Source organism: Pseudophryne corroboree, assembly GCF_028390025.1.
Source record: "Pseudophryne corroboree isolate aPseCor3 chromosome 3 unlocalized genomic scaffold, aPseCor3.hap2 SUPER_3_unloc_6, whole genome shotgun sequence".
Lineage (NCBI taxonomy): Eukaryota > Metazoa > Chordata > Amphibia > Anura > Myobatrachidae > Pseudophryne > Pseudophryne corroboree.
This window is the reverse complement of record NW_026967552.1, coordinates 1,514,626-1,586,714: the sequence shown is the minus strand read 5'-3', so window position 1 is coordinate 1,586,714 and position 72,089 is coordinate 1,514,626. Positions and strand designations below refer to the sequence as shown.

At 48.4% G+C, this 72,089-nt stretch overlaps 2 protein-coding genes across 2 annotated transcripts in view; one reads left to right on the top strand and one right to left on the bottom strand.

Moving 5' to 3' along the window:
• The window catches only part of LOC134984503 (zinc finger protein 585A-like), a 593,603-nt gene extending 583,520 nt beyond the window's left edge, over nucleotides 1-10,083 (bottom strand). The window contains exon 1 of the mRNA XM_063950074.1: nucleotides 10,008-10,083. Coding sequence (XP_063806144.1) covers nucleotides 10,008-10,064 — 57 coding nt within the window. The 5' untranslated portion in view covers nucleotides 10,065-10,083. The remainder of the gene's footprint in view (nucleotides 1-10,007) is intronic.
• Nucleotides 10,084-44,448: 34,365 nt separating this feature from the next.
• On the top strand, nucleotides 44,449-63,800 carry LOC134984526 (gastrula zinc finger protein XlCGF26.1-like). The gene is made up of 2 exons (XM_063950091.1): nucleotides 44,449-44,615; nucleotides 60,575-63,800. Exon 2 carries the CDS (start codon nucleotides 60,613-60,615, stop codon nucleotides 62,047-62,049), a length of 1,437 nt encoding a protein of 478 aa, XP_063806161.1. The 5' UTR covers nucleotides 44,449-44,615; nucleotides 60,575-60,612; the 3' UTR covers nucleotides 62,050-63,800.
• The last annotated feature ends 8,289 nt before the right edge of the window (nucleotides 63,801-72,089 follow it).

The following is a 72,089-nucleotide window of genomic DNA, read 5'->3' as shown; positions in this document are numbered from 1 at the left end:
GGGATGAATGGACCCAAGTCTCTCTCTCAGCAACCTTCAATGCTGTGGTGCTAGTCAATAAGACCTGGTATGGTCCTTCCCATCTATCAATAAGACAACCTGAGCGTAGAAAATTTCGTATCATTACATAATCCCCAGGTTCAATGTCATGACAATTACTATCTGGTAAATCAGGAATCACCAACTTCAGATTATCATTTTGACTCCTCAACTGCTTACTCATGTTAATCAAGTACTTTACAGTTACTTCATTGTTACATTTCAAATCATCCTGAGGGTTAATCATGACATGCGGTTGTCGACCAAACAGAATTTCAAAAGGAGACAGATTAAGAGGGGACCTGGGAGTGGTTCTGATGCTATATAAAACAATGGGTAAAGCTTCTGGCCATGTCAATCCTGTCTCTGCCATTACTTTACTCAATTTATTTTTAATAGTGCTGTTCACTCTCTCGACCTTCGCACTCGCCTGTGGACGGTACGGAGTGTGCAGCTTGCTATCAATTCCCATCAACTTACACATTCCTTGAAAGACATCACCTGTAAAATGGGTACCCCTATCACTTTCAATGATTCTAGGGATACCATATCTACATACAAATTCCTGCACGATTTTCTTAGCTGTAAACATAGCAGTGTTTGTAGCTGCTGGAAAAGCTTCTACCCAATTCGAGAAAACATCTATGCAAACAAGTACATACTTCAAATTTCTACATGGGGGTAATTGGATGAAGTCAATTTGTATTACTTGGAAAGGGCCGCCGGCAGGTGGGATATGGGAGGGTTCTGTAGGTATTGCCTTTCCAATATTCTTTCTCAGACAGGTAAGGCATGACATTGCTCTTTTACCAGCATGAGAGGAGAATCCTGGGGCGCACCAGTATGCTCTTACCAATTTGCACATCCCCTCCTTGCCTAGATGAGTCAGCCCGTGAGCTGCTTCAGCCAGACATGGAAGGTATGCCCTGGGGGCCACTGGTTTACCATGTCCATCCGTCCAGAGCCCTGAGGGCTCCTGGCCATATCCCTTTGCCTTCCAGACTGCTCTCTCTTGAGTGGAACACAAACTCTGCATCTCACACAACTTCTGTGTGTTGATGGTATTAAATACCATCAACTGTGTGGTGTCTGTCCGTATGGGGGTAGCAGCTGCAAGCTTTGCAGCTTCGTCTGCTCGGCTGTTACCAAGGGATACTGGGTCTTGGCTATACGTATGTGCTTTACATTTGATAACAGCCACTCTGTCGGGTTCCTGTATCGCTGTTAGAAGCCTTTTTATATACGCTGCATGCGCTATCGGTGTGCCAGCTGCCGTCATGAAATTTCTGAGCCGCCATAGGGCTCCGAAATCATGGACTACCCCGAACGCGTATCTAGAATCGGTGTAGATATTGGCAGACTTACCCTTAGCCAATTCACATGCTCTGGTTAGGGCGACCAGTTCAGCAACCTGGGCTGAGTGAGGTGGGCCTAGCGGTTCCGCTTCTATGGTGTCTTGGTCATCTACGACTGCGTATCCAGTACACAAGTCTCCCGAGTCTGACTGTCTGTGACAACTACCGTCCGTGTAGAACGTGAGTTCTGCATCTTCTAGTGGATTGTCACTGATGTCAGGCCTTGCGGTAAAATTTTGGGTCAAATATTCCATACAATCATGTGCATCCTCCTTTGTATAAAATCCTCCTTCCCCATCACTCTCACCTCCCACCCTTTGTGCCTGTCCAGGCACACCTGGGAGAAATGTTGCAGGGTTTAATGCGCTGCATCTCCTTATGGTGATGTTTACTGGGGCCATTAATGCCAATTCCCATCTCGTAAACCTTGCTGATGAGACATGTCTGGTTTGGGCAGAATTTAATAAGGCAGATACTGCATGTGGTGTATGGATTGTGAGGTTGTGGCCTAGCACGACATCTTCGCTTTTCGTCACTAGCAATGCTATCGCCGCAACGCTACGCAAGCATGTGGGGAGGGACCGCGCTACCGTATCTAGCTGAGCGCTGTAGTATGCAACTGGCCTGCTGGCGTCACCGTGTTTTTGTGTTAGTACACCTGCTGCGCACCCAGCACTTTCTGTTCCGTATAGTTCAAAGGGTTTCCCATAGTCTGGCATACCTAGTGCAGGTGCCTGCGTTAGACACTGTTTGAGTCTCTCAAATGCCGTTTCAGATTCGTCTGTATGCGAAATCCGATCAGGTTTGTTTGAGGAGACCATTTCCTGCAGAGGTAGTGCCAATATGGAAAACCCTGGGATCCAATTACGGCAATACCCACACATTCCTAAAAACGTTCTGATCTGTTGCTGGGTTTGTGGTAGTGTCATGTCTCTAATGGCTTGGATTCTATCAGCGGTCAGGTGTCTCAGTCCTTGTGTTAGACAGTGTCCCAAATATTTTACCTTAGCTTGGCATAATTGCAACTTGTCTTTGGAGACCTTGTGACCTGTGTCTGAAAGATGAAACAGGAGCTGTTTCGTATCTTTCAGGGATGCCTCCAATGAATCAGAACACAGTAGTAGATCATCCACATACTGTATCAACACTGATCCACTTTCTGGTTGAAAAGACTGTAAACAATCATGCAAAGCCTGAGAAAATATACTTGGACTATCTATGAAACCTTGGGGTAATCGAGTCCACGTGTATTGGACTCCTCTGTATGTGAATGCAAACAAATATTGACTGTCAGGGTGCAGAGGTACCGAAAAGAAAGCGGAGCAGAGGTCAATAACAGTGAAAAATTTGGCAGTGGGAGGAATTTGCATTAGGATGACAGCTGGATTAGGCACTACGGGGAACTGACTCTCGACTATTTTGTTAATCCCCCTTAGATCCTGCACTAGCCTGTAACCCCTCCCCCCACTCTTTTTAACAGGGAAGATGGGACTATTTGCTGTGCTGGACGTTCTTACTAGAATGCCCTGTTGTAGCAAGCGCTCTATTACGGGAAAAACTCCTAACTCCACCTCTGGCTTCAGAGGATACTGTGGGATTTTTGGAGCTATCCTACCATCTTTTACTTGCACTACTACTGGAGCTACGTTTGCCATTAATCCAGTGTCTTGTCCATCTTTTGTCCAAAGTGAATCTGGTATCTGAGATGTCATCTCTTCTACCTGGGATGGATTCCTATTTGTCATAATGGAATGTGACATTAATTTTGATGGGGAGTCTAACATATCTCGTACTTCTTGAGCGTGATTCTCAGGTATGTCCAAGAATACACCTTCAGGAGTACAATAAATGACGCAACCCATTTTACATAGTAAGTCTCTTCCCAGGAGATTGGTAGGTGCCGATGCAGCCAGCAAAAAGGAATGCTTGGTATGCAAAGGTCCTATTGTAATCTCTGCTGGTTTGCTAACAGGGTAATGCTGGACTACTCCTGTTACTCCCATGGCTGGAACTGTCCTACCAGTGGTTCTCATGCCCACTGTCGAATTTATCACTGACTTGGCCGCCCCTGTGTCTACAAGAAAGTTTAAAGTTTTACCAGCCACATTGATTGCAATCTCTGGTTCGCTTCCAAGACTGGCAATCAATTTAACTGGTTGCAGATTACAGGTATGGCCACACCCCTATTGGGTATGCTGACCGCCCTGAATCCCATTGGCAGCAACTACTTGTGCGGGGGTTAGCTGGGAACTACCAGAGGCATGCCAATCTCTGTTTGGGGGATATCTTTTTGTTTCCCCTGTATGTGGCTCAAAACTCCGCCTCTGTGGACCCTGCTCCCAATGTCGTGTGTGGTGTTGTTGTCTAGGGGGTTGAAAAGATCTTTGTACATTTCTTACTCTACAGTCTCGTGCAAAATGTCCTGGTTTGTTACAAGAAAAACATGTTATCATACTTGCCTTATCCACAGGATTCGGTGGTACATACGCAGGCTGCCTTGTGGTCAGCGCCTGTATACTTACGGACATCAACTTATCACTTTGCGACTCCCTGTGCCTAGTGATGTTTTTGTCGTGATCAACAGCAGCCTCTCTCAAAGTGGACACTGACAGACCTCGCCAGCATGGCTGCGTGGTCTGTACCCTAGCCTTTAATGTTTCTTTCAAACCATCCATCAGTACAGATACTGCTACTTCTCGATGGTTTGGGTTGGTCTTTATGTCTTCTATACCAGTGTATTTTGCCATTTCTGATAATGCCCGGTGGAAATATTCTGCTGCCGTTTCAGACTCTTTTTGTTTGATGGAAAATAGTTTATTCCATTTAGCAACGGCTGGGAAATATTCTTTTAGCTGTAAATTTATCCTTTTTACATTATCCTGGTCGTACACATCTGTAAGTGGTACATCTTTATCTAATAGACAATCAGCTAAGAATTTAACTGAGTCGACACTGGGAGGTAAGCAAGCTCTTAACACTATCTGCCAATCCTTATTATTGGGCTCTAAAGTGTTTCCTAAATCCCTGATGTATTTTTGGCTTGCCACTAAATCCTTTCTGGGGTCTGGGAATTCAGACACTATGGTCCTCAATTCCATTCTAGTTAACGGGCAATACATGGCAATGTTCCTGACGGGTGTGACTCCTGATGCATCTGTTTTCCCATTGGGAACTACTATCACCTTTACAGGAGCAATTCTAACAACTTCATTCTGTGTAGATTCTACAACTTGTGGTACAATTGTTTCAGTGTAATGCATGGTGCCGTACTTACCCGCTGACACGACCTCACCTATCCCTCCGCTAGGGGCCTTCACTAATCTCGTGGGTGGTGCTGTGCCTACTGTGGTCTCTGCTATGGTGGCCGCTAGAGAGAGCGCTGAAATCGTTGCCGAATCGTCTTCTTGTTCACACTCCTGAGGAAGGTTCAAAACAGGGTACAACTTGCACGGGTTAATACTTGCATGAGTTATTTGGTTAACATCATTAACATTTACATTGTTACTAAGAGTTTGTGTTTTACAACCCAGTGCGTTTCTCTCCGCAATCAACTTCTCTCCTGCAATATATGGTGGAGGAGGAGCTGTGGCAATCAACTTCCTGACTGCCCCAGATCCTGCCGCCAGAGCCAAACCTCTCTGTATCTCACCTTCCTGGTGCCACAACTGTAAATAATCATAATGCTGAATTCGTCTCTTTGTTGGTTTTACGAGACATATCCTCCTCCTTAAATTTTGTAACACTTCCGGACTGAAGCTACCTATTCTTGGGAACTTGTCCCTGTCTTGTACAGTCATTCTCTCCCATTCATCACATAAAGATTCGGTGTGAATTCCATATTTTTCACACATTACATATCGTGCCGACCCAACTGGTCGGTTCACAGAATCAACCTGAACCAGGGTTGATCGCCCCCTACCTGAGCAACTGGCCCCCATCGTCTGTAGGTGTTGCTTAGTCCTCCTTGGATTTTCTGTATCAAGGTTTTCAGCAAGCCTTTACAGACAACCAAATTACTCCGCAGTAGGCCGGCGGTGGCGGTTTACCGAGTACCCCACTCACTCGCCCACCTCGACCAATACGACCTGATCACACCGACGTGGTGCTGGCGTACTCGATACAGGGCCCCTATGGAACCTTCAGTTTACTGGAACATATGAGGGATACCCGCAGGACACTTACTCTTTCCAGTAAACGTTGGGGTTGTTAGATAGTTCCTGAGTGACCAGCGAACTTCCCTTCCAAAAATAAAAAATTACACAAATCACGTCAGAATGTACAAATAGCGTTTATGACCTTCGTACACAAATAGTACCGGTCAGGTTTACCAATGCACACAATTACGTGCGGTACAATCGTTCAGCACATAAGCAACTAATCTTATGTGCGGAGCGACCAGTGGAATCGAAAATTTCGGCTGCGAATTCCTTCAGCCAGAGCTTAATGGCCTATATGGGTTCTGCACCAACACCCCAGGCGTTGTGCCACTGGACTTTTATAGCGGACCTTTTTACCTTATGACCTCCTGGTCTTGTTACCTTATGACCTCCTGGTCTTGTTACCTTATGACCTCCTGGTCTTGTTACACCTTATGGTCCGCTATACTCTAATGCTCAAATATTTATTTAACCAGAGATGCCTCCCTGGCCACCGTATATGTCACTTACACGTATGTTCCTTAACGAGTACCCGACTTTCCTTTTGGTTCCACCTTAAAGTTATATAAACTTTTGTATACAAAACACACTCACTCAACACATGTACACTTTTGTTTCTATATCTATTTCTGCGCAGAAATTGTCTTCAGGCCAAGAGTGTTACCAATTAGGAGCAGGATCTGTTAAACTAAATTTCAGATTTTCCAAAAATAGATTTGCGTTATTTACCGCGTCGCGTTATCTACCGCTGTGCGTTACTTATCGCCTTTGCGCCACTTATCGCTTTTGCGCTACTTATCGCTTTTGCGCTAATTCAACTTTATCACAACTTGAGCTACGTGGGCGTAACCAGACGCTACGTTGCGTAATGTACGCTGCGTGCGTCTGCCTTTCGGATTGCGTACGCTAGTCTTTGTTAGCGACACGTGTACGCAATGCAAAGGATCCACCGTAACACAATATATATTTTATCAATGTAGATGATCCCTGATCATCTACCGCAATCCACACTGCACACTGGCTGCCTCGTCTCTCGGACAAGCCGTGTGTTGTTCTATTCTTTAACTATTACCTCTATTTATTAAATAACAGCAAATCTCCTTTTAGCACTTTCTATCAACTATAAAATTTGGCAAACAGGAATAGTGATATACGAAAAATGGAACAGAAATGCAGATATATGCGTGCGTACGCAAGACAAAAGACAAATAAACAGTTTTTTAAAAGACAAGCGTTTTGTTCTTACTTCCGGTTACCGGATTCCTTCAGCACTCTTTACCTAAGTGAAGCAGACGCTTATCCCGTCAGCAACTGCGAGACAACCTCCCACCCTTTTGCTGGGGGATAATGTCTGCTGATCTACCTAGTGCAGATGTGAAAAGGACCGGGCGAGCCCGCAATTGACAATGCTAAATTCCTATGTCGTATAAACAACCCTTATGAAGCTAAGAACACTGTACGCTGTTTACTTAAGAAATACCGTAATGGTACGCTATTTGCGTAACGATCGCTCAGCCGTAGGCGAGACGCTCAAGCGTCACGTTCGCTCACGGCCCAGCGATCACAGGACACGTTATTGGTTATGTCTAGGGGAAAGATTCGCTGTAACGTAGCGTACGCTCGAGACCACGAGGAGGTCACCAGCGGTGCAGACGCTCACAGCACAATACCTTTATATTTAAACCTTTTAACAATGTAATGCGCTATATACCTTAATGTGAATACAGGGTGTAAATGCAACTTTGTGTAGCCTGACTACCTACAAAGCTGTTTGAGCGTCACCGACGCTCAAGTGAACACTTAACACTATAGTAAATACACAGATACTGTTTTAGGGTTCCAAAGCCTATTATCTGTATTATATCTAGTATACTTGTAAAAGAGTAACACAGTACAAATGATACACTACAATATAACAAAGCCTTCCTAACCAAACACCTAACTAAGGGATAAACTACAATACTATCCTGGCCTAACACAATACAATACAATACTATAAAGTTTAGTCTAGGGGAGTTACGAGAGAAAAGAGAAAATAGAGAGAGAGAAATAGACACAGAGAGAGAGAGAGGAATTGGCTCACAGAAAGACAATGATTACGGAGAGAACTTACGCACAAAGGGTATGATCGCCTGCGCCTCGATATCCAGCTCCCGATTATCAGCAGATAACCGTTGATGAGAGAGTGAGCGCTGGATGTGGTCGGCCTGCCTATTTATGCCCCACACACAATGCAATCTCCTGGTCCTACAATCCTTCAGTTTATTGGACACAGGAATTCGGCCCTGTACTGTAACCAAAGGTCATAGGTTGATTCATACAGGTGGGCTGTGCTGAGTTTAAACGGCTCAGGTGGGTGGGAAACTGGGTTTCCCGCCGCATACCTGAGTATGGGTAAATAATAGAAATGGACATAAACTTCTTATGTTCATAACTATTCGCACGAGCGATTAATACGCTCCAAACCAACACCGGAATATTGCTAATTAAATACTCTTCCGATGGGTATCAAACACTGCTGTATGACTCCTGTTAGACCCTTCGTGCAATACAAAGAGGGATTCCTCCGCTCAGGGACATTCTATCTAAACCAAACTTACAGAAACTATTGAGGGGAACATGATCTATAAACGACATTAATTGTGAACTTTTGTAACGAATGAGTCGCACGCTACGATCACATAAACTCTACCGTAAATGCGCATACTGCGCGTGCGAGTGCACGCTATTGCGGGTATGCGCTTCCACGGGAGAGCATACGCATGCGCAGCACGGACCAGTGTGCGGTGCAAATATGGCAGTGTGCATTGAGACATTTTTCTGACTTCGACAAGTGATACTCCCAGATCCCCTTACCTCCCCAGTCATGTCCATGTATTATTACTATAGATATGTGATGTCACTGTGACACTGCCAGGAGTATGATATACATTTGCTTCATACTGCTCCAATTAGCATCTGTTACACATGCCAGGGATATTATGGTCTCTGCCTTAATATATCCTAGAATTTGAGCAATATTTTCAAACCCCACAATTTCATATAATAAAATTATTAATAATAATAATAATAATAACAACAACAACAACGACACAAAAGGCTGCAGCCCAGTATAAAAATAATAACATATGTCTTTATTAACAGGACACCACAGGCTACTCCCCCTTTATTATAATTACAGGACACCACAGGCTGCTGCTCCCTCTGAATAATAATAATAATAACTGTATTCCACAGGCTGCTCCTCCTGTATAATAATGACTGGATTCCACAGGTTGCTCCTCCTTTATTATAATAATAACAGGACCCCACAGGCTGCTACTACTGTATTACAATAACAGGACACCAAAGGCTGCTCCCCCTGTATTATAATAATAATAATAATAATAATAATAATGATGATGATGGTGATAACAACAACAAAAACAACAACAACAGGACAACACAGGCTGCTCCCTCTAAATAATAATAATAGGACACCACAGTCCGCTCCCCCTGTATTATTATTATTATTATTATTATTATTATATTAATAACAACAACAATAAAAACACACCACAGGCTGCTCCCTCTGTATAATAATAATAATAATAATAATAATAATAATAAAAGGACACGACAGGCTGCTCCGCCTGTATAATAATAATAATAACAACAACAACAGGACACCACAGGCTGCTCCCCCTGTATAATAATAATAATAATAAAAAGACACCACAGGCTACTTCCTCTAAATAATAACAGGACACTACAGGCTGCTCCCCCTGTATAATAATAACAGGACACCACAGGCTGCTCAACCTGTATAACATACCTCCCAACTTGTCTCTTCTTTAAAGAGGGACACACGCGCGGCAAAGCGTAAAAGGGGACGTGGCCTATGGAAAGGGGGTGTGGCTTCTCGGGGGGACCCGCGATCGCGAGCCACTTCCCGTTTTCGTCACTGAAGGGGCATGCCCAGCGCTCTGTGAGCTGCTGGCATGCCCCGTCTCCCTCTGTCTCCAATGAATAGACGCTGTGCGTATGCTAAGCAGGGCAGCGAGAGACAGAGCCTCCCAACTGCCCCCCTTCCCCACCGCGGGACACTGCGGCCCACGAGTGGGACAGTCCCCAAAAAACGGGACTGTCCCGCGAAAATCGGGACAGTTGGGAGGTATGTGTATAATAATAATAATAATAATAATAATAATAACAGGACATCACAGGCTGCTTGTTCTGTAAAATAATAATAATAACAACAACTACTACAGGACACCACAGGCTGCTCCCCCTGTATAATAATAAAAATAGCGACACTACAGGCTGCTCCCCCTGTATAATAATAACAGGACACTACAGGCTGCTCCCCCAGTATAATAATAATAATAATATCAGGGCACCACAGGCTGCTCCCCCTGTATAATAATAATAACAGGACACCACAGGCTGCTCCCCCTGTACAGTAAGACGCCATTACCTGATCTCCACGGACACTGGGAGGCTGCAGCAGTCGATGAAAAGTCACTTCCTGCATGTGGACCGCACAACCCGGAAGTAAGGTGGAACGCAAAGGCAGGAAGTAGGGCATGATTGGCGCAGGATGCTTCCTGGTGATTGGACCCTTCCCTCCTACACCCCGCCCACAGGCCCGTCCTCTGTCCTCAGTGCAGTATGCCGGCGGCCATTTTCTTGTAGACCAGTCTGGCAGCAGCAATAGTTTGTAGTGACGTCGGGAGCGGCGGCCATTTTCCCCTGGTCTGAGCTCCGCCTTCCTTCTATCATTCCCACAAGGCAGCAGGAGCAGAGAGCAGCCATTGCTGTGTCTGGCAGCAGGTAATGATATTATTATTATTATTATTATTATTATTATTCTATAGGCTGAGCAGCTCTGGTGTCAGGTTCTGTACTACAGGGGGAGCAGCCTCTGGTGCCTTGTTATAGTGCAGCTGGAGCAGCCTCTGGTGCTGCATTATCCCTGTACAGGTGTCTGACACTCTAGTGTCCTATTACTGTAATACAGGTGGCGCAGACCCCGCCGTTACCGTAATACAGGTGACGCAGACCCCGCCGTTACCGTAATACAGGTGGCGCAGACCCCGCCGTTACCGTAATACAGGTGGCGCAGACCCCGCCGTTACCGTTATACAGGTGGCGCAGACTCCGCCGTTACCGTAATACAGGTGACGCAGACCCCGCCGTTACCGTTATACAGGTGGCGCAGACCCCGCCGTTACCGTAATACAGGAGGCGCAGACCCCACCGTTACCATAATACAGGTGGCACAGACCCCGCCGTTACCGTAATACAGGTGGCGCAGACCCCTCCGTTACCGTAATACAGGTGGCACAGAATCCGCCGTTACTGTAATACAGGTGACGCAGACCCCGCCGTTACCGTAATACAGGTGGCGCAGACCCCGCCGTTACCATAATACAGGTGGCGCAGACCCCGCCGTTACCGTAATACAAGTGACGCAGACCCCGCCGTTACCGTAATACAGGTGGCGCAGACTCCGCCGTTACCGTAATACAGGTGGCGCAGACCCCGCCGTTACCGTAATACAGGTGGCGCAGACCCCGCCATTACCATAATACAGGTGGCTCAGAATCCGCCGTTACCGTAATACAGGTGACGCAGACCCCGCCGTTACCGTAATACAGGTGGCGCAGACCCCGCTGTTACCATAATACAGGTGGCGCAGAATCCGCCGTTACCGTAATACTGGTGGCGCAGACCCCGCCGTTACCGTAATACAGGTGGCGCAGACCCCGCCGTTACCGTTATACAGGTGGCGCAGACTCCGCCGTTACCGTAATACAGGTGACGCAGACCCCGCCGTTACCGTTATACAGGTGGCGCAGACCCCGCCATTACCGTAATACAGGAGGCGCAGACCCCACCGTTACCATAATACAGGTGGCACAGACCCCGCCGTTACCGTAATACAGGTGGCGCAGACCCCGCCGTTTCCATAATACAGGTGGCACAGAATCCGCCGTTACCGTAATACAGGTGACGCAGACCCCGCCGTTACCGTAATACAGGTGGCGCAGACCCCGCCGTTGCCATAATACAGGTGGCACAGAATCCGCCGTTACCGTAATACAGGTGGCGCAGACCCCGCCGTTACCGTAATACAGGTGGCGCAGACCCCGCCGTTACCGTTATACAGGTGGCGCAGACTCCGCCGTTACCGTTATACAGGTGGTGCAGACCCCGCCATTACCGTAATACAGCAGGCACAAGACACTGCGGTTACCAAAATACAAGTGGCGCAGACCCCGCCATTACCGTAATACAGGAGGCGCAGACCCCACCGTTACCATAATACAGGTGGCACAGACCCCGCCGTTGTGGTAATACATTTGGGGCAGACCCCGTGGTTACCAAAATACAAGTGGCGCAGACCCCGCCGTTACCGTAATACAGGTGGCGCGGACCGTGCCGTTACCGTAATACATGTGGCGCGGACCGTGCCGTTACCGTAATACATGTGGCACAAGACCACACTGTTACCGTAATTCTATACACGGGACATTGCAGGTGTTGTGACCTGTGGCATTGAGCTGTACACGGGGAGCGGCCTGTGTTGTCAATGTACACAGGAGGAGCAGCCTGTGTTGTCATAATATACAGGGGTAGCATCCCGTGCTGTCAATAGTATACAGGGGGAGTGGCCTGTGTTGTGATAATATACAGGGGTAACATCTTGTGTTGTCATAGTATACAGTAGGAGCAGCCTGTGTTGCAATAATATACAGGGGTAGCATCCTGTGTTGTCATAATAGACAGGAGGAGCAGCCTGTGGCATCCTACTCTACAGGGGGAGCAGCCTGTGGTGTCCTGTTGTTGTTTTTGTTGTTATTATTATTATAATACAGAAGTATCAGCCTGTGGCGTCTTGTTATTATTATTATTATACAGGAGAAGCAGCCTGTGGTGTACAGTTATTATTATTATTATTATTATTATTATTATAATACAGGGGCAGCAGCCAGTGGTGTCTGATTATTATTATTATTATTATTATACAGGGGGAGCAGCCTGTGGTGTCCTGTTATTATTATTGTACAGTAGGAGCAGCCTGTGGTATCCTGTTTTCTCTAACGTCCTAAGTGGATGCTGGGGACTCCGTCAGGACCATGGGGAATAGCGGGCTCCGCAGGAGACAGGGCACATCTAAAAAGCTTTTTAGGTCACATGGTGTGTACTGGCTCCTCCCCCTATGACCCTCCTCCAAGCCTCAGTTAGGTTTTTGTGCCCGTCCGAGAAGGGTGCAAACTGGATGGCTCTCTTAAGGAGCTGTTTAGTAAAGTTTTTTTTAGGTTTCTAATCAGTGATTCCTGCTGGCGACAGGATCACTGCAACGAGGGACTTAGGGGAGAGACTTGCAACTCACCTGCGTGCAGGAGGATTGAAGTCTTAGGCTACTGGACACTGAGCTCCAGAGGGAGTCGGAACACAGGTCAGCCTGGGGTTCGTCCCGGAGCAGCGCCGCCGATCCCCCTTACAGACGCTGAAGAAAGACGGCGGAACGGAGGTCCGGAAACAGGCGGCAGAAGACTTCACAGTCTTCAGAGAGGTAGCGCACAGCACTGCAGCTGTGCGCCATTGTTGTCACACGGCTCACTGACACGGTCACGGAGGGTGCAGGGCGCTGCTGGGGGCGCCCTGGGCAGCAATATAAATACCTATTTGGCAAATAAATACATCACATATAGCCATTAAGGCTATATGTATGTATTTTAACCCAGGCCAGTTATTAAAAAACCGGGAGGAAAAGCCCGCCGAAAAGGGGGTGGAGCTTATTCTCCTCAGCACACGGCGCCATTTTCCTGATCAGCTCCGCTGGTGAGGAAGGCTCCCACTCTCCCCTGCACTGCACTACAGAAACAGGGTTAAAAGAGAAGGGGGGCATAAATTGGCGATATAATTATATATTAAGAGCGCATATATAGAAACAACACCTTCTAGGGTTGTTATATACATTATAGCGCTTTTGGTGTGTGCTGGCAAACTCTCCCTCTGTCTCCCCAAAGGGCTAGTGGGTCCTGTCCTCTATCAGAGCATTCCCTGTGTGTGTGCTGTATGTCGGTACGTGTGTGTCGACATGTATGAGGAAAATGTTGGTGAGGAGGCGGAGCAAATTGCCTGTAATGTTGATGTCACTCTCTAGGGAGTCGACACCGGAATGGATGGTCTACTTATGGAATTACGTGATAATGTCAACACGCTGCAAGACGGTTGACGACATGAGATGGCCGGCGGACAAATTAGTACCGGTCCAGGCGTCTCAGACACCGTCAGGGGCTTGTAAAAACGCCCATTTACCTCAGTCGGTCGACAGACACAGACATGGACACTGACCCCAGTGTCGACGGTGAAGAAACATACGTAATTTTCCTTTAGGGCCACGAGTTACATGTTAAGGGCAATGAAGGAGCTGTTACATATTTCTGATACTACAAGTACCACAAATAAGGGTATTTTGTAGGGTGTGAATAAACTACTTGTAGTTTTGCCTGAATCAGATAAATTAAATGAAGTGTGTGATGATACGTGGGGTTCCTCCGATAGAAAGTTATGGGCGGTATACCCTTTCCCGCCAGAAGTAAGGGCGAGTTGGGAAACACACCTTAGGGTGGATAAGGCGCTCACACGCTTATAAAAACAGGGCGTTACCGTCTCTAGATACGGCCGCCCTCAAGAAGCCAGCTGATAGGAAGCTGAAAAATATCATGACAGTATATACACACATACTGGTGTTATACTACGACCAGCAATCGCCTCAGCCTGGATCTGCAGCGCTGAGGGGGCTTGGTCGGATTTCCTGACTGAAAATTTTGATACCCTTGACAGGGACAAGATTTTATTGACTATAGAGCATTTTAAGGATGCATTTCTATATATGCGTGATGCGCAGAGGGATATTTGCATTCTGGCATCAAGAGTAAATGTGATGTACATATCTGCCAGACAAAGACACGACAGTGGTCAGGTGAGGCAGATTCCAGACGGCATGTGGAAGCATTGCCGTATAAAGGGGCGGTCCATCGGACCTGGTGGCCATGGCAACAGCTGAAAAATCCACCTTTTGTTACCCCGAATCACATATCGGCAAAAAAGGACACAGTCTTTTCAGTCTCAGTCCTTTCGTCCCCATACAGGCAGGCGGGCAAAGGCCAGTCATATCTGCCCAGGGGTAGAGGAAAGGGAAGAAGACTGCAGCAAGCAGCCCATTCCCAGGAACAGAAGCCCCTCACAGCTTCTGCCAAGTCCGCAGCATAACGCTGGGGCCGTACAAGCGGACTCAGGTGCGGTAGGGGGTCATCTCAAGAGTTTCAGTACGCAGGGGGCTCACTCGCAAGGGAACTCCGGGATCCTACATGTAGTATCCCAGGTGTACATTGGAAATTCGAGACATCTTCCCCTCACACAATTCACAGGCTGTATTCCCAGCAGGTGATAATCAAAGTACCCCTCTTACAACATGGAAGGGGGTAGTATTCCACACTATATTGTGGTACTGAAGCCAACCGGCTCGGTGAGATCTGAAATATTTGAACACTTACATACAAGCGTTCAAATCAAGATGGAGTCACTCAGAGCAGTGATAGCAAACCAGGAAGAAGGGGACGATATGGTGTCACTGGATATCAGGGACGCTTACCTACAGGTCCAAATTTGCCCTTCTCACCAAGGGTACTTCAGGTTCCTGGTACAGAACTGTCACTATCAGTTCAGACGCTGCCGTTTGGGTTGTCCACGGCGCCCCGGGTCTTTACCAAGGTAATGGCCGGAATGATGATTTTTCTTAAAAGGAAACATGGACGCTTTCCTGATAAGGGCAAGGTCCAGAGAACAGTTGGAGGTCGGAGTAGCACTATCTTAAGTAGTTCTACGACAGCACGAGTGGATTCTAAATATTCCAAAATCGCAGCTTTTTCCGATGACACGTCTACTGTTCATAGGGATGATTCTGGACACAGTCCAGAAAAACGTGTTTCTCCCAGTGGAGAAAGCCAGGGAGTTATCCGAGCTAATCGGGATCCTCCTAAAACCAGGAAAAGTGTCAGTGCATCATTGCACAAGAGTCCTGGTAAAAATGGTGGCTTATTACGAAGCAATTCCATTCGGCAGATTTCCCGCAAGAACTCTTCGGTGGGATCTGCTGGACAAATGGTCCGGATCGCATCCTCAGATGCATCAGCGGATAACCCTATATCCAAGGACAAGGGTGTCTCTCCTGTGGTGATTACAGAGTGCTCATCTTCTAGAGGGCCGCAGATTTGGCATTCAGGATTGGATGCCGGTGACCACGGAGGCCAGCCTGAGAGGCTGGAGAACAGTCACACAGGGAAAAAAATTTCCAGGGAAGTGTGATTAAGTCTGGAGAATTCTCTCTGCATAAATAAGCTTAGAGCAAATTTATAAGGCTCTAAACTTAGCAAGACCTCTGCTTCAAGGTCAGCCGGTATTGATCCAGTGGGATAACATCACGGCAGTCGCCCACGTAAACAGAAAGGGCGGCACAAGAAGCAAGAGGGCAGTGACAAAACTGCAAGGATTTTTCGCTAGGCGGAAAATCATGTGATAGCACTGTCAGCAGTGTTCTTTCCGGGAGTGGACGACTGGGAAGCAGACTTCCTCAGCAGGCATAACCTCCACCCGGGAGAGTGGAAACTTCATAGGGAAGTTTTTCAGCATGATTGTGGACCGTTGGCAAAGACCAAAGGTGGACATGATGGCATCCCGCCCGAAAAACGGGACAGGTATTCCGCCAGGTCATGAGACCTTCAGGCGATAGCTGTGGATGTTCTGGTAACACCGTGGGTGTACCAGTCAGTGTATGTGTTCCCTCCTCTGTTTCTCATAACCAAGGTATTGAGAATTATAAGACATAGAGGAGTATGAACTATACTAGTGGCTCCGGATGGGCCAAGAGGGACTTGGTACCCGGAGCTTCAAGAGATGCTCACAGAGGACTAAGGGCCTGGGGAGCTAAGAAGGGACTTGCTTCAGCAAGTACCATGTCTTTTCCAAGAATTACCGCGGCTGCGTTTGACGGCATGGCGGTTGAATACCGGATCCTGAAGGGAAAAAGGCATTCCATAAGAGGTCATACCTACCTTGGTCAAAGCCAGGAAGGAGGTGACCGCATAACGTCATCACCACATGTGGTGAAAATGTGTTGCGTGGGTAAGGCCAGAAAGGCTCCACGAAGGAAATTCAACTAGGTCGATTCTGCACTTCCTGAAAACAGGAGTGTTTTGAGCCTAAAATTGGGTTTCATTAAGATTTAAATTTCGGCCCTGTAGATTTTCTTCCAGAAAAAAATTGACTTCAGTTCCTGAAGTCCAGATTGTAAAGGGTGTATTGCATATACAGTTCTTTTGTGCCTCTAGGGGCACCGTGAGATCTCAACATAGTGTTGGGATTCCTTAAAATCATATTGGTTTGAACCGCTCAAATCTGTGGATTTGAAATATCTCACATGGAAAGTGACCATGCTGTTGACCAATATCTCACATGGAAAGTGACCATGTTGTTAGCCCTGGCCTCGGCCAGGCGATTGTCAGAATGGGCGGCTTTGTTTTACAAAAGCCCATATTAAAATTTTCCATTTGAACAGGGCAGAACTGGGACTCGTCTCCAGTTTCTTCCTAAAGGGGTGTCAGCGTTTTCACCTGAAACAACCTATTGTGGTGCCTGCGGCTACTGGGGACTTGGAGGACTCCAAGTTACTAGACGTTGTCAGGGCCCTAAAAAAAAATATATATATATATATATATATATATATATAGTTAGGACGGCTGGAGTCAGAAAGTCTGACTTGCTGTTTATATTGTATGCACCCAACAAGCTGGGTGCTCCTGCTTCTAAGCAGTCTATTGCACGCTAGATTTGTAGTACAATTCAGCTTGCACATTCTGTGGCAGGCCTGCCACAGCCGAAATATGTAGATGCCCATTCCACAAGGAAGGTGGCATCATTCCGGGGCGGCTGCCCGAGGAGTCTCGGCATTATAACTTTGCCGAGCAGCTACGTGGTCAGGGGAGAACACGTTTGTAAAATTTTACAAATTTGATACTCTGGCTAAAGAGGACCTGGAGTTCTCTCATTCGGTGCTGCAGAGTCATCCGCACTCTCCCGCCCGTTTGGGAGCTTTGGTATAATCCCCATGGTCCTGACGGAGTCCCCAGCATCCACTTAGGACGTTAGAGAAAATAAGAATTTACTTACCGATAATTCTATTTCTCGTAGTCCGTAGTGGATGCTGGGCGCCCATCCCAAGTGCGGATTGTCTGCAATGCTTGTACATAGTTATTGTTACAAAAATCGGGTTATTACTATTGTTGTGAGCCATCTTTTCAGAGGCTACTTCGTTTTGTTATCATACTGTTAACTGGGTTCAGATCACAAGTTGTACGGTGTGATTGGTGTGGCTGGTATGAGTCTTACCCGGGATTCAAGATCCTTCCTTATTGTGTACGCTCGTCCGGGCACAGTACCTAACTGAGGCTTGGAGGAGGGTCATAGGGGGAGGAGCCAGTACACACCATGTGACCTAAAAAGCTTTTTAGATGTGCCCTGTCTCCTGCGGAGCCCGCTATTCCCCATGGTCCTGACGGAGTCCCCAGCATCCACTACGGACTACGAGAAATAGAATTATCGGTAAGTAAATTCTTATTTTTATACAGGATGAGCAACCTGTGGTGTCCTGTTATTATTATACAGGGGAAGCATTATTATTATTATTATTATTATTATTATACAAAAGGGAGCGGCCTGTGGTGTCCTGTTGTTGTTGTTGTTATTATTATTATAGATTGGGAACAGCCTGTTGTGTCCTATTATTATTATTTTTTTGCATAGGGAGCAGCCTATGGTGTCATTTTATTTTTAATATACAGGGAGAGCAGAATGGGGTGTCCTGTTGTTATTAGTACAATACAGGGGGAGCAGGTTTTTGTGTATGGTTATTATTATAATGGTGGAGCAGCCTGTGGTGTCCTGGTATTATTTATTATTATTATTATTATTATTGTTGTTATTATTATTATTATAATACTTTGGGAGTGGTGGTGATGTCACAGTGACATCACTTATATCTATAGTAATAATACAGGGACATGACTGGTAGGTGAGGGGGATCTGGGGGTGTCACAGTGACATCACTTATATCTATAGTAATAATACAGGGACATGAGTGGGAGGTGAGAGGATCTGGGAGCGTCACAGTGACATCACTTATATCTATAGTAATAATACAGGGACATGACTGGGGAGGTAAGGGGGATCTGGGGGTGTCACAGTGACGTCACTTATATTTGTAGTAATAATACAGGGACATGACTGGGGAGGTGAGGTGATCTGGGAGCGTCACAGTGACATCACTTATATCTATAGTAATACAGGGACATGACTGGGGAGGTGAGGGGGATCTGGGGGTGTCACTGTGATATCACTTATATCAATAGTAATAATACAGGGACATGAGTGGGATGTGAGAGGATCTGGGAGCGTCACAGTGACGTCACTTATATTTGTAGTAATAATACAGGGACATGACTGGGGAGGTGAGGGGGATCTGGGAGAATCACAGTAACATCACTTATATCTATAGTAATAATACAGGGGCATGAGTGGGAGGTGAGAGGATCTGGGAGCGTCACAGTGACATCACTTATTTATTTTTCATCCACTAGGGGGCACTGTACTCTTGGGATATGAACGGTGCGATAGCAGGGATAGGCACATTTAAATATTTAAATGTGTAACCCTTTTTCCCCCCTCCATACTCCCAAGATGCCTCAGTGATCTTTGTGCCTTCACTAGGGAAGGTCACATTTTGGAGTCATTCCAGGGTTTACTTTAAATTTTCTAAATATTTTTTCTTGTATCAATCACACTCCCTTCCCAGCTTATTAGAAAGCGTGGGTCCGTGAGTGTGTGCTGCTGTTGTGCAGCGAAGGCTTATTGGTGCTTAGACAGGGAAGCCCCCCATAGACCTTCATCAGTGTTGTCTGTTTATCTGCATGACAAAATCAGAAACAGCAGCTTGTCTGTATAACTGTGAGAACAGCTTATGCTGCTGCCGCTCCGTTGGACCTGTTTGTTGCTGTGATAGTGGGGCAGTCAGCTCCTGCTGTCGCCCCTCCATGTGCGGGGAAAGTGTTTTGCATGAGCTGCTTACTAAGGTATAGCTTTACTGGCTTAAACTCCCCCGCTTCCCGGCTCCCACCAGCGGTCAGACACATACTGCCACTGGGCGCCTGCGTCGCTCCACACCTGCCCACTCCCCGGCTCCTGGCAGTGCAGCTCCAAACCGCTGCCCTCTACAATCTGCCCCTCTAGACAACTGGGAAGCGGCTTCCAGCAGTGGTCAAATAATGCTGCCACTGGGCACCTGTCAGGCTACACCTCGCAGCTCCAGAGAAGTGGCTCCCGGCAGTGCGGCTTGCAGCAGCGGACAGATCACACTGCCGCCGCTGGACGCCCGTCACATTACACATCTACCCCGCTCTCCAGCTGCCACAAGTGCACAGACCACAGTGGATAGCTGCTGGGGGAGGTCATGGCGGTCCCTAGTTCAGCGGTTCCCCCTAAATATAAGGGATGGTGGCCAGGGCTATAAGGGACATAACAGGCTATTAAGCCTAGGTTATTAGTGCTTTTGGGGGTACATAGGTTATAGTCAGATGCACATGCTGGGACGCCGTTTTCACACAAAGGTGACACACCTACTTCCTGCTTCTTCCTACAGCAATATGTCAGTCCTACAACACACGGCCACTGGAGGGGGCAGGGGTGTTTAGTAGGTGGCACAGTGACCATCATAGATTTCCTCTATAACACAGTGCGGTGCTCGTTGTATTATAGACACTACAGTTATTATCACTAAGTTGTGCGGACGTTGTCTCACTGTATTATTGTCTGTCTGTCTGCATGACAATATGAGAAACAGCAGCTTGTCTGTGATAACTGTGAGAATGCCTGATTTGCAGTCAGAGTTGTCCGCTGCATGAAAAGACCATGAGGCGGCTAAGTCTGATTCACGGATAATACCGTGTGAGCAGCCAATGTGGGTGTGACAGGACGGTCCCGAACGAAAGCACTCGCCGCTTTCGCGTCCCGTCTCCTGCGCACAGAATGGAGGGTTAGGTCACACGAGGCCTGACCACATAGGGGATTCCTGCTTACAGTTAGTAACCGCCTGTTACTGACTCCACCCACTGCGTTGTGGGCGGATTTATGCTGCCACCACCAAACTCCTAACCTGCCGTGGCGTTTGGAACCACGGTTCTACTCTGTATGTGCCAACGCCTTTTCTTACCACACCTGTGTGGTGTTGACAAATCCCCACTAGCCACTTGCTAGGCCTCTACCGGTAGTTGGCGGAAGGCGGAACTTGGAGACGCTAGGTACTTTCCTGGACAGCCGGAGGACGGGGCTATGTTTGGCATAACCCTGTAGGTCACAAGATGAAGCAATCTTCTTGAGGCAGATGTTTATTTTCTCAATAATAGCCTTAAAAAAGACTCATCTCTATTGCTAGGGGCAACAGCATACAACAAGATGTTCTAGCAGAAAAAAGATGGTACAATACAATACAATGGGGCAGCAGCCCTCCTTTTATCCTACTCCAATACACATTACAACAGGGGGTAAGCCCGCCCTGTGGTGTACAACCAATCAGTGTTTACCCATGGGCTGTGCATGCCTTGGTCACATGCACAGCTAACATTGTTCCCTATGGACAGTGGGGAGTGGTCGTTCTCCTTTGCTTGTCCCATCCTGGAGGATCAGGATACGCCCCAGTGCCGTTCAGTCTAGGCTGGGGGAAGTTTTCTTGCCTAAACTGACTTCCAGAAACCTGCCCGGGACCTAGCCCACTGCCTGCAGCCTGGATTTGGGCTCCAGAGCTGGGCAGCCTAGCTCCCCGGTCCAGGTTTCCTGGACACTACGGGTGATCTCCTCCATGGAGCTCCAGAAAACCACTCAGCTTGTTTCAAAGCTGAGCTTCTCTCTCTCCCAATGCCCCTTTCAAGAGTGAGGCTGGAAGGGAAAGTATTCCGTTTTTGGGGAAAAGGTCTGGGAGAATCCATCAGCATGCACACAACCAAGTAAGTGCAATTTACATTTAAATACATTTCATTTAAACACATGTGTTTCCCTTTAAATCTACACTGAGCCTGTGCCCTGCACAGGCTCCACATTCCCAGGCACTGCAGTGCCTCATAACACAATATATATGTTATTGCATTTAAAACAATGTTTTTATTCTGGTTTTAACTACAGCGCTGGGCTTCCCTAGCCCTGCAGCCTGGCTGCTGGGGCTCTCTCTCAGTGCTGGAGGTATGGGGCTGGCTTCCCCCATCCTCCAGCCTGCCACTGGGGTCCAGGGAGCTGGCTCTCCCTGTCCCCTCCTGATCTGAAGTCCGGTGGCTCAGGATGCTTGTCCCGGCCGCCGCAGCTCTGTGTCTCTGTGTGCACTACACACACCCCTGCCACTAGGGAGCCAGCTAGCCCGGACCCCCCTGAGCGGCGCACTCTGGTGCCCTCACCGCACAGGGAGCCGGCTAGCCCGGTCCCCTGTGTGCGGCGCTGTATCCGGTGCCCTCGCAGCAGCGTCCGGCGGGGAGCCGGGCTGCGGCGCACCCCCCTTGCCGCCCAGCAGCCCGGGACGTTCGTCTCGGCTGCCGCGGCTGGCCACCTCCGATGGGCTGAGGCAACCACAGAGCGAGCTGCAGCGGGAGCTGAGCTCCCACCCGCAGCGGCTCACCCTTCTCCCCCGGCGCACACACAGCTCCCGGACTCCGGCGGCTCACACCTGATGGCTGCAGCGGGAACTGATCTCAAGGCTGCAGCGGTTCCCCTCTCCCCCGGTGCGCACACTCTTCTCAGCGCGCCGGGGGCTGCCCTCACTGCCGTGGTCGCCGGAGAGGTCTGGGACCATGGCACACCTTTAAAATACAGTTTTAAAAGCATTTTAAACACCTGACGCCTAGCGCCCTATACTTTTTAAATATGGCGCCAAGCGCCCATTGTCCTTATAATGGTGCCGGGCACTAGGGGTTAACCCCTTCAGTGCTGCAGCGGCCATTGTCCACGTGGGCTGGGGGTCTCTCCGTCCACACTTTTTCCCCCCCATTCAAGCGGGTCAACCAGGGACCCATGTCCCAACGATTTGGTCCCTGGTCCCACAGTCCTTAATGGGGTTACCGGGAGTTCTTTGGGGGTTCAGGCTCCTCCTGACGTGACAGTCCATCCGCATTGCTATGAGCCTTGCCTTGCTTGTGGATAATATGAAAGTCATAAACCTGAAGAGCAAGGCTCCACCGCAACAGTCTGCCGTTTTCCCCTGTGGTGTGCTGAAGCCACAGTAATGGATTGTGGCCCGTTACCACCGTAAAATGGCGGCCATACAAATAGGACTGAAACTTCTTCACAGCCCAAACAATAGCCAAACACTCTTTTTCAATTGTGGCATAACCCACCTCCCGCGGTAGCAGCTTTCTGCTCAAATAGTCCACCGGGTGCTCCTGTCCATCCGGCCCCTCCTGGCTCAGTACTGCCCCAAGTCCGTACTGTGACGCATCAGTCTATACAACAAAGTTGTTACTATAGTCCAGTGCCATCAGTACTGGGGCTTGTACTAGAGCTGTTTTCAACTACTGAAATGCCAACTCACATGCGGTCGTCCAGTCAGCTAACTTGGGGAGTTTCTTCTTAGTCAGTTCAGTCAGGGGTTTGGCCACGGAACTAAAGTCAGGGACAAAATGTCTGTAGTACCCTGCAATCCCTAAGGAAGCCAGGACCTGTCTCTGGGTTGTGGGCCGGGGCCAGTTGCGGATTGCCTCCGCCTTCGCTGGTTCAGGCTTCACCTTGCCTCCCCCCACACGGTGTCCCAGGTACTCTACCTCTGACATCCCCATTTGGCACTTGTCTGCCCTGATGGTCAGACCTGCCCACGTGCCTCAGGTGCTCTTCCTAGGTTCGGCTGAAGACAGCAATATCATCCAAGTAGGCCTGGGCGAACTCTCTGAACCCCTTCAGCAGGTCATCGACCACACTCTGGAAGGTGGCTGGCGCATTCTTCATCCCAAATGGCATGGTTTTGAACTCAAACAAGCCACAGGAGGTGATGAAGGCGGACCGTTCCTGAGCCTCGGGAGTCATTGGTATCTGCCAATACCCCTTGCTCAGGTCGAACGTAGAGATGTATTTCGCTCCAGCCAACTCGTCTAACAGTGCGTCAATGCGGGGTAGGGGATAGGCGTCGGATTTGGTCACTTCGTTCTACCGGCGGTAGTATACGCATAACCTGGTTGTCCGGTCCTTCTTGGGAACCAGTACAACGGAGGCGGCCCAGGGACTGTTGGAGCGCGTGATTACGCCTAGCACTAACATCTCCTGCACCTCTTGGTAGATACTCGCCTGCGCCTCTGGTGAGTCCCGATACGCGGGTTGCCGAATCGGCCTGTTCTCGCCAGTGTCTACATGATAGGCATGTAGGGAAGTCAGGCCGGGCTTCCTGCTGAACTGGGCCTCAAAGGACTGCAGCACTGACTCCAGCTGCTCCCTCTTGGGGTTACCAAGCTCACTGCTCCAGCTAACTTCCTCTACACCACCCTCACCCTTGGCATCCGCGAGGAGGTCGGGAATGGAATCCTTTCCTGGTTCCTCCATCGGCAGGCAGCACACAACGGCTACCGACTCCACACGCTCGTGACATGCCTTTAACATGTTTTCATGGTAGATACGCTGTCTCCTACCATCGCTGTCAAATGACACCACGTAGGTGATGTCGCTTAGGCATTTTGCGACCGTGTACGGTCCTGCCCAGGCAGCCTGGAGCTTGTTCTGATGTGTGGGCACCAGAACCAGCACCTTCTGCCCTACTCCAAAGACCCGAGCACGCGCACCCTGGTCATACCAAGTCTTCTGCTTGGTCTGTGCTTCCGCAAGATTCGCTTGCGCTAGTCCCATGAGATTCTCTAACCGATCTCTGAGCTTCAACACATACTCCACCACGGACTCATCCTGGTGAATCAGCTCCCCCTCCCAAGACTCCCGGAACAGGTCGAGAGGTCCACGGACTCTGCGGCCATATAGTAACTCGAAGGACGAGAATCTGGTTGACTCCTGGGGCACTTCCCGATATGCAAACAGGAGGTGCGGCAGGTATCGCTCCCAGTCTCCCCCCTCCGAAGTCACAAATGCCCATAGCATCTGCTTAGAGTGCCATTAAATCTCTCGCAAACTCCGTTAGTCTGGGGATGATAGGGGGCAGTGCGGAGTTGACGCACTCCGCACCTCGCCCAGAGACACTGGACCAGATCTCTCATGAACTGCGTCCCTTGATCAGTTAGGATCTCACTGGGGAACCGTACTCTACTAAATATGCCTAGCAGAGCATCCGCTACCTTTTCCACAGTGATGGCGGACAGAGCCACAGCCTCTGGATACCGGGTAGCATAATCCACCACGGTGAGGATGTATCTCTTCCCCGATCTACTGGGCACAGGTAGGGGACCTACTATGTCCACGGCCACTCGGAAAGGTTCCCCGACTATTGGCAAAGACCTTAGGGGAGCCCGAGCACTGGGGCGTCCAAGCCGTTGGCATACATCACAGGACTTACGGTAGGTCCGGACGTCATCCGACACTCCGGGCCAAAAAAAGATCTGCGTCAGGCACCTCGGTGTTCGGTCCCTCCCCTGGTATCCCGCCAAGGGAATTTTGTGTGCAGCTGACATCAGTTGCTCCCAAAAGCTCCTGGGAACCACCAGTTAAACTTGCTCCCGCACCGGCCTATCCCCTTCTACCTTGGCTACCCGGTACAGTAACCCTTTCCACCAGGTCACACTCCCAGCCCCATCCCAGCAAGGCCACGGCCAGCTTGGCGCCTCATACCTTCCAGGGATGGGTCAGAGAGCTGAGCTTCCCTAAACTCCTGCCTGCGGCCCTCACTTTCTCCTAAGTCTGGACACGCTACAAGGGGAATATTGGGGTGAGTCAAGTTGGGGTCAGTCATGGTAGGGTCGGGGTGGTCACTCATACTCACCGCCGGAGTTGGCAAACCACTAGGGACAGGAGCATCACTGGGCACCCCCACAGGATTCAACAAACTGGAACCGACATCCTCTGCGTTGCTAGGGGACGTAGGCCCACCAGAGGCAAGAGGCAGATGTGCTGATCTGGCCGCTGTGGTCTTTTCCTCTGGGATGGCTGATGCTGTGGTTGGCGGCAGTTCAGCCGCTGTGGTCTTTTCCTCTGGGCTGGGCTGTGCTGGCAGAGACGATGAAGACTGTAGTCTGGCCGCTTGACTCCGGGTGATGGCGTTCGCAAGGCAGTAACGATTCCTCCACCGAGATCATTCCCCAAGACGACATCAGTTGGGAGGCCATCCATTACGGCAACATCTCTCAGCTCTTGTCCAGCTCCCCAGTCGAGGTAGACTCTGGCCATGGGCACTTCTCGCTCTAGCCCATCGGCCACTGTAACTTTTGCAGTGCAAACCTGCAGTACTGCTGCATGGTCGACAAGGTGGGGGCTCACAACAGTTATGGAGGCCCCAGAGTCTCTTAAGCCTTCGCCCTGCAGGGACCCCACTTGGACCGGCTGCAGGTGCCGCCACATATTTGGTGGGGGCTTCTTAGCCATACAGGTGACTCTTTCCGCAGAGTCCACCTGTTTCTCGCCACACTCCATCGGACTGACTGGAGGGGGTACAGTCTCTGGAGGCTCATCTCCACGGGTTAAGCAAGCAATCCGGGCTCCAGCACTGGGATTTCGCGCACGAGGCTGGGGTGCTTGGGATGCAGGACAGTTCATCCTCCGATGTCCGATTTTCCCACAGCCATAGCACTTTTTGTCCAGGCGTGGCTCCGATGTCCTCTGATTACTGGCAGGGGCACTGCGGGGCGGTTGCTGGCCAAAAGCACCCGGGTTGGAAGATGCTTGCTTTGGGAGGCGATGAGCTGAAGAGGGGTGTCCCCCTGGTGGTACAGTCTTTTGGGGTTGGCTGCTGGTTGGGCGCTTCTGCCCCTGCGGTCGAATTGCCACATACTTGTCTGCTAACTGGGCAGCCATCTTTAAACTGGGTAGCTCCCGATCTAGCAACCACTCCTTCACTTCTGGGGCGCACCTGCGGAAGAACTGCTCCCTGCAGATCAGGTCAATCAATGCGTCCCACGTAGTGGCTTCCGAATCCTTCTCCCACTTCACCACGTACTGCCGCAGCTGGGTGGCGAACTGCCCATGGGTGCTGCTAGGATTCTTAGGCAAGTCTCTGAACTTCTTCCTGTAAGACTCTGGAGTGATGAAGAATCGCTGGAGGAGGGCCTTCGCAACTTCGTCGTAGTTCCCACAGTCCTCCGTCGCCACTCCTCGATAGGCCTACAATGCCTCTCCATGCAGAGTGGGCACAAGGTGTCTCACCCACCTCTGACTTGGGTAGATCTTGTAGTTTACAAGTCCTTTCAAAAACTTGCAAATGTCCATCAATGTCCCCATCACTGTCTGCAAACTTGGCAAACTGAACTCGTCCTGATCTGTGTACAATGTCACGATTCGGGTATCTGGACGCCATTACTTGCCTTTTAGATGTCTCCTGAGGCCGGCTCAGCATTCCAAGTACGGATCTCATCTGTGTCCACATTCTGCATATCCCTCCTGTCACTCTGAGAAGCTGTCACAGCGGCGCCATGTTTGAATCCTGCGTGGTGTCTCCCGTTCTCCGCGGCCTCCGCCGCCGCTCCTGTGTTATAGTTACAGGTTGTCAGAGTGGTGCCTCATGTCTGCCGCGGCCGCCCCCCCCTCCCCCCGCGACGTTGGGATCCTGGCCCTGCTAGGGATTGCTGGGAAACATTGCTGCTGTGAGAGAGGGCGGGGCTTGTGGGTCTCACCGGTTCCTTACGAAGGTCCACTGTTGGGCCGTCCTCTTCGATGCTGACGCTGTTAGTGCTTTCCACCTCTGCCCGATAAGCCTCCACCATGCTCATGAGCGCCGCCTTCATGACGCTTCTGGACGCGTTGAAAGGGATATCCACACCCTTCTCCTGGCACACGATCTCCAGATCATCCTTGGATATTCCGCTGGATTTCGCCATCTTGTGCGTTCTCCTGCGCTGCAGTTACTCCTCCCCTGAGTAACTCGGCTTCTCCAATCGGGTGATGAAAAGCCGCCTGGGATTATCCCACTGCTACCACCAATTTCTGTGACAGGACCAGTGTTCGCAAAAATGCGCTATAGCGCGTTTTTTACCCGGTATTGATGTTCAGGGACTCACATTTCCAACATGCGTGAGTCCTCTGGGACGCGCTCCGCTGCAGCCAATCCCTAGCCTGGCAGATTGATTGGCGTGGCGGCCCGGCGCCAGGCTTTAAAAAGAGGAGGTGGAGCCTTGCCAGTCAGGAGTCAGGACATGACAGCGCAGCTCCGTGGCAGCGATCTTCTGTGACAGTGGGTAACCCGCGGCTGGGGAGGGGGTTTGGCTTCTGAGTGCTGCCAGTGGTCCGTGGCCGGGGAGAAGGGAGTCGGGTGCTCCGCGATCTCACGGTAGATATTTGCTTTACACAGTGGCATGGGGAGAGGGGGGCTGTCTGTTCCCGCGGTGGGGGCTGGTTCAGGGACGGCACTACAACGAGTCTCTTTGACTTATTAAATGCCGCGAACAGCGCTGCGCCTGTTCGCCCGCCCACCGCCAGTGCCCCAGAGCCCGTGTGTTAAGACCAGCACTGCACAGCCAGTCACTCGTGTCCTGTCTCCCGGCCAGTAAAAGGTCCGCTCTCCTCCTCCCACTCAAATGCTGCCTGTGTCTTACTGTACCTATTTTACTAATCTAAACTCCCCTCTATTGCTGCTGAGACAGACACCGGGCTGGAAGGGGAGGACAGGGGCCGCTCTCTCAGCCCTTGCCTACTTCTATTACAGCCCTGCATACCTCCCAACTTTCCAAATGGTCAAAAGGGACTTCCGCGCCGAAAAGGGGAGTGTCTACATAAAAATGGGCGTGTCTTTGCATAAAGAGGCGTGGCCTCACGGCAATTCCGCGATCGCGAGCCATGGCCCCATTCTTGTTACTAGGGGGGCATGGCCAGCGCTCAGTGAGCTGCTGGCATGCCCCCAGTACCTCCATGAATAGACGCTGTGTGCGCATGCGCACAGCGTCTATTCACTCGGCTCTGCTGTGAGTGCAAAAGCCTCCCAAATGTCCCCCCCACCACCGCGGGACACTGCTGGCCACGGGTGGGACAGCGGGACTGTCCCGCAAAAATTGGGACAGTTGGGAGGTATGCCCCTGTCCTGACCGTCCCCGGCTCCAAAAGTCCATCGGAGGAATTTGCAGAGGCACTGGCAGTCGTGTCCATACACCACTGACTTCAAGCAATGTGACAGTAGTACAAGCCCCTCTCTCAAACACTCCCTTTCCCCTGCCTCCATCTATCCCCTCTCTCGATTTTCACCCTTTCTCTCTCGCTCTGTCCGTCTCGTTCTCTCTCTCTCGTTCCCTCGCTCTGTCCGTCTCGTTCCCTCGCTCTGTCCGTCTCGTTCCCTCGCTCTGTCTGTCTCGTTCCCTCGCTCTGTCCGTCTCGTTCCCTCGCTCTGTCCGTCTCGTTCTCTCGCTCTGTCCGTCTCGTTCTCTCGCTCTGTCCGTCTCGTTCTCTCGCTCTGTCCATCTCGTTCTCTCGCTCTGTCCGTCTCGCTCTGTCCGTCTCGTTCTCTCGCTCTGTCCGTCTCGTTCCCTCGCTCTGTCCGTTTCGTTCCCTCTCTCTCTCTCTGTCCGTCTCGTTCCCTCTCCCTCCCCCTCTCTCTCTCGTTCCCTCTCTCTCTCTGTCCGTCTCGTTCCCTCTCCCTCCCGCTCTCTCTCTCGTTCCCTCTCTCTCTGGCCGTCTCGTTCTCTCTCTCTCTCTCTCTCTCATTCCCTCTCTCTGTCAGTCTCATTCCCTCCCTCTCTCTCTCTCTGTCAGTCTCATTCCCTCCCTCTCTCTCTCTCTCTCTGTCCGTCTCCTTGTTCCCTCTCTCTCTCTGTCCGTCTCCTCGTTCCCTCTCTCTCTCTGTCCGTCTCCTCGTTCCCTCTCTCTCTCTGTCCATCTCCTCGTTCCCTCTCTCTCTGTCCGTCTCCTCGTTCCCTCTCTCTCTGTCCGTCTCCTCGTTCCCTCTCTCTCTCTGTCCGTCTCCTCGTTCCCTCTCTCTCTGTCCGTCTCCTCGTTCCCTCTCTCTCTGTCCGTCTCCTCGTTCCCTCTCTCTCTGTCCGTCTCCTCGTTCCCTCTCTCTCTGTCCGCTCCTCGTTCCCTCTCTCTCTCTCTCTCCGTCTCCTCGCTCTCTCTCTCTCCGTCTCCTCGCTCTCTCTCTCTCTCCATCTCCTCGCTCTATCTCTCTCTCCGTCTCCTCGCTCTCTCTCTCTCTGTCCGTCTCCTCTCTCTCTGTCCGTCTCCTCGCTCTCTCTCTCTGTCCGTCCATCCGTCTCCTCGTTCCCTCTCTCTCTCTGTCCGTCTCCTCGTTCCCTCTCTCTCTCTGTCCGTCTCCTCGTTCCCTCTCTCTCTCTGTCCGTCTCCTCGTTCCCTCCCTCTCTTTCATTTCCTCTCTCTGTCTGTCTCGTTCCCTCTCTCTCTGTCCGTCTCGTTCCCTCTCTCTCTCTCTGTCTGTCTCGTTCCCTCTCTCTCTCTCTGTCCGTCTCGTTCCCTCTCTCTCTCTCTCTGTCCGTCTCGTTCCCTCTCTCTCTCTCTGTCCGTCTCGTTCCCTCTCTCTCTCTGTCCGTCTCCTCGTTCCCTCTCTCTCTCTGTCCGTCTCCTCGTTCCCTCTCTCTCTCGTCCGTCTCCTCGTTCCCCATCTCTCTCTGTCCGTCTCCTTGTTCCCTCTTTCTCTCTGCCTGTCTCCTCGTTCCCTCTCTCTCTCTGTCCGTCTCCTCGTTCCCTCCCTCTCTTTCATTTCCTCTCTCTGTCTGTCTCGTTCCCTCTCTCTCTGTCCGTCTCGTTCCCTCTCTCTCTCTCTGTCTGTCTCGTTCCCTCTCTCTCTCTCTGTCCGTCTCGTTCCCTCTCTCTCTCTCTCTGTCCGTCTCGTTCCCTCTCTCTCTCTCTCTGTCCGTCTCGTTCCCTCTCTCTCTCTCTGTCCGTCTCGTTCCCTCTCTGTCTCCCCACCTCTCTCTCTCTGTCCGTCCCGCGCCCTCTCTCTGTCCGTCTCTATTTCTCTGTCTCCCCCCTCAGTCAGTTTCTCTATTCCCCCTACAGCCCCCCTCTCTCTTCCCCCTACACCCACCTCACTCTCTTCCCACTATAGTCACTGATTGCAAAATATGCGCTATATCGCGTTTTACGCACTACAAGCAGAGAGGTCTCTGAGTGACCAGTGTGTCTCTGCTAATAATACTGTTTCAGTGGCTCTCTTGCCATCAAATCACCACTGGTAGCTTCTCCCCATTCAATCGCGCTGCCCGCAGCTTCTCCCCGTTTAAAATGTATAACGTGATCTGCCTGGCTCAGTGGTTGTATAGGTGGTTCTACCTGGTGGAATGTATATAACGTACTCTGACTGGCGCAATGTATATAACGTGCTCTGCCTGGCGCAATGTATATAACGTGCTCTGTCTGTCGCAAAGTGTATAACGTGCTCTGTCTGTCGCAAAGTGTATAACGTGCTCTGTCTGTCGCAAAGTGTATAACGTGCTCTGTCTGTCGCAAAGTGTATAACGTGCTCTGTCTGTCGCAAAGTGTATAACGTGCTCTGTCTGTCGCAAAGTGTATAACGTGCTCTGTCTGTCGCAAAGTGTATAACGTGCTCTGTCTGTCGCAAAGTGTATAACGTGCTCTGTCTGTCACAAAGTGTATAACGTGCTCTGTCTGGCGCAAAGTGTATAACGTGCTCTGTCTGGCGCAATGTATATAATGTGCTCTGCCTGGCGCAATGTATATAATGTACTCTGCCTGGCGCAATGTGTATAACGTGCTCTGCCAGGCGCAATGTGTATAACGTGCTCTGCCAGGCGCAATGTGTATAGCGTGCTCTGCCTGGCGCAAAGTGTATAGCGTGCTCTGCCTGGCGCAAAGTGTATAGCGTGCTCTGCCTGGCGCAAAGTGTATAGCGTGCTCTGCCTGGCGCAAAGTGTATAGCGTGCTCTGCCTGGCGCAAAGTGTATAGCGTGCTCTGCCTGGCGCAAAGTGTATAGCGTGCTCTGCCTGGCGCAAAGTGTATAGCGTGCTCTGTCTGGCGCAATGTGTATAACGTGCTCTGCCTGGCACAATGTGTATAGGTGGTTCTGCTTGGTGCAATGTCTATAATGTGCTCTACATGGTGCAATGCGTATAATGTGCTCTGCCTGGCGCAGTGTGTATAGGAGGTTCTACCTGGTGCAATGTGTATAAGCGGCACTACTGTGTGGTGTAATGTGAATTGCCACTATTATGTGGCCAAGCCCCTTCCCCACAAAGCCAGACGCCTAAGTTTTTGTTTTGTTGTTGTGTTTTTATATTTGAATAATTAATAAGAACCTTCAATCCGATGGGACCCACAAAAGGACAGTTAGGACCCCAATTTTTAAAAGTGAGGGGTCCCTGGGACCCACTTTTTTTCCGTCTCAGCGCAATCACTGAGGACGGTCCTGTACGAAAGCACTCGCGTCCCGTCTCCTGCGCACAGAATGGAGGGTTAGGTCACACGAGGCCTGACCACATAGGGGATTCCCGCGTACCGTCAGTAACCGCCTGTTACTGACTCCACCCGCTACGTTGTGGGCGGGTTTATGCTGCCACCACCAAACTCCTAACCTGCCGTGGCGTTTGGAACCACATTTCTGCTCTGTATGTGCCGACGCCTTGTCTTACCACACCTGTGTGGTGTTGACGAATCCCCACTAGCCATTTGCTAGGCCTCAACCGGTAGCTGGCGGAAGGCGGAACTTGGAGACGCTAAATGCTTTCTTGGACAGCCGGAGGATGGGGCTAATGGTTGGCATAACCCTGTAGGTCACAAGATGAAGCAATCTTCTTGAGGCAGATGTTTATTTTCTCAATAATAGCCTTAAAAAAGACTCATCCCTATTGCTAGGGACAACAGCATACAACAAGATGTTCCAGCAAAATAAAGATGGTACAATACAATACAATGGGGCAGCAGCCCTCCTTTTATCCTACTCCAATAGACATTACCACAGGGGGTAAGCCCGCCCTGTGGTGTACAACCAATCAGTGTTTACCCATGGGCTGTGCATGCCTTGGTCACATGCACAACTAACATTGTTCCCTATGGACAGTGGGGAGTGGTCGTTCTCCTTTGCCTGTCCCATCCTGGAGGATCAGGATACGCCCCGATGCCGTTCAGTCTAGGCTGGGGGAAGTTTTCCTGCCTAAACTGACTTCCAGAAACCTGCCCGGGACCTAGCCCACTGCCTGCAGCCTGGATTTGGGCTCCAGAGCTGGGCAGCCTAGCTCCCCGGTCCAGGTTTCCTGGCCACTACGGGTGATCTCCTCCATGGAGCTCCAGAAAAACACTCGGCTTGTTTCAAAGCTGAGCTTCTTCTCTCTCTCTCCCAATGCCCCTTTCAAGAGTGAGGCTGGAAGAGAAAGTATTCCGTTTTTGGGGAAAAGGTCTGGGAGAATCCATCAGCCTGCACAGCCATGGATTCCCCCTTCTTGGGACACACAACCAAGTAAGTGCAATTTACCTTTAAATACATTTCATATTCCCAGGCACTGCATTGCCTCATAACACAATATATATGTTATTGCATTTAAAACAATGTTTTTATTCTGGTTTTAACTTCTGTGCCCTGATATGAAGCCCGGCAGCTCAGTACGCTTGTCCCGGCCGCCGCAGCTCTGTGTCTCTGGAGCGCTGAGGCGCCGGGAGTGTAGCTCCCGGTCCCCAGTGTCCAGTGCCCTACACATACCCCCGCCGCTAGGGAGGCGGCTAGCCCAGACCCCTTGAGCGGCGCACTCTGGTGGCCTCGCCGCACAGGGAGCCGGCTAGTCTGGTCCCCTGTGTGCGGCGCTGTATCCGGTGCCCTCGCTGCAGCGTCCGGTAGGGAGCCGGGCTGCGGCGCACCGCCCAGCAGCCCGGGACGTTTGTCCCGGCTGCTGCGGCTGACCACCTCCGATGGGCTGAGTCGCTGGGAGCAGAGCTCCCGGCCCCCCAGCAGAGGCAACCACAGAGCGCGCTGCAGCGGGAGCTGAGCTCCCACCCGCAGCGGCTCACCCTTCTCCCCCGACGCACACACAGCTCCCGGACTCCGGCGGCGCACACCTGATGGCTGCAGTGGGAGCTGATCTCCCGGCTGCAGCGGTTCCCCTCTCCCCCGGCGCGCACACTCTGCTCAGTACGCCGGGGGCTGCCCTCACTGCCGCGGTCGCTGGAGAGGTCCGGGACCGTGGCACACCTTTAAAATACACTTTTAAAAGCATTTTAAACACCTGGCGCCTAGCGCCCTATACATTTTAAATATGGAGCCAAGCTCCCATTGTCCTTATAATGGCACCGGGCACTAGGGGTTAACCCCTTCAGTGCCGCGGCGGCCATTGTCCACGTGGGCTGGGGTCTCTCCGGCCACAGTGGTCTCAGGATATTTCTAGAACTTTGATGGGTTACAAAGTCCATGTATAGTTCAATTTCTTAGCATGGTCATCGTTTGTCTCATAATTACATTCTGACAGTTCAATGCCACATCTGATATCTCAGCATTGGGTCAGGAGTCAGATAGTGAGGTCACTAATAGCCCGAGCTATGATGATCTCATTAGAGCGGTACGCCAGCTGCTAGGTTGCACTGAAACATATGAGGTTTTATTGCTAGCAGACTATGGGCGACTGTGTGTTTTTCTTATTCATATCTCTTAATAAGCATTTAATAGAAGCATGGCTAAATCCAGTTAAACACTTTTCTGAGACAACGCGATTTCTGTCTAAATATCTTTTCCCACAGGCTATGACAACTAAATCGCCATCGGTGGAGTCTTCAGTTTCTAAACTTTCACTAAAATTGACTGTTCCAGTCCCAGGAGCAGCTACGCTTAAAGACCCCTCGGAGAGTAAGCTGGAGGCCATGCTAAAGTCCATGTATACAGCAACAGGGGTGATGCTTACACCTGTTTGCGTTGGAGCTTGGGTTAACAAGGCTGTAGTTGCTCAGGTTAGGCCTACAACAGGGTTTTCCTCAGACCAGCTTATATGTCTTACCGATCACATTTGTGAATTGGTTGAGTATTTAGGTACGGCTTCGTTGGATGTCGGACAAGTTTGTTCTTGGCTTGTGGCCCGACAGCCGCTGTGATTGTGTTCTTGACAGGCCGAGGCCGAGTCAAAACCAGAAGTAGAGGCGTTGCCTTCTACTGATGTTATTTGGTCCTGAATTGGACAAATGGATTTCTCAGTCAACAGGAAAGGAAATACGCTGGACCAGGGTTCAAATCTTTTAGACCTCAGTCCTTTTTTTTAGATAAGAATAATTTATTGTCACTGTACATGAACATGTGCAGCGAAATTACATACAGTTCATGTCATATACACAGAAGGGCAGAAGCGATTCCTTAACCTAGTGGTACAACATCTTAAACACCTCTAACGTCTCCCAGATGGCAAGAGGGAAAAAAACACATTACAGGGATGACCCCAATCTTCAATCATCTTGGTTGCCTTTGACAGACTCCTCGCGGTGAGTACATCCGCCAACCTAGGCAAGGGTTGGCCGATGATCCTCTCTGCGGATTTAATCACTCTTTCCAAGGCAACAAGATCCGAGCATTTGGCATTACCATACCACACCGTGATCGCATAGGTCAGCAAGCTCTCAATCACGCAGCGGTAGAAGTTAACGAGTTGATTGCTACAGACCTGCTACTCGGAGCTTCCATAAGAAGAAAAGACGCTGCTGAGCCTTCCCGACCACAGACGTGATATGCAAGAACCATGATAAATCCTCTGTGACCTTAATCCCCAAAAATTTCACATCGGTAACCCTTTCCACCTCCTCACCATTCAAAATCAGCGGACAGATGTCGATTTTTTTAGATTTCCTAAAGTCTATCACAACCTCCTTGGTTTTCTTACTGTTTAATAACAGGTTGTTTTTAACCCCCCACTCAACGAGTCTTCTGTCACATCTAGCAAGGTTTGAGAATCCGGCAGCTGAGACTTGCTCAAGGAAGTGGTTATCTGCAGATGAATAAGACGAGGGGGTTGGATGTAGTTCCTTCTCATGGGACAAGGGGAAATGAGGAACATAGGCGGGGCTAAGAGTCAGTAATTTGTAGTTCTTGAGAATGAGGCTGAGGTAGAGAACTGTGGCTTGTGGACGATGACTTAAAGACGTAGTTGTAGACAAAGAACTGCGGGTTGTGGTTTGAAAGACGAGACTGTAGATAATGAACTGTGGAACTGTGAATGATGATAAAAGACGTGGCTGGAGACAAAGAACGGTGAACTGTGACTTGAAAGACGAGGTTATAGATAATCAACTGTGGAACTGTGGATGGTGGTTCAAAGCCGTGGCTGGAGACAAAGATCTGCAGACTGTGGCTTGAAATATGAGGCAGAAAGACAGAGGCCATCCGTGCCCAAAGGGTTTAACTGGACCGGGTTTTCCTGGAGCGCTTCCACAGGCAGCAGTTGGTTAGGAACGGCAGGACTGCAGCAGCAACTGAGAACCGGCTAAGCTGGGTTAGGAGAAACCAGAATACGGCAAGAATTCTGGGAGCAAAGGGCTAAAGCACCTACAACAGGGTTGTAACTTGAAGCACTGGCCTCCCTGTCAAAAACCAGCCCCCTTTTATAAGGAGAACTCTCCCTGGATTGGCTGGAAGGAAACAGGAAGCCAAACTATGCCTCAGACTTGGTCTCCAACATGGTGGTGCCCAGTAATGCAGACATCTCTGCATAGCCTCACAGCTCACTGCCCCTGGTCTCCTAGCAACATTCCGGCAAGAGAGACCCGCTGCAGCGGCATCCCGCCGCCACGAGCGAACCCCCTCACCGCCGCTACCACTGCCCACGGACCTGGTGCGGCAGCCCTCCTCCTGTGCTGCCCACAAGCCGCATGTGAAGCCAGCCCCGCGGCCCCAGCACACAGGTAAGACCCCGGGCGCTGACTTCTTCTCACCACCTCTCTGTAACCACTCTCATCTACACCGGTTATCAAACCCACCAAAGTGGTATCATCTTCAAACTTAATCACAGAGATTGTCTACAAATTAGACTCACAGTCAGAGGTATACAAGGAATACAAGAAGGGACTTAAAACACAATCCTGCGGAACTCCTACACTTAACACCAGTTCAGAAGACAGGTCAGAGCCCAGTCTGACTGCGGGCGATGTGTCAAGAAATCCAACAGCCAATCACATATGGCAGCATCATATCAGATTCGTAAAAGCTTTTTTACTAACACCGCCGGCACTACCGTGTTAAAGGCGGAACTATAATCCACAAATAACAATCTAGCATAGGTGTCTCTATTTTCAACATGACAAAGTACTCTACTAAGCACCATAAGAGCTGCGTCCTCAGTTGATCTGTTCGACCGATAGGCAAACTGATTAGGGTCAAATCCCAATGGGATGACACATTTTAGATGGACCAAAACAATTCTCTCAAAACATTTCATAATCAATGAAGTGAGAGCAATCGGCCTATAGTCGTACAGACCAATGACCGACGCAGACTTAGGAATTGGAACAATTCTTGAAGTTTTGAAGCACCGTGGAACAGTGCATTGACTCAGAGAAAAGTTTTAAATCTTTGTAAAAATGCCTGCCAACTGCTCAGCACATGCCCATAATACTCTGCCTGAAATACAGTCCGGGCCAGGAGCCTTCCTTACGTTCTTTCTGCTGACACAATCCCTAACCTCAACTTCAGTCAGGGTCAAAAAACTATCTGAATGGAATCTAAAAGAGTTACCTGTAGAAGAGTCAACCTCTTCAAAATGTGCATAAAAGTGATTTAGCTCAGCAGATGAAGGACCGCCCATCCTGACAGAAGTAGAACTTTTATAATCAGAGATGTATTTAATTCCTCTCCACATCGTTCTTGCATCACCCGATTCTTTAAAATGGTTTTCAGTCTTACTCGAGTAAGCTTCCTTAGCAAGACGAATACCCTTTTTTTAATTAAACCGGGAAATCATATAAGCTAATTTGTCTTTTACTCTAAACGCCCTATTCCTAGCTCTCAATAAGGTACGAACCTCACTGTTCATCCAAGGTTTGTCATTTGGGAAGGTACGAGCTAACTTCCTCTTAGTAACACTTTCTATGCAACAATTAATATACAATGACACCATTGATGCCCAACGATCGTTATCAACACCTAAATCCCCAGTAGCCTCCTCAATAAACTGATCCCAATCAATACACTCAAAGCAACCCTGCACACATAATAAAGCTCCCTCTGGCCAGACTTCAACTTCCTTAGTAATTGGTTGATCCCTCCCTTATACCGACAAATATCTGGGAATTAACCAGAGTGATGAGTGATCGGACTGCCCAACATGATGACACAAAAGACATTTGTATGCATGCTCAACATTAGGGGTGGAGTGGGCTAGAGGAACAACCATGCAGAGGGACGTAGTTTTCAACAAACCACTAACCATCATCAGGACACAAAGGCCGCTGACAAGCCAGTGGCATGACGGGCTCCCAGCCCATCTCGGCTGTGGGAGCACACCTTCAGACGTTTCACTTTGCGTGGTTTCAGATATCACAGATGGTTGGATCCGCAATTTTGTTTTCAAAGGTTTCAAAATTGAGTTTGATTGTCTACCACCGATGCGGTTTTTCATGACAGGTCTGCCTGTGTCAGCAGACAAGTGAGCAGGTCTGAAGACCGCTATTCAGTTTCTCATACATTCAACAGTTTTGGTTCAGGTTCCAGTACACCAACAAGGTTTTATTCCAATCTTTTTGTAGTACCAAAGCCGGATGGCTCGGTCACACCGATATGGAACCTAAGGGAGTTCAATCGGTACGTCACTTACTACACATTCAAGATGGAATCCCTACGGTCAGTGATTGCAGATTTAGAACCACAGCAATTCATGATTTTGCGGGATCTCAAGGATACGTACTTACACATTCCAATTTGCCCACCACATCCGCATCAGGCGTACTTAAGTTTGCAGTACGACAAGCGCCTCGGGTATTCACAAAGGTGATGTCTGTGATGATAGTTCATCTCAGATCCCTGGGAGTGATAATTGTTCCGTACTTAGATGACCTTCTCATCAAGGCTTTGTCTCAACAAATACTTCATAAACATGCCTTACTGTTGTACAGTGTACTAGTTCAGTACAGTTGGATTGTCAAAGAATTCAGTTTTAGGAATGATTCTGATTATGGTGGATCAATGCATTTACCTGTCACAACAGAAAGTACATGCTATTCATCATCTAGTACTGCTAGTGCTCAAACCACGGACAGTCTCGTGCATTTGTGCATTCGACTGGTAAGACAGATGGGAGCATCTTTCATCACACTCCAGTTCGGAAGATTTCACGCAGGTCCCGTTCAACTGGATCTTCTCGCACAGTGATCTGGCTCTCATCTACAAATTCATCAGATGATGCGCTTGTCTCCAGGGCCACACTACTCTTGTGGCTCCACATACACAATCTCACTGCAGGAAAAAGGTTCAGAGTCTGGAATTGGATAATTCTAATGACGGACGCAAGTCTCAGAGGTTGGGGAGCAGTGGTCCAACATTGTCAGTTTCAGGGTCTATGTTCAGACCTAGAAAGATTACTGTCAATCAGTGTCCTGGAACTCAGGGCAATTTACAACGCTCTGCATCAGGCAGTTCACTTACTCCTGTCTCAGACTGTTCAGGTTCAGTCAGACAATTCGCAAAAAATGGAATTACTAAGTAATTATCTTTGGCGCTCGTAGTGAGTTGTTTTTCCTATAGCAGCTAATATAACGGGGTTAGTTAGACCCCACAACTGAAATACCAATAAACAAGAAAAAGCGCTGGGAAACAGCTTTTAGAAGCAGTGCAAACACTAAGCCGCTGACCTCTGGGAGTGTATCTTAGCTTAGCAGAATAGTGCTGACATTTTTTCAAGCAGTTTCAGATTAGCTGCAGACCTATTCCTACCTTGCGATCACTTCAGTCTGTTTAGTTCCTGCTTTGATGTCACAAACACGCCCTGCGTTCGGCCAGCCACTCCCCCGTTTCCTCAGGCACACCTGCATTTTTGAGATAGCCAAAGAATGCCGCGCCACTTGTGATACTATAATTCCCAAACACTTCAATAAACACTCCCAGTTATTTGGGCGTCAGCTGTCCCCTAAAGAAACGGCAATGGTAGGTTGCCGCAAGTGAAAGATAGGTATACCAGATAGGGGTTCTAAGCGACCTAAGGTGTTTCTATATGACCAAATAAATTATGTCAATATATTAAATATATCTAAAAATCGTTTGTAAAAAATTATATATTTTTATTACTGATTCACAACACTATAAAGTATAAAAAACAATAAGTATACAACAATAAAAATACAGTTTCTCTAAAAAAGACTGTTTTCTTAAAAAAGGGGAATGGATATGAGTTAAAAATCTCAGATAAAGTGCATATAGTCTGTGCAAAATACAAGAAAAGTTTTTAAGAGTCTTAACTGATATAGCAGGAGGTCTCTGGGTAAAGGCCCAACGCGTTTCGTCTCTTCGGCCAGCCACTCCCCCGTTTCCTCAGGCACACCTGCATTTTTACCTGACACGCCTGCGTTTTTTAGCACACTCCCGGAAAACGCTCAGTTACCACCCACTTCCTGTCAATCACTCACTGATCAGCAGAGCGACTGAAAAGCGTTGCTCGACCTTGTGTGAAACTGCATAGTTTTGTGTAAAAGTACGTCACGTGTGCGCACTGCGGACCGTACGCATGCGCAGAAATGCAGATTTTTAGCCTGATCGCTGTGCTGCGAACAACGACAGCTAGCGATCAACTCGGAATGACCCCCCATGTTACGTGCTAGGAAGCCAGTTTCAGCAGCTCATTATCACAGGATTTGGCGAGCTTATATTGGTTGGTGTGAAGCTAGGATGTTTTCGACATCTTCTTTCAAGTTATCCCATCTTTTGCTATTTTTACAGGCGGGGTTAGATGGAGGACTGCGTTTAGCGACACTAACGGTGCAAGTCTCTGTCTTGTCAGTTTTCTTTCAAAGGCGTTTGGCTCTTTTGCCAACAGTTCACACTTTCCTGCAAGGTGTCCTTAGAGTTCAGCCTCCATTCATTCCACCTACAGCTCCATGGGACTTGAGTCTAGTTTTGCATGTTTTTGCAGTCAAGTTTTGAACCCTTGCAACACGTGGATGTTAAGAAACAGTATTTCTCCTAACCTTAGCTTCGGCAAGGCGTGTTGAACAATTGGGTGCCTTGTCATGCAAGCCACCATATCTGGTATTTCATACTGACAGAGCGGAACTTTGGACAAATCCCGCTTTTCTTCCACAGGTAGTATCTTCTTTCACATCAATCAACCAATCGTAGTTCCTGTTTTTCAGAAGATTCAGGTACTCCAGCTACTTGGATGTGCTACGAGCACTCCGCGTTTATGTAGCCCGAACATCAACAGTACATAAAACGAATACTTTGTCCTCTATGATGCAGTCAAGATAGGTTGGCCAGCTTCCAAACAGACCTCGGCCAGGTAGATTAACTTGACCATTCGTCAGGTACACTTTCATGCTAGTCGATGGGAACGTCATGGGCAGCAGGCCGTGGAGCTTCTACGACGCAACCTTGCCGTGCAGTTACATGGCCATCAGTGCACACGTTTGTGCGCTTTTACAAATTTGATAATTCTGTGGCATCAGCTTCTAGCTTTGGCCGTCTAGTGTTACAGGTGCCAAACAACTCTCCCACCCAAGGGGGAAACTTTGGTACGATCCAAGAGTACTCCAGTGACCCCTAGTGGATGAAAAAGAAAGCAGGATTTTGGTACTTACCAGATAAATCCCTTTCGTTGCACTCACAGGGGGCACTGGACACCCACCCAGAGCAGTTTCACCTGGCTGGTGGTAAGTTCAATAGTTCTTATGGTAACACATTTTCACCGACTTGTTCAAATGTTAAGGTGATTGTTATCTATTGTCGTGTCAACTTTCTAATTGTCCGTTATGTTATGTGTCAACTTCATAGTTGTCTGTTATGTTATAATGTTCTATGTCATTCTCCGTTGTTCATCCTCTCTGTCGCTCCTATTTGGCTCAGCAAAAAAACACTAAGGCATCTTGGGAGTATGGAGGGGGAAGGAGGGTTACACATTTACATTTTTAAATGTGCCTATCCCTGCTATCGCACCGTCCATATCCCAAGAGTACTCCAGTGCCCCCTGTGGATTCAAAGAAAAGGATTTATCTGGTAAGTACCAAAATCCTATTATCTGTAGTAATAATACAGGGACATGACTGTGGAGGTGAGGGGATCTGGGCATATTTACGGTGATATTTATGTCTCCCCCATTTCACAAAGGTGTGAAGAAGACATCTGGTGACCGTAAGACACCCAGCAGCCATCCTCATGTGTCGGGAGGACCGAGCAGGTCCCAGAGCCCCATCACGGTGCCTCCACCTCACTCACTGATACATGAGAGACACAGTGACCAGAAGATCCAGGAACTCACCAACAAGATCATTCTGATGCTGACTGGAGAGGTGATTGCTGGGAATGGGACATTATACAGTAACACCAGGGGACGTGTCTGGGTGATGACTGGAGAGGTGACTGCTGAGACTGTGACTTTATACAGTAACACCAGGGGATGTGTCTGGGTGATGACTGGAGAGGTGACTGCTGGGAATGGGACATTATACAGTAACACCAGGGGACGTGTCTGGGTGATGACTGGAGAGGTGACTGCTGAGACTGTGACTTTATACAGTAACACCAGGGGATGTGTCTGGGTGATGACTGGAGAGGTGACTGCTGGGAATGGGACATTATACAGTTACACCAGGGGATGTGTCTGGGTGATGACTGGAGAGGTAACTGCTGGGAATAGGACATTATACAGTAACACCAGGGGATGTGTCTGGGTGATGACAGGAGAGGTGAATGCTGGGAATGGGACATTATACAGTAACACCAGGGGACGTGTCTGGGTGATGACTGGAGAGGTGACTGCTGGGAATGGGACATTATACAGTAACACCAGGGGACGTGTCTGGGTGATGACTGGAGAGGTGACTGCTGGGAATGGGACATTATACAGTAACACCAGGGGATGTGTCTGGGTGATGACAGGAGAGGTGACTGCTGGGAATGGGACATTATACAGTAACACCAGGGGATGTGTCTGGGTGATGACTGGAGAGGTGATTGCTGGGAATGGGACATTATACAGTAACACCAGGGGATGTGTCTGGGTGATTACTGTATCATTGTGTGTGTCAGGTTCCTATAAGGTGTCAGGATGTCACTGTCTATGTCTCCATGCAGGAGGGGGAGAATATAGAGGAACACAGGGGTCTGTACAAGGATGTGATGATGGAGAATCACCGGCCCCTCACATCACTGGGTAAGAGGAGACTGTCATGTATTGTACAGGGGAGAGCAGGTATGGGGGTCCCCTATATACACACATCACCTGATAATCACATATATACACTGTACTCAGTCACTGTGTGTTTCCTACAGATGGACCCAGTAACAGAGATACCCCAGAGAGATGTCCCCGTCCTCTGTATTCCCAGGATTGTACAGAGGAGTATCACAGGATCCCACAGGAGGATCAGGTAGGTTGGATTTAGGGTCTCACCAATATACCAAAGTGACTGTCACTATATAATGTGTAGAGCAGCTGTGTGTGTCTTATTTACTGATATTATACTGTTTAACCTCCATTTAATCTGACTGTATGCAAATGACATTATAGTGTTTTTTGTTTGTTTTTTAGGTACAATGTCTGTCTGATATTAAAACAGAAGATATAGTGGGAGAAGAGACGTATGTGACTGATATAAAGGCAGAAGATATAGAGGGAGAAGAAGAGACGTATGTGACTGTTATAAAGGCAGAAGATATAGAGGGAGAAGAAGAGACGTATGTGACTGTTATAAAGGCAGAAGATATAGAGGGAGAAGAAGAGACGTATGTGACTGATATGAAGGCAGAAGATATAGAGGGAGAAGAAGAGACGTATGTGACTGATATAAAGGCAGAAGATATAGAGGGAGAAGAAGAGACGTATGTGATTGATATAAAGGCTGAAGATATAGAGGGAGAAGAAGAGACGTATGTGACTGATATGAAGGCAGAAGATACAGAAGGAGAAGAAGAGACGTATGTGACTGATATGAAGGCAGAAGATATTGCGGGAGAAGAAGAGACGTATGTGACTGATATGAAGGTAGAAGATACAGAGGGAGAAGAAGAGACGTATGTGACTGATATGAAGGCAGAAGATATAGAGGGAGAAGAAGAGACGTATGTGACTGATATGAAGGCAGAAGATATAGAGGGAGAAGAAGAGACGTATGTGACTGATATGAAGGCAGAAGATATAGAGGAAGAAGAAGAGACGTATGTGACTGATATAAAGGGAGAAGAGATGTATGTGACTGATATGAAGGCAGAAGATATAGAGGGAGTAGAAGAGACGTATGTGACTGATATAAAGGTAGAAGATATAGAGGGAGAAGAAGATACATATGTGACTGATATAAAGGCAGAAGATATAAAGGGAGAAGAAGAGACGTATGTGACTGATATAAAAGCAGAAGATATAGATGGAGAAGAAGAGACGTATGTGACTGATATAAAGGCAGAAGATATAGAGGGAGAAGAAGAGACATATGTGACTGATATAAAGACAGAAGATATAGAGGGAGAAGAAGAGACGTATGTGACTGATATAAAGGCAGAAGATATAGAGGGAGAAGAAGAGACGTATGTGACTGATATAAAGGCAGAAGATATAGAGGGAGAAGAAGAGACGTATGTGACTGATATAAAGGCAGAAGATATAGAGGGAGAAGAAGAGACGTATGTGACTGATATAAAGGCAGAAGATACAGATGGAAAAGAAGAGACGTATGTGAATGGTGATCAGCAATGTAAGGAGGAGGAAATCCCTACAGATATCAGCACAGGTGAGTAATAAACACTTTTTTCTGACGTCCTAGTGGATGCTGGGTACTCCGTAAGGACCATGGGGAATAGACGGGCTCCGCAGGAGACTGGGCTCTCTAAAGAAAGATTAGGTACTATCTGGTGTGCACTGGCTCCTCCCCCTATGCCCCTCCTCCAGACCTCAGTTAGATTTTTGTGCCCGGCCGAGCTGGATGCACACTAGGGGCTCTCCTGAGCTCCTAATAAAGAAAGTATTTGTTAGGTTTTATTTTCAGTGAGATCTGCTGGCAACAGACTCATGCTACGAGGGACTAAGGGGAGAGAAGCGAACCTACCTGCTTGCAGCCAGCTTGGGCTTCTTAGGCTACTGGACACCATTAGCTCCAGAGGGATCGAACACAGGCCCAGCCTCGGTCGTCTGGTCACGGAGCCGCTCCGCCGTCCCCCTTACAGAGCCAGAAGCAAGAAGAGAATCCTGGAAATCGGCGGCAGAAGACTTCGGTCTTCATTAAGGTAGCGCACAGCACTGCAGCTGTGCGCCATTGCTCCCCATGCACACCTCACACTCCGGTCACTGATGGGGGGGGCGCCCTGGGCAGCAATTAGAGTACCTTAAATTGGCAAAACAGCACATAATATAGCCTAATAAGCTATATATGTGTAAAAATCCCCTGCCATAATATAATCATAAGAGCGGACGAAGTCTGCCGAAAAAGGGGCGGGGCTATCTCCCTCAGCACACTGGCGCCATTTCCTCTTCACAGCTCCGCTGGAAGACAGCTCCCCAGGCTCTCCCCTGCAGTTTCCAGGCTCAAAGGGTAAAAAAGAGAGGGGGGGGCACTAAATTTAGGCGCAAACTGTATATTTTAAGCAGCTATAGGGGAAAATCACTTATGTTAGTGTAAATCCCTGATTAAATAGCGCTGTGGTGTGTGCTGGCATACTCTCTCTCTGTCTGCCCAAAGGACTTAGTGGGGTCCTGTCCTCAGTCAGAGCATTCCCTGTGTGTGTGCGGTGTGTCGGTACGGCTGTGTCGACATTATTTATTTATTATTTATTACCAGTTATTTATATAGCGCACACATATTCCGCAGCGCTGTACAGAGAATATTTGCCCATTCACATCAGTCCCTGCCCCAGTGGAGCTTACATTCTATATTCCCTACCACATGTACACACAGACACATTCATATTAGTGTTAATTTTGTTGGGAGCCAATTAACCTACCAGTATATTTTTGGATTGTGGGAGGAAACCGGAGTACCCGGAGGAAACCCACGCAAGTACGGGGAGAATATACAAACGCCGCGCAGTTAGGGCCATGGTGGGAATCGAACCCATGACCTCAGTGCTGTGAGGCAGTAATGCTAACCATTACACCATCCGTACTGCCCCATGACATGTTTGATGAGGAGGCTTATGTGGAGGCGGAGCAGGTGCCGATAAATGTGATGTCACCCCCTGCGGGGCCGACACCAGAGTGGGTGGATATGTGGAAGGTATTAACCGACAGTGTCAACTCCTTACATAAAAGGTTGGATTACGTAACAGCCGTGGGACAGCCGGCTTCTCAGCCCGCGCCTGCCCAGGCGTCTCAAAGGCCATCAGGGGCTCAAAAACGCCCGCTACCTCAGATGGCAGACACAGATGTCGACACGGAGTCTGACTCCAGTGTCGACGAGGATGAGTCATACACACAATCCACTAGGGGCATCCGTTGCATGATTACAGCAATGAAAAATGTGTTACACATTTCTGACATTAACCCAAATACCATAAAAAGGGTATTATGTTTGGGGAGAAAAAGCAGCCAGTGTTTTTTCCCCCATCAGATGAGTTGAATGAAGTGTGTGAAGAAGCGTGGGCTTCCCCCGATAAGAAACTGGTAATTTATAAAAATTAACTGATGGCGTACCCTTTCCCGCCAGAGGACAGGTCACGTTGGGAAACATTCACTAGGGTGGATAAGGCGCTCACACGTTTGTCAAAAAAAGTGGCACTGCCGTCTCAGGATACGGCCACCTTGAAGGAGCCTGCTGATAGAAAGCAGGAGGCTATCCTGAAGTCTGTATTTACACACTCAGGTACTATACTGAGACCTGCAATTGCTTCAGCATGGATGTGTAGTGCTGCTGCAGCGTGGTCTGATACCCTGTCAGATAATATTGACACCCTCGACAGGGATACTATTTTGCTAACCATAGAGCATATTAAAGATGTCGTCTTGTATATGAGGGATGCACAGAGGGATATTTGCCGGCTGGCATCCAGAATTAATGCAATGTCCATTTCTGCCAGGAGGGTATTATGGACCCGGCAGTGGACGGGTGATGCTGATTCTAAAAGGCACATTTAGGTTCTGCCTTATAAGGGTGAGGAATTGTTTGGGGATGGTCTCTCGGACCTAGTATCCACAGCAACAGCTGGGAAATTGAAATTTTTACCTCAGATTCCCTCACAGCCTAAGAAAGCACCATATTATCAGGTACAGTCCTTTCGGCCTCAGAAAAGCAAGCGGGTCAGAGGCGCTTCCTTTCTGCCCAGAGGCAAGGGAAGAGGGAAAAAGCTGCACCAGACAGCCAGTTCCCAGGATCAAAAATCTTCCCCCGCTTCCTCTAAATCCACCGCATGACGCTGGGGCTCCACAGGCGGAGCCAGGTGCGGTGGGGGCGCGTCTCCGGAACTTCAGCGACCAGTGGGCTCGCTCACAGGTGGATCCCTGGGTTCTGCAAGCAGTATCACAGGGATACAGGCTGGAGTTCGAGGCGACTCCCCCTCGCCGTTACCTCAAATCAGCCTTGCCTGCTGCTCTCAGAGAAAGGGAGGTAGTACTGGCGGCAATTCACAAGCTGTATCTTCAGCAGGTGATAATCAAGGTACCCCTCCTTCAACAGGGGCGGGGTTACTATTCCACAATGTTTGTGGTACCGAAACCAGACGGTACGGTGAGACCCATTCTAAATTTAAAATCCTTGAACATTTATATAAGAAAGTTCAAGTTCAAGATGGAATCGCTCAGGACGGTTATTGCAAGCCTGGAAGAGGGGGATTTTATGGTGTCGTTGGACATCAAGGATGCTTACCTGCATGTCCCCATTTATCCACCCCACCAGGAGTACCTCAGGTTTGTGGTACAGGACTGTCATTACCAATTCCAGACGTTGCCGTTCGGTCTATCCACGGCACCGCGGGTATTTACCAAGTTAATGGCCGAAATGATGATGCTCCTCTGAAAGAAGGGAGTCATGATTATTCCGTACTTGGACGATCTCCTTATAAAGGCGAGATCGAAAGAGCAGTTGCTAGTCAGCGTAGCACTATCTCAGGAAGTGCTGCATCAGCACGGCTGGATTCTGAATATCCCAAAGTCGCAGCTGATTCCAGCGACGCGTCTGCTATTCTTGGGCATAATTCTGGACACAGAACAGAAGAAGATCTTTCTCCCGGAGGAGAAGGCCCAGGAATTATTATCTCTGGTCAGGGACCTCCTGAAACCAAAGCAGGTGTCGGTGCATCACTGCACGCGAGTCCTGGGAAAGATGGTAGCTTCTTACGAAGCAATTCCCTTCGGCAGGTTCCATGCACGGATCTTCCAGTGGGATCTATTGGACAAGTGGTCCGGATCGCATCTCCAGATGCATCGGTTAATCACCCTGTCCCTGATGACCAGGGTGTCTCTGCTGTGGTGGCTGCAGAGTCCTCATCTGCTTGAGGGCCGCAGATTCGGCATACAGGACTGGGTCCTGGTGACCACGGATGCAAGCCTCCGAAGTTGGGGGGCAGTCACCCAGGGAAGAAACTTCCAAGGACAATGGTCGAGTCAGGAAACTTCCCTACACATAAATATTCTGGAACTAAGGGCAATTTACAACGCCCTGAGTCAAGCAGAACCCCTGCTTCAAAATCAACCGGTTCTGATTCAGTCAGACAACATCACAGCGGTCGCCCATGTAAACTGCCAGGGCGGCACAAGAAGCAAGGTGGCAATGGCAGAAGCCACAAGAATTCTTCGATGGGCGGAGAATCACGTGATAGCACTGTCAGCAGTGTTCATTCCGGGAGTGGACAACTGGGAAGCAGACTTCCTCAGCAGGCACGACCTCCACCCGGGAGAGTGGGGACTTCATCCAGAAGTCTTCCAAATGATTGTAAACCGTTGAGAACGGCCAAAGGTGGAGACCCGCCTCAACAAAAAACTAAAAAGATATTGCGCCAGGTCAAGAGACCCTCAGGCGATAGCTGTGGACGCTCTGGTGACACCGTGGGTGTACCAGTCGGTTTATGTGTTCCCTCCTCTTCCTCTCATACCCAAGGTACTGAGGATAATAAGAAGAATAGGAGTAAGAACTATACTCATTGTTCCGGATTGGCCAAGAAGAGCTTGGTACCCAGAACTTCAAGACATGATCTCAGAGGACCCATGACCTCTGCCGCTCAGACAGGACCTGCTGCAGCAGGGGCCCTGTCTGTTCCAAGACTTAACGCGGCTGCGTTTGACGCCATGGCGGTGTAACGCCGGATCCTAAAGGAAAAGTGCATTGCGGAGGAAGTCATTCCTACGCTGATTAAAGCTAGGAAGGATGTGACCGCAAAACATTATCACCGCATATGGCGAAAATATGTTGTTTGGTGTGAGGCCAGGATGGCCCCAACGGAGGAATTTCAGCTGGGTCGATTTCTGCGCTTCCTACAGTCAGGGGTGACTATGGGCCTAAAATTGGGTTCCATTAAGGTCCAGATTTCAGCTCTGTCGATTTTCTTCCAAAAAGAACTGGCTTCATTGCCTGAAGTTCAGACATTTGTTAAAGGAGTGCTGCATATTCAGCCCCCTTTTGTGCCTCCAGTGGCACCTTGGGATCTCAACGTGGTGTTGGATTTCCTAAAGTCACATTGGTTTGAGCCACTTAAAACCGTGGATCTAAAATATCTCACGTGGAAAGTGGTCATGCTGTTGGCCTTGGCTTTGGCCGGGCGTGTGTCAGAATTGGCGGCTTTGTCATGTAAAAGCCCTTATCTGATTTTCCATATGGACAGGGCAGAATTGAGGACTCATCCCCAATTTCTTCCTAAGATGGTATCAGCATTTCATTTGAACCAACCTATTGTGGTGCCTGCGGCTACTCAGGACTTGGAGTATCCAAGTTGCTGGACGTAGTCAGGGCCCTGAAAATCTATGTTTCCAGGACGGCTGGAGTCAGGAAAACTGACTCGCTATTTATCCTGTATGCATCCAACAAACTGGGTGCTCCTGCTTCAAAGCAGACTATTACTTGCTGGATCTGTAGCACGATTCAACTTGCACATTCTGCGGCTGGACAGCCGCATCATAAATCTGTAAAAGCCCATTCCACGAGGAAGGTGGGCTCTTCTTGGGCGGCTGCCCGAGGGGTCTCGGCTTTACAACTTTGCCGAGCTGCTACTTAGTTGGGTTCAAACACATTTGCTAAATTCTACAAGTTTGATACCCTGGCTGAGGAGGACCTTGAGTTCTCTCATTCGGTGCTGCAGAGTCATCCGCACTCTCCCGCCCGTTTGGGAGCTTTGGAGTACCCAGCATCCACTAGGATGTCAGAGAAAATAAGAATTTACTCACCGGTAATTCTATTTCTCGTAGTCCGTAGTGGATGCTGGGAGCCCGTCCCAAGTGCGGGCTCTCTGCAATACATGTATATAGTTATTGCGTAACTAAAGGGTTTTGTTGTAAGCCATTTGTTAATGAGGCTCATTATTGTTTCATACTGTTAACTGGGTATAGTTATCACAAGTTGTACGGTGTGATTGGTGTGGCTGGTATAAGTCTTACCCTGGATTCCAAATCCTTTCTTAGTAATGTCAGCTCTTCCGGGCACAGTTTCCCTAACTGAGGTCTGGAGGAGGGGCATAGGGGGAGGAGCCAGTGCACACCAGATAGTACCTAATTTTTCTTTAGAGTGCCCAGTCTCCTGCGGAGCCCGCTATTCCCCATGGTCCTTACGGAGTACCCAGCATCCACTATGGACTACGAGAAATAGAATTACCGGTGAGTAAATTCTTATTATTACAGAAGTCACATATTCTCATTGCTCAGTCACTACAGCAATCTCTTATCCTACACCCTCCTCCGCCATCAGCCCTGTTCTCAGTTGGGTGTTTCTAACACAAGGCTATCCATGACAAATATCACATGTAGAGAGTTATTACACACAACACTATAATGTTATTAAAAGTAACAAGCAGAAGTTTATTATTAGTGATTATATATAAATGTGTATATATGTATGTATGTATGTATATACTATAATTAGTAATGTTTTTTGTGGAGTGCCTAATTTATATGCATTTTGTTAGATGATGCAGGTATGAAATATTTCCTGCTATACAGTAGACCTGAGATCACCAAATACAGTTCGTATAAGATTCAGAAATAAAATGAAATTTGAATCTAGAACTTCAAGTAAAACAGATTAAAAGCTTATCACAAGTACATATCTGTATAATCAGAAGACAAGCGTTTTGCACTTGTTGTCACCCTTGCATGGGCGGGCTTGTTCTTATCCACCCCAATTCACTCTAAATACAAATTGTGTATCATCCAACGCGTTTCATCAATAGTGACTTCTTCAGGGATGTTTTCTGTTAAAGGCTTTATCCTCAAATATCAATTGTGTAGACTTGAAATAATTGTGTAACCTTCAGATGGTAATTGTGGACTTGTTCATGATGAACACATTCCTAAGTACTTGTGAATAATAGTTCCTGCTCTGTGCAGTTCTGAGGTTATGACTTTAGGGAATGTAATGGTCAGATCCAATATTGTTCAATCTAAGGTCTCCCAGTAGCCTTACTACATACATAAATATGTCTTGCACTCACTATTTTAACTAACAATAATAAACAGTGGAGTTTTAGTTCATGCATTGCTCAGTGCATTTAAGCCTGCACCCCCCGACAAGGGACCCCACTATACTGCAGGTCCTACTCTATTGCTCAAAATAATTACCATAAAAACAGCTATCACATTAGTGTTAACCTTTAGGTATGCCCTCAGCGGCGGAACAGTGCCCGAAAGGCTTGGATTGGTTTTCAGAGCACCAGTCCGACGTGCCACCACATCTCACGTGGCCCTCAAATTCACCAGATCTGGGACTGTGGGACTGTTTGGCTGGGTCTGGCATTGTACTGTTGGTGCAGTTCCTGATGCGTTTGGAACGATTGGTGGTTGCTAGGCGTCCTAAATGCCTGTGGTCCCGATTTGTCATGATCTACTTTCGCCCACTGTTCCGCCGCTGAGATTCTCTGGTGTCCATACTTCTTCCACTGTAGATGGATACTACTTGCTGTCTACAAGGGATCACCAACAAACAAATGCCGGTCTCGGACAAAACCAATGGCTCCCTTTTGCCAGTCGCATCACGTGCACGACCCATGGTTCCATCTGAAAAAGAAACAATATCTCAACAAATTTGCATTGTATTAATACCTCAGACATCCACAATGATCATCCAGTAACTTTAGTGTCACCATCTACACGCATGTGCACGTCCTGTGTCGTTAATATACCCGGTGGAACCGTCCATGTCGCCATCCGTCGCTCACTCCAGCGCATCAAATGATGTCATCTGACACGCGCTATGTCCGGGGATACGAGTGAACCTCGTCCACGTGACCTATAGCAACCAATGAGGACAAAAGTATCAAGTAACCTGCCAACAAAACAGTGCAACAACACCGATCAAATGCTATCCTCTTAGATAGATATGTATATCTTTCTCTGGCAGGGCGTATAGGTTATCCACAGGATAACATTGGGATAATAAGATTTTAAACCTACCGGTAAATCTATTTCTCCTAGTCCGTAGAGGATGCTGGGGACTCCGTAAGGACCATGAGGCTTTTCCAAGGAGGAGGTGGAGCAAATGAGTGGTGTGTCCCCGTCGGTTGTATAGACTCAGGAATGGATGGATATGTGGCATATGTTGAATGCAAGTGTGGCATCCTTACATAAGAGGCTTGATAAGGCTGAATTAGGGGGGACATCAGGGGGTCAATCCTCGGATTGGACCGACTCGCAGGGCCCGTCGGGGTCTCAAAAGCGTCCCTTAACACAAGACACTACTACCGTCACGGACTCTGATTCCAGTGTCGACTATGACAAAGTGAAATTGCACCCTAGGGTGACAAAGCATTCAGTGTATAATTGTGGCAATAAGGGATGTGTTGCATATTGTGGATGAACCCTCGGCCCTTGACACAAGGGTGCACATGTTTAAGGGAAAGAAACAGATTATTAACTTTCCCACATCTCATTAACTAAATGATTTCTTTGAAAAAGCTTGGGAGACTCTGGAAAAGAGACCGCAGATCCCAAAAATTATTTATATGGCATACCCCTTCCCTAAACAGGACAGGGAGATGTGGGAATCATCCCCCACTGTGGACAAGGCCCTGACGCGTTTGTCCAAGAAAGTGGCACTACCGTCTCCTGACACAGCTGCCCTTAGGGACCCTGCAGATCGCAGGTAGGAGACTACCTTAAAGTGTATTTATTCTCATACTGGAGCAGTCCTTAGACCGACAATTGCGTCGGCATGGGTGTGTTGCGCGATTTCAGCTTGGACAGATGAGCTGACAGCTGATTTTGATAATATGGATAAGGATACTATATTCTTAACTCTAGGCCATATTAAAGACGCAGTCTTATTTATGAGGGATGCTCAAAGGGACATTGGATTGCTGGCTTCTAGGGCCAATGCCATGTCTATCTCAGCGAGAAGATCCTTATGGACTCGCCAATGGACGGGTGATGCGGATTCCAAAAAACATATGGAAGTTCTACCCTATAACGGAAATATATTGTTTGGGGATGGGCTGACGGACTTGGTTTCCACAGCTACAGCAGGTAAATCAAACTTTTTACCATTTATTCCCCAACAGCAAAAGAAAGTACCACCCTATCAGATGCAGTCCTTTCGGTCGCACAAGTCTAGAAGAGGTCGGAGATCCTCCTTCCTCGCCAGAGGTAAGGGCAGAGGCAAAAGAGCACCTGCTTCGGCAGGTGCCCAGGAACAAAAGTCTTCCCCCGGCTACTCAAAAACCCACAGCATGACGCTGGGACTCCCCTGAGGGAGTCAGCACCGGTGGGGGCACGTCTTTGACTTTTCAGCCAGGCCTGGGTCAGCTCAGACCTGAATCCTTGGGTGTTGGAAATAGTTTCCCAGGGTTACAAACTGGAATTCGAGGAGGTGGCCCCGCGCCGATTTTTCAAGTCATCCCTACCAGCTTCCACATCGGAACGGGATGTAGTGTTAGCTGCAATTCAAATGCTGTGTCTACAGCAAGTAATAATCAGGGTTTCCTTGACCAAGCAGGGAAGAGGTTACTACTCAACCCTCTTTGTGGTCCCGAAACCGGACGGTTCGGTCAGACCTATTTTGAATCTGAAATCCCTAAACCTGTACATAAAAATATTCAAATTCAAAATGGAATCACTCAGAGCGATAAGCCAATATGGAGGAGGGGGAGTTTATGGTGTCTCTGGACATAAAGGATGCGTACCTTCAAGTCCCCATATAACCCCCCCCCCCCCCCCCACTCCCCCTCAATCAGGAATACCTGAGATTCGCTGTACAGGATTGTCATTACCAATTTCAGACGTTGCCATTTGGGCTTTCCACGGCCCCAAGGATTTTCACCAAGATAATTATATACTGGATACAGAAAAAATTAAGGTCTTTCTCCCACTGGAGAAAGCCCATGACATCCAGAACATGGTAAGAGACCTGCTAAAACGAAAAGGGTGTCAGTTCACCAATGCACTCGAGTTCTGGGAAAATGGTGGCGGCCTACGAGGCCATTCCCTTCGGAAGGTTCCATGCAAGGACTTTTCAATGGGACCTTCTGGACAAGTGGTCGGGGTCCCATCTGCACTTACATCGGAAAATAACTCTGTCCCCAGGGGCCTGGGTGTCTCTCCTGTGGTGGTTGCAAAGTACTCACCTGCTGGAGGGTCGCAGGTTCGGAATTCAGGATTGGATCCTGGTTACCACGGACGCGAGCCTCCGAGGATGGGGAGCAGTCACACAAGGAAGACATTTTCAGGGACTGTGGTCAGACCAGGAGTCCTGTCTACACATCACTGTGTTGGAACTCAGGGCCATTTACAACGGCCTTCGACAAGCGGAGAGTCTTCTTCGAAACCTACCGGTTCTGATTCAATCAGACAATGTCACAGCAGTGGCTCATGTGAACCGCCAAGGCGGGACAAGAAGCAGAGTTGCGATGGCGGAAGCCACCAGGATTCTTCGCTGGGCGGAAAATCACGTAAGCGCTCTGTCGGCTGTCTTCATTCAGAAGTCCCTGCCGGAAATCACCAAGACTGTAGTGAAGGGCACCGATCATGGGCTGGCAGTGTCTGTAGCTCCCAGACAAGCGGTTGGTTTCAGGAGGGCATGTGGCTATATTGCCAGTTTTCAAGATGACCACTTCTGGCAGGGAAGCCCAAATCAGAAAAAACTGGGCAGGTGAACCAGGTCAGTAATAAGGCAGGAGAGGAGAGGGTACTAGGATGCAGTGGCACAGGGTAGCGTATATGGCTGCACAGGAACCCCACATGTATGTCCTCCTATAATTCACAGCTCCACCAGATTCACCCGTAGCACCATGGGTTAGGAGGAGAGGAGGGAAATGCCGGAACAATGCTGGAGTGATGACAGGCAATCGTTCCGTGTAGACCGATTTGAACACCCATGGTGTTACCAGAGCGTCTAATGCTACTGCCTGAGGGTCCCGAGACCTGGTATAATACCTCCGAAGCTTTATCTTGAGGCATGACGCCATCATGTCTATTTGAGGAGTTCCCCAAAGACGCGTTACGTCTGCAAAGACTTCTTGATGAAGTCCACACTCTCCTGGATGGAGATCGTATCTGCTGAGGAAGTCCGCTTCCCAGTTGTTCACTCCCGGAATGAAGATCGCCGCCAGCGCGTGTCTTTCTGCCCAGAGGAGGATTCTTGTAACCTCTCACATTGCAGCCCTGCTCTTCGCTCCACCCTGCCTGTTTATGTAGGACACCGCTGTGACATCCGACTAAACCTGAATGGCTCGATCTTGCAGAAGATGAGTTGCTTGTAGAAGGCCATTGTATATGGCCCTTAGTTCCAGAATGTTTATTGAAAGGACCGATTCCTGGCTTGACCACTTTTCTTGAAAGTTTTCTCCCAGGGTGACTACTCCCCAACCTTTGAGGCTTGCATCCGTGGTTAGAAGAATCCAATTCTGAATCCCGAACCTGCGGCCCTCGAGCAGGTGAGAAGTTTGCAGCCACCAGAGTAGTGAAATTCTGGCTTTCGGCGACAGGCATATCCGCTGGTGCATGTGAAGATGCGATTCTGACCACTTGTCCAGGAGATCCAGCTGGAAGAACCGTGCATGGAATCTTCCATAGTGTATTCCCCAGAATGTGAATACACTGATGAACAGATACAGAGCCATCCTAACAGCAGTGTAGAACCCTGGGCACAGCAATGCACTGGGGCCCCTACCCATCCTCCAGCAGTAGGGGTGGGGGTGCTGTCAGCGGCAGCTTTGATGTCCCACGGGCGGTAGGGGGTGTTCTATTTTTTGCTCAGCATGTAGGACCTGTAGAAATAATTTCTGCTAATTACTCCTTTCCTGCACAGATGGGGCAGGAATGAGAACACTAAACTGTAGAAGGGGACATTGGGCTGAATGACGGGGCCCTGGTACATGATTTTCAGGTTGGTAGGGAATGTTTAATATGTAAGGGAGGGGTTGATAGTGGAGTGGGCTTAATATAAATAATTTTCTGCCCGGAGGGCAGCTTGCTTGACTGCAGATATCTCCAGTTCCTGGAAATAGATTTCTTAACTTTAATGGGATGCAAAAAACTAGAGTCCCAGGAGGTAATGGGGACTTGGGGATCAGAGTTCTGGAGCCAGAGCAATCCACCAACAAAAATATAAAATTGCATACCAGGCGTGTGGAGCTGGAGCAGAGACAAGCTGCTTGAAGGCTGATATCCCTGATTCTGGGCATAGTAGAGACAAGCTGCCAGTGTTCACCAAAAGGGGAGAGTCCCAGCTTTTTGCGTATACCCTCAGAAAAAATCTAAGTCAGACAGAACCCGAGATATCTGGCTGGGAAGGACAATTAAATGGCTTGGATGGGGACCACTGTTTTGAAGTCAGATATCTCCGGTTCCCCAGTGCCGATTTTCAAAAATCTGGTAACCTTGGAAAGAGGGGACCCTCAGCTATCAGCCTAGGGCCCTTTTACTCCTGGGGCCCTTTGGCAAGAGACCATTGAGCCCATACGAAAAGATGGCCCTGAACAGATACCCGGGGAGGTTTCAAGACATCCCTGACCATTGATTGGATCACCAACGCTTTCTCCACCGGTAGAAACACCCTCTGCACTTCCGTGTTGAGTATCATCCCCAGGAAGGGCAGTCTCCTTGTCAGTTCCAAATGTGACTTTTGGAAGGTTCAGGATCCACCCATGATCCTAGATTAGTTGAGTTGAGAGCGCAATACTCTGCAACAGCTTCTCCCTGTTTGCATAGGAGGAGCATGATCTCCGCCATGACCTTAGTGAACACCCTCGGTGCTGTGGAGAGGCCAAATGGCAATGTCTGGAACTGATAGTGACAGTCCTGTAGTGCAAACCGTAGATAGGCCTGGTGAGGCGGCCAGATCAGAATGTGAAGGTACGCATCCTTGATATCCAGGGATACTAGGAATTCCCCCTCCTCCAGACCTGAGATCACCACTCTCAGAGACTCCATCTTGAATTGGAAAACCCTCAAGTTAGGGGTTCAACGACTTCAGGTTCAATATAGGCGTTACCGAACCGTCCGGTTTTGGTACCACAAACAGGTTTGCGTAATCACCCTTGGTTTTTGGGTGAGGTGGAATTGGAACAATGACATTTGTTTGTACCAATTTTTGAATGGCTTCCTGTAGGATAGCACTTTCTGTCAGCGAAGCTGGTAAGCCTGATTTGAAGAATCTGTAAGGTGGGAGTTCCTGAAACTCCAGTCTGTACCCCTGGGTAACAATATCCATCACCCAGGGGTCTAGGCATGATGACGCTCAGACGTGACTGAAATCTTTTAGTCTCGCTCCCACCTGCCTGATCTCCAGGCTGAGAGGTACACGGTCATTCTTAGTATTTGGAGGAAGCAGAACCTGGTTTCTATTCCTGCGAACCTGTTGGTGAGGTTTTTTAGATCTTCCCCAACCTCCTCTAAAGAAGGTTTGGAGAGGGTTTGGATTTTTTAAATTTTGCGGTCCAAAAGGACTGCAGTGTAGGTCTATGATAAGATTTCCTAGCTGGTGCTGCTGCGGAGGGAAGAAATGTTGAATTACCTGCAGTCGCCGTGGAAATCCACGCATCCAATGCGTCCCCAAATAGTGCCTGACCTGTGAATGGCAGGTTCTCCACACTTTTCTTGGATACTGCATCCGCAGTCCATTGGCGTAGCCAGAGTCCTCTGCATGCCGAGACAGCCATGGAAGTAGCAGGCCAATGTCCTTCATGGCCTCCACCATGAAACCTGCAGAATCCTGTAAAAACAAGTCAATTTCACTCCTATACATAGTATCTAAGTCCTCTAGTAAGGTGCCTGACCACTTTACTATGGATTTAGAAATCCACGCACAAGCAATAGTGGGCCTTAAAGCCACGCCTGTAGCTGTGTATAGTGATTTGAGCGTAGTTTCAATCTTGCGATCAGCCGGCTCCTTTAAGGCGGTTGGACCAGCGACAGGTAAAACCACCTTTTTAGACAGCCTAGATACAGAAGCGTCTACTATAGGTGGGTTTTCCCACTTCTTCCTATCCTCTTCAGGGAAAGGGAAAGCAATGAGAATTCTTTTAGGGATCTTGAATTTTTTTCTCTGTGTTTTCCCAGGATTTTTCAAACAAGGAGTTTAACTCCTTAGAAGCAGGGAAGGTAAGCGAGGACTTCTTATTTACTGTAAAATAAGATTCCTCTACTTGTTCCGGAACTTTCTCAGAAATATGCAAAACATCCCTAATGGCATCAGTCATTAGCTGCACCCCTTTAGCAAGGGCTACACCCCCCCCCCCCTCTGCATATCCCCATCACCGTCCCCCTGTATCAGAGTCGGTATCATTGTCAGCTTGCTTTATCTGGGCAAGTGTACGTTTTTTGGAGTGTGTAGGTGGGGTTTTAGATGAAGTAGTGGGAGCTGAATACTTCATACCCACTACAGATTGTCTCAAAACTGCGTCTCTTTCTCAGTATGTGACATCCTTGTTGAAATCTGGGATATCATTCCCCTTAAAGAATCCACCCATGGTGGTTTGGATTCAGAAGGCTGAGACAGCACATTGCAGTCCTGAGTACATGGAATAGACTCCTCAGGAGAAGATACACACTCTGCAGCACAGGACACAGAGTTCTTAGACATGGTAATGTGAGATATACACACTTACACACACACACACACATACACACACACACACACGCACACAGGAAAATGTCAGACACAGTTTCCCCCAGAGTACCTTCAGAGAGTCACAAAGTATAAGGAGCCAGCCACACAGCGCCCCTGTAGGCAGTTATTATGATAAAAGCCCGGCGCTGACTTTAATAGGGAGGGCAGCGCTCCCTGTCAGTGTCCTAGTTCCTATGATTTGCAGGGAGAAAATGGCGCTGGTGAGTGCTGGATCTGCTCTGAGAGGAAGCCCCGCCTCTTGTAATGGCGTGCGGCTTCCTGCACTAATTGTTTATACTGGCCTGAGGATTTTAGTGATAACAGGGGGATTAGCCCCTGTTATCTGCGTGACCAGTGTAGGGTTTATCCGCGCTGGCTCAGGACGCCCCTCAAAGCGCCTACACTGTGTGTTGCTGAGCCTTCCTGGAGCGCAGCCTGTCAGAGCTGCGCTCCCACCCTTGTGCCGCCATACCCGCCGGCAACCCGCTAACTGGGATGCTGGCGCTGTACTCCCCACTTTTCTTTCGTCTGGCTCTGTTAGGGGGTGGCGGTCGCGCTGCGGGAGTGAGCAGTCGCCTCGTGGGCTTGCGATCAGCACCCACAGGAGCTCAGTGTCCTGTCAGCGGACTAGAGAACCATTAACTCTTCAGGAAGTTGGTTCCTATTCCCGACCCCCCCCTAAGTCCCACGAAGCAGGGAGTCTGTTGCCAGCAGCCTTCCTGTAACCTAACTAACTCTAGAAAATAAAAAAACTAAGAAAACTCTTAGGAGTTCCCCTAGCTGTGACCGGCTCCTCCTCCTCCGGGAGGGGCCAGCCCACACTATTAAACTCTTAAAGTGCCAGTGGCTCCCAAAGGACCCGTCTATACCCCATGGTACTAAATGGACCCCAGCATCCTCTAGGACGTAAGAGAAAGTAGATTATAACCTAGCAGATGATGATGATTGCAGTGTATTATATGGTGTATTGCATGTAAAGTACCTTGTTCCACACCTACTCTGCTGTAGCAATATACCTTATATAAGGGTGAGTAACACATGTACAGGCTTACCAGCGTATGAGCACACACATAAAGGAATGCTACCTTACCAATGCTTCCAGGAGTAACGTTAGGAGACATTACTCTGATCCATCAGCTCATATGACTGATGTTATTGTTCGTCTAGAATCTCCAATTCATACGATATGTTCCCCATCCATTGTTTTACATTGGTGCTGACATAGGACTAAACGAGTGACTATATCTCCATATATACTTCATGGTTAGTTACCAGTACAAGAGAGAGATATATCTAAGTCTTATTATAATATTACATTTGTTATTGTGAGTGTTCTCAGGAGGGTGGACACAATGATAGTCTGAGACATAATATTATAAAGCCTTCATTAGAAGTTATGTTTTATTATACACACACATTTATAATTAAGTGTCCCAGAGAGTCGTCTTCTCCTATTGTTTACAAGATTAATATTGTTACAGAAAATGTCACATTTCCATAATGTATTTTATTTCCAGCAGATGGACACACAAGCAGGAATATCTCAGAAGGACATCTAATGTTCACCCCGGATTGTGACATAAAAGATAATGACAGTAGACAGGATTCTCCAGGAGATAACCCCATTACCCCAATTATACATCCAGCTCTATCAGCTGATCCCCCTGATCCTGGGGAATGTTCTCCTGATCACTCTGATATTGGTGCATCTGTTACAGCTCTGACAGTAGATACAGTGTTTCCCTGTTCTATAGATGCCAAATGTTTTACACAGAACACAAAGCCTATTAACCCACACACAGGTAAGGTAGGTGAAAGGCCACTGATATGTCCGGAGTGTAAGGAATGTTTTACATACAAATCAGATCTTGTTATACATCAGAGAAGTCACACAGGTGAGAAGGCATTTCCATGTTCTGAGTGTGGGAAATGTTTTGCACGGAAATCACATCTTGTTAGACATCAGAGAAGTCACACAGGTGAGAGGCCGTTTCCATGTTCTGAATGTGGGAAATGTTTTACACAGAAATCAGATCTTGTTAAACATCAGAGAAGTCACACAGGTGAGAAGCCATTTCCATGTTCTGAGTGTGGGAGATGTTTTACACAGAAATCAGATATTGTTATACATCACAGAACTCACACAGGTGAGAGACCATTTCCATGTTCTGAGTGTGGGAAATGTTTTACACAGAAATCATATCTTGTTATACATCAGCGAACTCACACAGGTGAGAAGCCATTTCCATGTCCTGAGTGTGGGATATGTTTTGCACACATATCAAATCTTGTTATACATCAGAGAAGTCACGCAGGTGAGAAGCCATTTCCATGTTCTGAGTGTGGGAAATGTTTTACACGGAAATCAGATATTGTTATACATCACAGAACTCACACAGGTGAGAGACCATTTCCATGTTCTGAGTGTGGGAAATGTTTTACACAGAAATCATATCTTGTTATACATCAGCGAACTCACACAGGTGAGAAGCCATTTCCATGTTCTGAGTGTGGGATATGTTTTGCACACATATCAAATCTTATTATACATAAGAGAAGTCACACACGTGAGAAGCCATTTTCTTGCTCTGAGTGCAGGAAAAGTTTTACCTGGAAATCCCTACTTGTTAAACATCAGAGAAGTCACACAGGTGAGAAGCCTTTTTCATGTTCTAAGTGTGGGAAATGTTTTGCAAACAAATCAGATCTTGTTAAACATCAGAGAAGTCACACAGGTGAGAAGCCATTTCCATGTTCTGAGTGTGGGAAATGTTTTACACAGAAATCACAACTTGTTACACATCAGCAAAGTCATACAGGTGAGAAGCCATTTCCATGTTCTGAGTGTGGGAAATGTTTTGCACACAAATCAGTTTTTGTTAGACATAACAGAAGTCACACAGGTGAGAAGCCATTTCCATGTTCTGAGTGTGGGAAATGTTTTACACGAAAATCACATCTTGTTAGACATCAGCGAAGTCACACAGGGAAATAAATTGTCTCTTTTTGCACACAATAGACATCACTCAGGTGAGGAACCATTTTAATCTGGAGTATACTTATCATGGCCATGCGTTGTTCTTCAAGGTTCTTATCCTATCCTATGCTTTTTGCAATATACATGCTACCGCAGGGTGAAATAATCAGATGTCATGCCCTCATCTACCACTGCTATACAGATGACTTGTCTTTTTCTCCAGGTACTGAGAACCCAGTACCAATCCTATATGGTTGTCTAGCTGAGCTCCAGGTGTGGGTGATGCCAGGTGGCTGTGACTCAGTCCTGGTGAAACAGGTCCTTATGATAGAAGCTCACCAACAAAGAGCAGGTCTACAGCTCAGCTTTGCAAACCAACCAGAATTACGCTTGGGGGTTCAGCGTTACAAAATGCTGATCATGGGGGTGATTCTGAGTTGTTCGCTCGCTAGCTGATTGTAGCAGCATTGCACACGCTAGGCCGCCGCCCTCTGGGAGTGTATCTACGCTTAACAGAATTGTGAACGAAAGATTAGCAGAATAGCGAATAGAAAATTCTTAGCAGTTTCTGAGTAGCTCCAGACTTACTCCTACACTGCGATCAGCTCAGGCCATTTCTTTCCTGGTTTGACGTCACAAACATGCCCTGCGTTCGGCCAGCCACTCCCCCGTTTCTCCAGACACTCCCGCGTTTTATCCTGGCACGTCTGCGTTTTTCTGCACACTTTCTGGAAACGGTCAGTTTTTGGCCAGAAACACCCACTTCCCTTCACTCCCACTCCGATCACTTCAACGATGAAAATTCTTCGTTCTGCCGTGAGTAAATCTACAAAGTTTTGAGCTAAAATACTTATCACACTGCGTACCATGCGCATGCGCATTTTTTTCGCATTAATCGCTCTGTTGCGAAAATCGGCAACGAGCGAACAACTCAGGATGACCCCCCATATGCGGAATCTTGGTGTACTGGATGGTGGAGTGACACTTAGACATCAGGTATCAGCCACAATCAGATCCTCATCCGAGGAACATAGCCAGACTCCAGCACTTATTTCCCTCAGAAGATCTACCTACAGTCATCCATGTACTTGTATCATCACACATAGACTACTGCAATGTCCTCTACCTCGGTCTCCCAGCAAAAGAGTTGCAGCGGTTGTAGCTTGTACAGAATGCAGCAGCCAGGCTGTTACCTAACCAGCCCGTTCCTGCCACATAACACCCATTCTCTGCTCCCTTCACCGGCTGCCTGTAAAATGGTGACTATTACATAATCTTACTGAATCTCCCAGCCCTACATGACCACAGACCATGGTACCAGAAGCAGCTTCTGCCTCCTTACTGCCCTGCTTGCTTCCATCTGCAGATTAAGGACTGTTACCAGAAGTACCAAGGATCCCCAAGCAGTGCTGAGATGTCGGAGACAGGGTGGTGGCACTAGTGCTGTAGTGGGGGCTGCCGGTGGCACTGTCTGTGGGTAATATTGTCGCCAAGCAGCGCTTATGTGTCAGAGGGGAGAGAGGGTAGTGGCAGTAGTGGGGGAGGACAGGGTGGGTGGCAGTAGTGGGGGGACACAGGGCGGGTGGCAGTAGTGGAAAGAGAGGGTGGATGGTCACAGTGCAGTACCAGGGGCTGCTGGAGACAGTAAAGAGGCGTATGGGTCCCGCTCAGAACCAGTTGATAATTAGACTTAATGATGATTTCTCTAACGTCCTTGAGGATGCTGGGACTCTGTAAGGACCATGGGGAAAAGATGGGCTCCGCAGGAGATAGGGCACTTTAAAAAAGCTTTGGACTCTGGGTGTGCACTGGCTCCTCCCTCTATGCCCCTCCTCCAGACCTCAGTTTTACACTGTGCCCAGATCAGCATGGGTGCACTGCAGAGAGCTCTCCTGAGTTCTCTGCCTAGAAGCATTTTTGTTTGGACTTTTTCTCTACTTTTTCACAGGGAGCACTGCTGGCAACAGGCTCCCTGCATCGAGGGACTGAGGAGAGAGGAACAGACCTTCTTGTCTAAGATAGGCTCTGCTTCCTCGGCTACTGGACACCATTAGCTCCAGAGGGGGTGAACACAGGTTCTTACTGGGCATCCACCCCCGGAGCCGCGCCGCCGTTCTCACAGCGAGAAGAATAGAAGACAGAAGTCGTCAGGCGGCAGAAGCCTTCAGCTTCACGGAGGTAACACACAGCACTGCAGCTGTGCGTCATTGCTCCCATACACCTCACACACTCCAGTCACTGTAAGGGTGCAGGGCGCAGGGGGGGTGGCGCCCTGGGCAGCAATATATACACCTCTTATGGCAAAAGACAATATACATGTACAGGTGGGCACTGTACATGTATATAAAAGAGCCCCCGCCATATTTTTGTAAGTTTTGAGCGGGACAGAAGCCCGACGCCGAGGGGGCAGGGCTTCTCCCTCAGCACTCACCAGCGCCATTTTTTCTCCACAGCACCGCTGAGAGGAAGCTCCCCGGACTCTCCCCTGCTTACACACGGTGAAGAGGTGTTTAAAAGAGAGGGAGGGGGCACATAATTGGCGGATAACATTATACAGCGCTGCTGGGGAAAAACATTTTGTGTTGGTCTCCAGGATCATTGCGCTGGGGGGTGTGCTGGCATACTCTCTGTCTCTCCAAAGGGCCTTGACAGGGATACTGTCTTCAGGAAAGGGGTTCCCTGTGTGTGTGAAGTGTGTCGGTACGCATGTGTCGACATGTTTGACGAAGGCTCGCTCAATGTGGAGGGGGAGTGCTTGAATGTCATGTTGCCGTCGGCAACGCCGACACCGGAATGGGTGGTTATGCTGAATGTCTTGAATGCAAATGTTAATCTATTGCATAAAAGGTTAGACAAGGCAAAAGCTAGGGATCAGTCAGGTACCCAGTCCATGCCTGTCCCTGTGGCGCCAGGCCCTTCGGGGTCTCAAAAGCGCACCATATCCCAGATCGATGACACAGATACCGACAGATACTGACTCTAGTGTCGACTATGAAGATGCAAAATTACAGCCGAAAGTGGCAAAAGGTATTCGGTACATGATTATTGCCATTAAAGAGATTTTGCATATTACTGAAGAACCCTCGGTCCCTGACACGAGGGTACACATGTATAAAGAGAAAAAGCCTGAAGTCACCTTTCCATCATTTGAACTAAGTGAATTGTGCGAAAAGGCTTGGGAATCTCCGGATAGGAGACCACAAGTTCCCAAAAGGATTCTTATGGCGTATCCTTTTCCACAAACTGATAGGATACGCTGGGAATCTTCGCCTAAAGTAGACAAGGCGCTGACACGATTGTCCAAAAAGGTGGCACTGCCTTCTCAGGATACGGCTACCCTCAAGGAACCTGCTGACCGCAGGCAGGAAATTACCTTGAAGCACATTTACACTCATTCAGGTACTATTGCTAGACCGGCTATGGCGTCGGCCTGGGTTTGTAGTGCGGTTGTGGCATGGGCAGATTCCTTTTCTATGGAGATTGACACCTTAGATAGGGATGCTATTCAAATGACCATAGAGCATATCAGAGATGCTGCCTTGTATATGAGAGATGCTCAGAGAGACATTTGTTTATTAAGCTCCAGAATAAATGCTATGTCTATTTCTGCTAGGCGGCTCTTGTGGACCGGATAGTGGACGGGAGATGCCGATTCAAAGTGGCATATGGAGTCCTTGCCTTACAAAGGGGAGGAGATGTTTGGAGACGGCCTCTCGGACCTTGTCTCTACGGCTGGTAAGTCGAATTTCTTACCTTATGTCCCCCCGCAGCATACAAAAAAGGCACCTCATTATCAAATGCAGTCCTTTCATTCCAATAAAAACAAAAAGGTACGGGGATCGTCCTTTGTTGCCAGAGGGAAAGGTAGGGGAAAGAAGCTGCACACCGCTAGTTCCCAAGAGCAAAAGTCCTCCCCTGCCTCTGCAAAGTCCACCACATGACGCTGGGGCTTCCCGGGGGGAGGCAGATCTAGTGGGGGCTCGTCTTCGGTTTTTCAGCCACATCTGGGTTCACTCGCAGATGGATCCCTGGGCATTAGAGATTGTTTCTCAGGGATACAGGCTGGAATTCGAAGACTTGCCTCCTCACCGGTTTTTCAAATCGGCTCTTCCGGCTTCCCTAGCTAGTGTTGGCGGCAATCCAAAAATTGTATATTCAAAAGGTGATTGTCACAGTTCCTCATCTCCAGCAAGGAGAGGGATATTACTCGACCCTGTTTGTGGTTCCGAAACCGGACTGTTCGGTCAGACCCATTTTTAACCTAAAATCTCTGAACCTGTACTTGAAGAGGTTCAAGATGGAATCACTCAGGGCGGTCATCGCCAGCCTGAAGGGGGGGATTGGATGGTGTCCCTGGCCATAAAGGATGCATACCTTCATGTTCCGATATTCCCCCCTCATCAGGCGTTCCTGAGATTTGCAGTGCAGGACTGTCACTACCAATTTCAGACGTTGCCGTTTGGGCTTTCCACGGCCCGAGGATTTTTACCAAGGTAATGGCGGAAATTATGGTGCTCCTGCGCAGGTAGGGGGTCACAATTATCCAATACTTGAACGATCTCCTCATAAAGGCGAGATCTCGGGAGAAGTTGCTGGTCAGTGTGTCTCTGTCCATGAAGACGTTGCAGATACACGGCTGGATTCTCAAAATACCAAAGTCCCAGCTAGTCCCTACAACGCGTCTGACCTTTTTGGGCCTGATTCTAGACACAGACCAGAAAAAGGTTTTTCTTCCAATCGAAAAGGTTCAGGAGCTCATAGCCATGGTCAGGAACCTCTTAAAACAAACAAAAAGGTTTCAGTGCATCATTGCACGCGGGTCCTGAGGAAGATGGTGGCTTCATACGAGGCCATCCCTTTCGGCATGTTCCATGCAAGGACCTTTCAATGGGACCTCTTGGACAAGTGATCCAGGTCCCATTTACGAATGCATCAAAGGATCACCCTGTCTCTCAGGACCATGGTATCTCTCCTGTGGTGGCTGAACAGTGCTCACCTTTTAGAGGGTCGCAGGTTCGGCATTCAGGACTGGGTCCTGGTGACCACGGACGCAAGCCTCCGAGGCTGGGGAGCAGTAACACTGGGAAGAAATTTCCAAGGTCTCTGGTCAAACCTAGAGACTTGTCTCCACATCAACGTCCTGGAGTTGAGGGCCATATACAACGCCCTATGTAAAGCGGAGGAATTGCTTCGGAGAAAACCGGTTCAGATTCAGTCAGACAACGTCACGGCAGTGGCTCATATAAACAGGCAAGGTGGAACAAGGAGCAGAGTGGCCATGACAGAAGCGACCAGGATTCTACGCTTGGCGAAAGGCCATGTAAGAGCACTATCAGCAGTGTTCATCCCGGGGGTGGACAACTGGGAGGCGGACTTCCTCAGCAGTCACGACCTGCATCCGGGAGAGTGGGGACTTCATCAAGAAGTCTTCGCACAGATCACGGATCGATGGGGACTGCCTCAAATCGACATGATGGGATCCCGTCTCAACAAAAAGCTAAAGCAGTATTGCGCCAGATCAAGGGACCCTCAGGCGGTAGCGGTAGATGCTCTGGTGACACCTTGGGTGTTCAGATCGGTCTATGTGTTTCCTCCTCTTCCTCTCATACCCAAAGTGTTGAGAATAATAAGAATGAGCAGGGTCAGAACAATCCTCATTGTTCCAGATTGGCCACGGAGGACTTGGTATCCGGAGCTGCAAGAGTTGCTCACAGAAGATCCGTGGCCTCTTCCTCTAAGGCAGGACCTGCTGCGGCAGGGGCCCTGACTGTTCCAAGACTTACCGCGGCTGCGTTTCATGGCATGTCGGTTGAACGCCGGATTCTAGCGGAAAAAGGAATTCCAGAGAAAATAATTCCTACCCTGATCAAGGCTAGGAAAGATGTGACGTTAAAACATTATCACCGTATATGGCGGAAATATGTTTCTTGGTGTGAGGCCAGAGCTGCTCCTACGGAGGAGTTCCATTTGGGCCATCTGCTTCACTTCCTTCAAACAGGAGTGACTTTGGGCCTAAAATTAGGGTCCATAAAGGTCCAAATTTTTGCCTTATCCATTTTCTTTCAAAGAGAATTAGCCTCTCTGCCTGAAGTACAGACTTTTGTGAAGGAGGTGCTGCATATTCAGCCTCCCTTTGTGCCTCCGGTGGCGCCTTGGGATCTTAACGTGGTGTTACGTTTCCTCAAGTCACCTTGGTTTGAACCACTCAAAACTGTGGAGTTGAAATACCTCACGTGGAAAGTGGTCATGTTGTTGGCATTAGCTTCGGCTAGACGTGTTTCAGAATTGGCAGCTTTATCACATAATAGTCCATACTTGGTTTTTCACGTGGATAGGGCAGAGTTGAGGATTCGTCCTCAATTTCTGCCAAAGGTGGTCTCATCTTTTCATATGAACCAACCTATTGTCGTACCTGTGGCTACACGGGACTTGGAGGATTCCGAGTCCCTGCATGTGGTCAGGGCTTTCAAGATTTATGTGACCAGAACGGCTAGAATCAGGAAGACTGAAGCTCTGTTTGTTCTGTATGCGGCCAACAAGGTTGGCGCTCCTGCTTCAAAGCAGACTATTGCTCGCTGGATCTGTAACACGATTCAGCAGGCGCATTCTACGGCAGGATTGCTGTTACCGAAATCGGTTAAGGCCCATTCCACTGGGAAATTGTGCACTTCTTGGGCGGCTGCCCGAGTGGTCTCGGCATTACAGTTGTGCCAAGCAGCTACTTGGTCGGGGTCTAACACCTTTGCAAAGTTCTATAAGTTTGATACCCTGGCTGAGGAGGACCTCCTGTTGCACAGTCGGTGCTGCAGAGTCATCCGCACTCTCCTGCCCGTTTGGGAGCTTTGGTATAATCCCCATGGTCCTTACGAAGTCCCAGCATCCTCAAGGACATTAGAAAAAATAAGATTTTACTTACCGGTAAATCTATTTCTCGTAGTCCGTAGAGGATGCTGGGCGCCCGTCCCAAGTGCGGACTTCTTCTGCAAGACTTGTATATAGTTATTGCTTACATAAGGGTTATGTTATAGTTTATCGGTTGAACCGTGGCTATGTTGTTGTTCATACTGTTAACTGGGTAGTTTATCACAAGTTATAAGGTGTGATTGGTGTGGCTGGTATGGATCTCGCCCTTAGATTTACAAAAATCCTTCCTCATACTGTCCATCTCCTCTGGGCACAGTTTCCCTGAGGTCTGGAGGAGGGTCATAGAGGGAGGAGCCAGTGCACACCCAGAGTCCAAAGCTTTCTTAAAGTACCCTATCTCCTGCGGAGCCCGTCTATTCGCCATGGTCCTTATGGAGGCCCAGCATCCTCTACGGACTACGAGAAATAGATTTACCGGTAAGTAAAATCTTATTTATGCTTCCTTATTTCTAATTGATCCCTTGTATGTGTTACTGTTATTTGCTGTGTCAGCCTTTATGTGTGTTCTGTGTAATAATCCTGAAAGTAGTGCTGCTACCGATCTCATATCATTTGTAGTAACTTGGAAAAGATGAGATATGAGGTGCACTCTGGAAGCTTATAGGGGGTTAATCAGAGATGAACGCAGATGTGATATCACGCAGCCCCTGGAAAATGGTCCTGGCCCACCCGCGTTCACCCCTCAGGGATGCGGCCACAATGTGTGTGTCTGCGTGGCCGCTGCGCACGTGCATTTTGTCACCACCAGCAAACTGCTGCGGGCCGCTATTGCGGTTGGGCCTGAATGACCCCCATAGGGTTTTGGCTCTCCTGATGTGTATCTGTTTTACTTACCTGCAATACTATAATTAACTTGAATTGTTTCTGTGCTTTAAGGATATTTTATCCATGTTGTGCAGAGTAAAGTATTTTTTAAGTGTAAAATATAGAGAAAAATCTGTGTATTAAAGATAAGAAATATAGTTGTTTAAAAACAAAAGATTTCCGTTGAATCTTTTTATGTGTCTGTGTATTATCTTATTTCCAGATAATTGTCGCTATGATGGCAGAAACAATTTCCTGTTAATGTGTCACTTGTATTGTTACTTTTGTGTCCAGCGGGTGGGCTCGGAAATGTTATCCTTTTCCTCGCAGCCCCAGTTGCTGGAGAAAATGAAGGAGGGGCTGTTGACGGGTCACGTTCCGCTTGAGTTGACAATTTTCTCACCAGCAGGTCTTTCCACCTCTGCAGACTTGTGTCCGGAAAGAGAAATACAACGTAGGCTTTAAACCTAGGATCGAGCACAGTGGCCAAAATGTAGTGCTCTGATTTCAACAGATTGACCACCCTTGAATCCTGGCAAAGCGAATGAAGGGCTCCATCCACAAGTATTTCCAGGGAAGACGCTAAGTCTGAGGGACTATGCACAGGCCCAAATGATAATGGTTTTATGATCCTACTATGTATGAACCAACCAACCGATAGAAGGAATAATCCGAAAGTGTTAATACCAAAGATTAGTTAATCAGGTTGGAGGTGCGCCATTAAGCAAATTGCAATGACTGGTTAGGGGGTTTAGAAAAAAACGCTAGTGGGCTTATATCTAAAGAAGCCTTAATGTGTGGCACACTTTTTTCTTTATGTTTCATGAATAAATTAAAAGATAACCTTTATTTTTATTTAAGATAGATTTTTCAATAGGCATGAAATAAGTACCAACCAAGTATATCATTGTAAAACCCTGTACGAGATCAGAATCCCCAATCACATGTGTTACCCATTCAGTACATATATAAATTGATAACTGACCACATCACAAAGATATGCACATGGAATAAAACAATATTGTTGGTAATAAAAGATGTTCTCCTGTGACTGAGCATATCATGTGTAACCCTGTAACACAGCACAGTTCTCTAAGGCATGCATATCCAATTCTACACATTTGTATCACTTCTGTGACAATATTGTTATTGAGAAGGGATATTCCCTGTAACAAGGTATACACTATGAAACCCTGTCACAGAGCGAGGTATACATTATATTATCCCAAGGTTAGTACATAGATAATATCCAGCTTTCTGCCTGTTTCATTCCAAAGGCCTGCTAAGTTGTCCCAACATGTATCTACACAATACTATTGCCAATCACTGAGTGACGCCTGATATAAATATAAATCAGTCAGATAACGAGTAGTAACCAGTGACTAGTAATGACGTCTGTATGCAATGAGTCCACAAATCAGGAGAACCACCTTTCTGTATCTCCAGCACCCGCTACAGAAATATAACATCTGAAGAATGAATGAGGCTGGGGAGAGAGTAGCAGCCTGTAATAATGATAATATATGCTGTTATATAATCAGTGCTATAACCATGCTTCTGATAGAGATCCTTCCTCTGATAGATATAAAGAAGTTCTGGTGTATATAGGCTGAATCCCCCTTCTACTTTTATCCCATGTGCCGTGGGGCAGTGACTGGGAACAATGAGAGCAGGGAAAGCACCAGCACCAGAGCAGAAGGAAAGATGAAGTGCAGCAGCTTCTGCTGTCCCCGGGATCAGTCGCTCCTGATAATGTCTATTTATCATAAAAGAATTAGGGAGTCTCCGTTGTAATGATATTCAGCATATAGAATTTATTATCAAATAAGAGGCCACGCCTATAATTCTGCGCAGAGGAGCGTGACCCAAGACAGACTTCATCAATGATACCTGTGTCTTCAGGACATTTAGGCTTACATATATATATATATAGTACATGATTATACAATAATTCATAACTGATTAATCAATGGGGTGTGCATCTAGATATCATGGGGAACATGGATTGGCTGATGGTGAATATCCGGAAGTGCCAAAGATGGTCAGTTGAGCTAATTGCACGGCCCGATCTTCTCCTGAAGATGGCAGACTGGCTCCATGAGTCTTGGATCTCCCATTCACATCAATTGGACTTCTCAGTAGGCCTTGTCAGCAAAGAGGTCATTCTTGTTCATCATGGCATGTTGTTTGTCCAAAGCAAAGGTCCATCAGATATTCATTATCATGTCCTCTTTCTCCTGACATAAAACCCTCATAAAATGTCATTAAGTTCTGGTTATCTAAATACAAGGGTCTCTATTGATAGATACGAAGTCTCTGTCAGGTGATAG

What these genes read in the sequence shown, in the direction of transcription:
- LOC134984526 (XM_063950091.1), top strand. Translation starts at nt 60,613, where the DNA reads ATGTTCACCCCGGATTGTGACATAAAAGATAATGACAGTAGACAGGAT.